Source organism: Erigeron canadensis, chromosome 9 (assembly GCF_010389155.1).
Source record: "Erigeron canadensis isolate Cc75 chromosome 9, C_canadensis_v1, whole genome shotgun sequence".
Classification (NCBI taxonomy): Eukaryota; Viridiplantae; Streptophyta; class Magnoliopsida; order Asterales; family Asteraceae; genus Erigeron; species Erigeron canadensis.
The window spans coordinates 30,779,067-30,851,155 of record NC_057769.1 but is presented as its reverse complement, the minus strand read 5'-3'; the positions used below and the strand labels follow the sequence as shown (position 1 = coordinate 30,851,155).

Genomic DNA, 72,089 nt, shown 5'->3' with positions numbered 1-72,089 from the left:
ATACGTTTTCATTTAATAAAATCTTGTTTGATACGTGTGATCATTATTTATTAAGAAAAACTAGTATTTTTAAATATGAGTATTAGACCTGGTGTAGATAACAAATTCTTTTGAGGGTTCATTTTTTATTTTCAAGCTAGGACTCTTTTTTTGTTTTGTTTTTTTTATTTTATTTTCGGATACGACTGTTTTAAATATGACAAATAACTTTTAATTTTGCCCCCTTGCAAAAAAATTCCTGGCTCCATCCCTGCCGGTGGTACCAAACGAGGGTTATATAGTAATACTCGTGGCAACTGATGGTGATGAAAACGGCGAGTGGTACGTATAGGTTATTAATTTAAATGTAATTGTGTAAAAGGAAATACATACATGAATATAAATTTGGAACGTGACCTATTAAACCCAACAACTTCCTATCTTTAATGTTCTTTTTTATTGTCAAACAAAACAAAGATCTACGTCTTTGTTTTCTAACGGTTCCTAGTTAAGCCAATTTTTTAGTTTAAAATACTCAAATTAAACAATATATTTTTATGCAACTGGTTCAGTGTTTCATAATATAACTTGAAGTTTAAGTCTATTATATTGTTGTTTATTCTAATCAAGTTAATTAATTAAGTTTTAATTTAACAAACTTCCGAAAAACACATTCGTGATACGTGTCATTTTTATTGTTAGAAAAACAACTTTTTTACTCCAAGGGCAAAAATTAGTGCCCAATTATCCAATCACAATTTTGGGCCTAACGACCGGTCCAGTAACCTTTTGGAATGTGGGATCCTTGTTGGTTACAACCACGATGGCAACTCCAGAATTTCTTTGAAGAGTTGTCATTATTTTTAATAGTGTTCGTCAAATTCACATCTCTTTTTGTACGTGTTTCCAAACTTCACCTGCCAAAAGACCCATATCATCTAGAGAATAAAGTTTTTAAAATACTTCGATCATCACTAGAAACAAAGAAATTTTAACTCTTTTTAATGTCACCACATACATATATGGTCTTTTGGTCAATATTAAACACCTATATTTGTTCATTCACACCTTCCTCGTAAATCTTTTCATATATATATCTCCCTCTCCATATATATTATACAATACGTATCATATCAAGTGATATATAAATATACAAATATCAATAGTTGATACGCAAACATTTCAAACAACTACAAAGAAAAATGGATTTCAAAAGCTTATGGTTTTCTTCCATCTTCATTGCTCTTTTCATCATTTATTTGGTACCATTTGCAACATCTCAAGAAGTTGGTGAGTCTTGATTTGATAATATTGCTTTAATTAAGTTCAACATTATTAATCAATGTTTTTGTATATAATGATAGTTTAACATATTGATAATGTAGATGATGAACACGAGTTTACGTACGATGTAAACAGTCCAAATGGACCACTACATTGGGGAGAGATCCATTCTGAATGGAGCATGTGTAATCAAGGAGATTTGCAGTCACCAATTGATCTTTCTCATAAAAGGGTTCAAATAACTTCACAACTTGGAAGGCTTAATCGAGATTACAAATCTGCTAACTCGACTCTTATCAACCGAGGCCACGATATGATGGTACGTAGTGCTTACAATTTTATTTTATTTTTTTTCAACGGCACATCTATTCTACTTCTAAACTACCTATATATATATGGTGCTTACAATTAGTTTTTAGATATTGTATTGTTTCATATAATTAATCCTATTCATGAAATTATAAGGCAAGAAAACTCTTTTGCTTCTACTTGATAATTCTATAAATGTACTAAATTAAATTATTAACCTATATATAGTTGAAATGGATCGGGGGAGCAGGACATATTCGTATAAACGAAACCGAGTATCAGCTAAACCAGCTTCATTGGCACGCTCCTTCTGAGCACACGATCAATGGCCGAAGGTATATATATAAGATAGTAGTACCAAAATATTTCCGATTTCGGTCACAAAAATAATTTCTTGGAAAACCATATATAATTTGTGTTGCATACATTTTCAGGTTCAATCTGGAGTTACACTTGGTTCATCAAAGTACAGATGGGAAAATTGCAGTGATTGGAATCATGTACAAGATTGGTCGTCCTGATTCTCTTTTGTCAATGGTAGGTCATCAAATGCTTATTAGAGTATATAATATAATATTTTATTATATTATATATTTTTCAAAAAGTCATTTAATTATACAAAAATATAAACCACACAATACCTACATTTACAAGTTGTTGAAATCAAGTTGAATCTGCGATCGATGTTAATTGATGAGTAATATTTTGAAAAAAATAACACTCATATCCAATCTTGTCTTTAGATGAAATAATATGAGTTAAAAAATAATAATAATAATAAATAACAAAAAAAACAACAGATATAGTTAGTCTTACCTTTGTCCTCCAATAATAAAAATGTTTCCAAAAATACCTTCGACCATTTTGTAGAAAGTGAATATCAAACTTTGACTTCTCTCTCTAAATTCAAAACCAAGGACCATGGGTGAATATAATATATTAATTAATATTGAAAAGTTTAACCAAACTAGATGTTCTTTTGACCTACGTAATAATCTTAATTGACATTGGAAATTAATTTTTGATGTATGTTATTTAATCAGATGGAACCACATTTTAAAGCATCGGCTTCTACAAAAGGAGTGGAAACAAGCGTGGGAATTCTTGATCCACGACAAATAAAAATCGGGAGCAGAAAATATTATAGATATATGGGCTCACTAACCACTCCTCCGTGCACCCAAAATGTTATTTGGACCATTGTCAAAAAGGTAACAATTTTTTTTTTACTATTTTTCTTTTCTTTTCATGATACCTATATATGTAACAACACGCTAAATAAATCGGTTCACATATGGCTATCATTTTGTCAGGTGAGAACGGCTTCACGAGAACAATTGCATACAATCCGCGAAGCTGTTCATGACGTAAGTATACTTTATTATGCATATATCAAACAAAGTGTATTCGAATATGAAATGTGTATCTTATGGCGTAACGTGTGATATATGTAACAGGATGCGGAAGTTAATGCACGGCCGATTCAACCTCTGAATAATCGTTGGTTGAAGCTTTATAGACCGGACGATCCTCAAAATATATAACCAAGTGTTTTGCTCAAGTTTATCAAATTTTTAGCTCATTTATTTGATTTATTCGGCATGATTATTTGTATAAATATTGATGTATAAATAAGAGATTTGTTTTATTTTGGTTTAGAAGATATCTGAAATATATTTAGTAAAGTTCATTTTTTATTTATTCAATTCTTATAATTATATTACTTTTAACGTCAGATATTAGTTGCTGATATTCAACGCCTCTCCGGACCTTTATAAAGGCAAAAATGCTCATTTCTTTTCGGACCACGCACTAGACCAATGACTCATTGTCATTTACATATATAATTACATGACAAATGAATCTCATTATCCCAATCCCAAATTAATGCTTATAAAAGTTGCACATTTTTTGGTCATATACGTAGGGTCGTTTTTATATAAGCTAGCAAACAAGTTAGACTTCCTATTCGTGGGCTATTCTCAAATATAATATAACTTATAAATACATAGACAGATGCTAACGGACATATGATGTGTTCGCACGTTGTGGGATTGTGGGTGCCCTTGAGGTTTGTTTGATCATAGCTAATTAATCAAAGGGAATCATTTGAAACGACAAAGAAGAAACGACATGAATTTTTTTGGAACGAAAGCCAGTTGTGTGTTTTATTAATTTAACACAAATCTTAATGAAAGCCACTTGTATAACTTACACAAATCTCAATAATTTAGCGTTAATCAAGTCAACTAATGGCCAGTTGAATTTTTTTATTTATAAGTTTTGTTAATTAAAAGTGAGAATCATATATTATCGAGATGATCGATTTTTTTTTCGAACGGCAAAAATTATACTATAACTCCCCTAGTGGACAAGATACAACAGATTACAAAATCTAGAAATACAACAGCGAAAGCATTCTAGACCTACCCAGAACATATTTATGATCGATTTTATACTAACTATGATTTAAATAAGTTTTGAGTCGAAGAATATAATATCATGCGTGCTTAGTGTTGGATTAAATAAATTTTGCCATCAATCAATTCACTGTGATTTAAATAAATTTTGAGTCGTAGAATATAATATCCTGCGTGCTTAGTGTTGGATTAAATTAAGTTATTTAATTTAACTACTAAATAAGGATTGGAAAAAAAAAAAAAGTTTCATATACATGTAAGTATGTAACGGAAATAGATATATTACCGGTCGAGATAAACCAATTAAGTTATTTAATTTAACTACTAAATAAGGATTGGGAAAAAAAAAGGTTCATATACATGTAAGTATGTAACGGAAATAGATATATTACCGGTCGAGATAAACCATCACAAACGAAAAGAAAGAAAAGTTTCTTTATTAATTCTTTGCTTTATTTAGTTTGTCTCAAACATACATGAAACAGAAAAAAACACACTCTTGACTCTCTTGGTCTGTTTATCTGTTGCTATTTTGTCAACGCATTACGCATGTGTTCTGTAAACCTGGTCTTCGACATACGCTACATATATAGAAGGAGAAGGGCGGTTTTGGCTAGTTAAGACCCGTGTTTTCCATTGGCCTTCGTATCTTGTATAAAACCTGGCTAGTTAGGACCCGTGTTTTACTTGGAAAAACTACGAGTACTAGTTTCCATAAAAGCTCCCAAAGAGGAAGAAATCATCATATAATGACATAATTAATGTATATATGCTTTCTACACAAATGGAGTCATACTTCAATAAATATATTTCCTTTTATGTATAATAAAATCTCAAAAATTAATAATGTCGGGACTATGATATTTTATTAATTAAATTAATAATTTATTAACTTAAAGAGGTTTTACGATATAAGTTGTGAAGAATACATTTGTGAGCCTAAAAACTTGTACGGGTATACATTATCAATACAAAATGGTTGTGAATGACTTATTTATTTATCGTGATGTAACTAATGAAGGTTACGAGGTAAAAAGTATCTCCTTCTCTACTAGAGGAGGATTTCGCATGATGTCACAAAATAGGAATTCTCAAATAGATAGATAGGCCACGTCAGTTTTTTAACTTTTTGATGATGAAATTGGTGTGTATTTGAAGGTGTTTATACTATGTGATTTATTGTATACGTATATATGTATGTATAGGAAAGTATGAAAGTGATATGTGGGGTTTCAAAGGTACTTTGACTGCATAGTTATGTCAGGAAATTCAAAAATGAAATGGGCGGGTCTTTGAAATAGATGTGTGGGGATATGTGTTTAACTGAAAATGAAGACAGAGAAGAGAGAGAGGGGGGGGGGGATTTTAAATTTGAAATAATTTCTGTGTGTGTGGGTGAAATATGCTTTCAGTACAATCTTATTTTCATTTTTTTTATCTTTCTTTCTTTGCATCGTCTTTCCTCCTTTCTCTCCTTTTTCTCCCGTATTTACCAAGGTTTGTCTATAAATCACTACACTAGGTTTTGTTTTCCATCATTTGATTAGTTTTTTTTTTATATATTATTAATGTTTTTGTTAGTGGGTTTTATTATATTTTCTTTGATGTGAAGGGTTGTAGATAACGAGATTAAAGATGAAGTTCCAGGAAGAAAAACATCATTCAAAGCGATTAATTCGTCAATGGAGAGCTCGGAATAATTTATGTGACAAGATGTAAAGTCCGATAACATACGATAATGGATTCATATGGAATTTGATGAAGGAAATAACAAGGTGAGTTATTGGTTTTAGTGTTTTAATCTTGTGTGTTTAATTTATATCAGATTTCGTAAAGAGAAAATATGGGGAAAGATTTTAAAATATTGCGTAAATGATAACCAAGTGGGACGGAATATATCTGTATTCTTTATTTTAGGAGATTCTGGTGTCAAAGATTTTGAAGGGATTCATCTGGTTTTTGTAGCTGATGGGTCATGTGAGTCCACCTTCACAAGATGTATAAAGAGAACAAGATATAACAAGATATAAAATAGGTTAGTAATAAAAACAAGTATATCAAGTAACCCGACTGGCAAGTGGTTTGAATCTAGATAATGACTAGTTAAGTACCACGATCTAGATATGGATATGAACAATTAAGAATAAGTGCATGAAACTATATAAATACTAAGTATATTCAAGTATTATGGCAATGAGTCGAGATGTATTTTTCAATGTATTTTATTTATTTTTATAAACAAAATACAAGAGTTGTTGCGGAACAAAGATAATCACACTTGTGAAAATATCTAAGCAACCCCAGAAATACAAATGATCTATGCGACAAGGAATTACTCATAAGAATACTTAGAGTAATATCACACGTTGCAATTGCCAAAGTTCCAAGCAGTTTTGCAAGTGTGAGAAGTCTTATATTTATAGGCAAACATGTCTTGATGACATGGCAATATGCCGTACAAATATGGTTGGATGCATTTATAAATTTGTGGGACAAATCCATAACATGTTTGTTTAAGGTAAAGTATGTAAGTTTCTTTGATGTGACTTGACATACTTTATTCCCAACCTTTTGCTAAAACTTTCCCAATCCCAGGTATAGAGTAATTAACCGGGTAAAGGTAGTTAAAGCTGCAAAAAGACTTTCCTCGTAATCAGTGAAAAAGTGTTGTAAGTACTTTTTCACTGAGCCTCTTCAGATTCAACTTCAGGTAAGATCTTCTCTGAGCTCTGCTTCTGAGATGATCTTCTTCCTCAGTCTTCAGTCTTTGACTTCAGTCTGAACGTCTTTAGTGTAGGTTGATTCTGAATCTGAAGTGAAGCTTTAGTGAGCTTTATTCTGAATGACTTCAGAATCCTGAGCAAGCTTTCTTCACTGAACCTCAATTATTTTGAACAAATCATACTTAGTCGATTTTTGACCTAACAGGTCATTTAGATATGTTTTTCTATGATAAAAAGTGATTCCTTAATTTTATGATTCAGGTGATTATAATATAAAGAAACAAAACTTTTGGTGATGCATATAAAGTGTTCGATGAAATGTGTAAAAGAAATTTGGGGATATTAGTAATATGTGACACAACATTTTTTTAGTCTTTTGTGACATATGTCTTGGTGAACAGGCATGGGTTCAATTGTGACATAACATTTTTGCAAAGACATCATATTTTGTCTTTTGATAATCTTTTGGATTTTAATTGTTTCAGAAGTGGGAGCATATATGGAGGTCTTTGAGGAAAGTTCAGAAAATATGATGTTTCGATGTCATGTCCAATCGGTAACTCTTATAACCATCAAAGGGAAAGGTAAAAGGGTTGTTGCTGCTTGCTGCCATGTTATTGATGATATACGTAACAGGCATATGACTAAAACTTTGCAAAGTTTTCTTTTTTATGTGGTTTAACGTCTTAAGTTTATAGCTGTATTTTTTTTATTGGAAATCGGATATGCTTCTTGGTTTTGATGGTATTAGTTAGAAACTTAGAATGATACATGTTTGACTTTATTTAGTCAATGGAGAAAAACAACTATTTTAATGATAAAATGATCAAGTTATGTAAAACAATACAATAAACTCAACTTTTATTAAATTTGTTTGAAACAAGGTGTAAGCGTCTGAAGGCTATTAGGTCAAACAAATAAACAAATTAGTATTCAAATTTTATGCAGTTTTTGTTTCGCCTATTGCTTATGCTACGGTTTTGCAGTAAATTTGTTGTTTGGGAGCTATAAAATTGTTGTTTTGTTTGGAAAGTTATGTGTTGCTGTTTAGCTGCTTCTTGTACGCTGTTTTGTACAGATTTTTGTGGTCCTTATGAGGCAAATTTGCTGTTGTTTTGAGGTTGTTTTGTGCAGCTTTTCAGGTTGTTTTGAGGCAGATTTTGCTGTTGTGTTGTCTGGTGTTTTGTGCAGTTTTAGAGGCTGATTTTGCTGCTGTTTTGGGCAGATTTGGAGGCCGTTCTCAAGGTATCTTGCTGCCGTTTTGGATGTTTTAGATGCTAATGTAATTGTTGGGTTTAATGATAGTAGAAGTCCTTGAGTGATTTAGAACGTGGTGTATAGTTGTGTAGATTTCTACAGTCCCTTAAGATGCCATACAGAGGAGGAATGAAGTTCTACACAAGCATTATGTTTTTCAAACATGACTTCTACACATTCAATGTGTTCTTATTTCGATTAGTTAATCATTTTGTTGTCATTTTTGCAGATATTTACCTGGAAATAGGACACATTCATCTATCTTGCTCATGATTACAAAGGCTACATGGTTAGTGGATTCTCAACATGAGATAATACAATCTGTAATATTAATAATCTTTTTATAACTTTAGTTCTATTTTAGCTTTCAAGTGCTATGGTGCTACCTTGCTTATATTTTTCGTTATTGACTTGACAGGTTGACGACACCATTGAAACACATAATAAATCTAACCATTCAGAGAACCAAAACAGGTTGAGAGAAACAGATTGCTTATATTTTAGTTACCATTTTCTACCAACTACTATTCTACTTTTAGTATTCACCTTGGATTAATGGCCAAACCATTCTCTTCGAATCTTTTAGATTTCTTATCTCTTGAATGTTATCTTTATTATTGATTTTAAAATGATGTCGATTATATGTTCAATAGGAGTCAAGGAGATGGACTTATAAATTGAATGTGGTAAGCTTGAGAATCAACTGGACAAACTGATATGAGGGATTATGAACGAAGTGGTAATTTATTTTTTCAATACAACTCGCACACTTCATTTTATATTTAATTTGTTGGTTTCATTGTATAGATAGAATGGTTTCATATAAGCAGTATTGTTCTTTAAGTAGGTGTCATTCTTTGCATTTTGTTTTGTTTATCTCATGTATAAACCCTTGTGATGGTGATTTTTCTATAGTATTGATTTACATGTCCATTGTACTGAAAGTTCACGCCGAAATTTCGTCCCTTCATTGGCAATCCTTTGATATGAACCGGGCTGATTATGTTGACAAGACTTTTTTCTTTTTTGTTTCTTATTTGCAGCATGCCAGAGAAATGTATGGACAGTAGGCGCCTTTTGCTAAGGATTTGGAAGACCTTCAAATTCGTGTGTTGAGTTTGCTGATTGAAGGGGTTAAATCTGTTGGAGTTCTTGATCAGGTACCGACTTTGTAAGTTTGTTAAACAACTAATGTTTTAGTACTTGGAGGATAGTTTAGAAAGAGTATTGCAGGCTAGATTTTTTAGGTCTGAGTAGTTATTAAGTTATTTCTACATATGTGTTAAGTAATTAACTGTTCAATGAGTTTGCATTGCCTTATGAGCTGTTTCAGTTTGCCTAATGTATGCATATTTGAGACGATTTACATAAAATGGGTTATGTACAAGAACGTACCCTCTTGGTGCAACCCAACTGTTGAACATTGTGCAAGCCGACTATTGAACATGGTGCAACCCGACTGTTGAACATGGTTGACTTATTATATATTTCACTAAACTATTTTAAGGTCGACTTATTATATATATCATTTTTATATTGTAACGTAGTTATTGATTTTTAACTTGCAGAAGCTATTAGAGAGTACTTTTAAACTTGAACTCGCTTGACATTTTGAACAGGTTTGGGCAACTTCAAGAGGTGAACTTAATGTGAACAAGTTTGAACAGGTTACCGTATTGGAGTTAATGTGAACAGACAAACTCATCTGGTTGGGGTCGTTGGCAACATTTGGTAAGGTAATCATTTAGCTACTCTAATATAATACTGAAATGTTCCGTCAAGTGAAGGATTAAACGATTATGCAGAGTAATGATATACTTAAACTTTTTAAGCAAAAGCCTTTGCAAATACAAGGGTAGGGTCAAACTTCTAAGACATGATTTAATATACTAACAATTTTTATTCCCATATACATTTTGAGCCTTAGCCATTTAAGTTCACTTTACTTTGTTACAACATCTTTAACACAATATTAAACCGAGCTAAATGACAAGTTACTGAAGTTTAATATTTAAGAGTAAAATGGTCAATTGCTATTTAGTTGATCAGTTAAATATTTGAAATGGAAGTTAAAAGTTAATGTATTGTTGTTATCAGTTGCGGATGGAAGTTAATGTATTGTTATCATTTTTTCTTGCAGAAAACTTCATTAGCATTGTATAAATATTAACACTACAGTTTTAGAACTGAGTTTCGAATAAGTGAAGGAAGGGAATGGTTTTTTAGGTGCTTTCTATATATGGGCAAAGAAGATAAGAACAGAAAATTATTTAGTGTTTGTGAGAGTGGTTTTTTTAATTGAGTTAAAGGGTTTATTTTGGGCAGTGCGTTTGAAATGGTGAAAATGAAGTCACCCTCATGTTTCATTACATTGGGTTAAGTTTTATATATCATGTCTTTTTGTGTTCAAAAGGCCCATTTTTTTAGATGGCGTATGGTAATTTGAAAGTGTGTGGATATATTGCAACATGTTTGATTTTGACGAAAGCAACTACCCACTCATTGCGGCGGTGAGATGGTGGGGTGATAGGTCATAGAGAGTCATAGCCAAATGTCTTAGCCGTACGGGCTTCGCCCTCAAATTTAAGAATTCGTCGAAAGTATATCGAATGACATCTCTTATGTTTTTTTTAAATCAAACCAAATCTAAACCGTCAAGTTATGCCTACCGATCTTGCTCAGTTATGCCTAAGTCTATCTCAGGTCCTGAACACAATTTTCTTAGCATGATGATGATAGTATAGGTGGAAAACTTCACTTATAGGGTGGTGTGTATTGAGAAATATGCCAAGCTACATTAATAACTTTTAGGTTGTGTGTTCAGATAATAGATGAATTGATTTGAGATGTTTGAGTCATTAATCTAATTTAAACATATGTTAGAGTGATGACTTTGTTTGAGATGTTGCTGACTTTACTTGTGACATTGCAGTTTGATCTATGTATGCTAATATGCTTCATATTATTCAAATGTGTATCCTTTTTGTCATTACTATATTCTTTATCAATTTATCATGTGCATTTTGATGATATTAGGATGTTCTTGATGTTATTAAATTTCAAAAGGAGTTATAGTCAACTATTTAACTTCATAGGGTCGAATAAGAAATATTTATTTCGGTTTGGACAGCTTGTCTCTTTAGTTTTGTTATCCCGAATGTACATCCTTATGCCATTTATTTTTGTTCAAATAATGTTTTCATGGTTTGTGTTTGTCATGTGTAGGATACTTAGCAAACTTCAAAATTAAGACAATTTTTTTAAGATATATTTTAAGTTATTTAATAACACAGGTCTATATCATCTTCTTTTAAAGAGGAGACTTAACGTTTAGGTCTATATCCTCTTCTCTTAAAAAGGAGATTTAACGCTTAGGTCTATGTCATCTTCTCTTAAAGAGGAGACTTAACGCTATGGTCTATATCCTCTTCTCTTAAAGAGGAGACTTAACGCTTAGGTGTATATCCTCTTCTCTTAAAGAGAAGACTTAACGCTTCGGTCTATATCATCTTCTCTTAAAGAGGAGACTTGACGTTTAGGTCTATATCATCTTCTCTTAAAGAGGAGACTTAATGCTTAGGTCGCATCCTAAGTGTTTATATGTAATATTTTTTTTAGTTTGGTGAGTAAAAACGAAATTTTGATAATATACACGGAATGAGTCAGATATGGCCTATGTTTTTTGGAAAAATCTAAAACATTGTTTGTTTACAAATATTTAAAAGTAAATCCATAAATCAAATCTGGGCTAAACCAATTCTAATTATTGGGCTACATTAAAATTTAGATTTCTATTTGTGGCCCAATATAATTCCTATAATTGGGCTAAAGCAATTATCATAATGGGCCACATAATAAATATGTATATTTTTCAATAATAAAAAAAACCTTTACAATCTTAAATTTTTATATAGTTTGATGATCAAATTTCAACTATTATTTCAATTTCAAAGACGAATTATCACCTATATCTTTAATCCACCCGTGTTTTACACGGGATTAAATCTAGTTACAAAATATATGACGAAATTATTCAAAATCTGGTTGATGACAAAGTTGAGAATGTCTATAGCTTTAAAAAGAAGCATTGTAAAGAACAAAAAGTCTTCTCAACTTTTTGTTGCAATACGAAAAAAACAATGTCGTAACTCTTGAGTAAAATGAGAAGATTTAAAGATAAACTCAATATAGATTTGAAGTTCAAACAAAAAAACAAGCGATTTTTTACTAAGCAATCTTAAAATTTGGAAGCTCTTAATAGTTATTAATACACTGGAATTTCAAAAAAATTATTATCTTATTATGTAATTGATTGAGATCCAATTTTGTACTGGTCCCAAGTTGGGACCGGACAAATTATAAATTTTAATATTTTATCGAAGTTATTAATTTATCGAATATCAATTTATAGAGGTTCGACTGTATATAGCTTCTAATATTTTGTTTTCCCAATTACAAAGTGGGAAAGTGTTCAATTACATTTATGTAGTATCTTAGATTACAGAGAGTAAATTAACAAGCCCCAATTAGTGTCGGTAATACGTTAAATTAACTCTAAATGATAGATACAGTATATAATAATCCGTATAAGATACAAAGTGATAATAAAAACGACGTTCAAGTTAATATATCATCAAACATTTGGCAGGAAACAGAAAAAAAATTACATTATTACGTTACAAATTATTACAAATAATATTATAAAAGTAGTTCCATTTACAAAGGAGGGCAAATTAATTACATGATGAAATTGAAGGAAAATTAACATACATACATCATCATAAAATGTGATCCATATATATATATATATATATATATATGGCAATTTAACCTGCCGAGTCCTAATTTATAAAAATAGAAATAGATTCCTGTCTAATGAGCACTAGCCGACCGAAATTGAAATACAAATCAAAGATATAACAACAAAAACTCTACGTCCGGCAGATTTTTACTATTTATTTGAATACAAGGTAAAGATGTATGTTTGGATGTGACATGCATTTCCCCTTTTGCTGTTATGGGGGAGACACCCGTCGCATCCGGGATGGCTTTGGACAACGTCGTAGATAAGAAGAAAAGGAAGTATGTATCAAAATGTGAAGACAGCAGATACAAGTTTAGACTATTCGCTTTCTCTGCTTTTGGGAAATTCGATAAAGAGGCCTTAGACACACTTTTACGTATTAAGTCTATTTTTAGTATTCACTCAAATAATGCTAGGAATGGTATTTATATCTTTCATAGGTTATGTTATTGTATTTAAAAAGGAGTGGGAGCACAACTTGTATTAGGCTCCCATCCAACTTCATATAAAAAGTTTTCTTTATATCAAATGAAATAATTATTAAAAATATAATAATAATAAAAATAATAGTAACAATAATAATAGTAATAATAAAAAAAAACCAAAAAGATATATTTATTGTGATTTAGCTTGGATGTAGTTTCTGCATCATTTTTGGATAAAGTTACCTTAAAAATCAAGTGAACAATTTTGTAGTATATCAATAATCTTTATGATATGTGTGTGACTGAATCTATTAACCTTGTAGTCAATTGCATATTCGATTTTCTCATTTATTATAACTACAAATCATTTTAACAAAATCAAAATAATGAAAACATATTACTGTAACAGTTATTTTCTAAATTATTGCATTTTAACCGAAAATCCCATAAGAAGCCCAAAAAACAAGTTCGGCCCAAAAGGCCAAAATAACAAACCCAACAGCTAACATTAAAAACCAAAGTTAAAAGAAAAGGAGCAACACTTTAATCGTTAACCACTCAATTTAACTCTTTATATGTTTCATATCTGCTGTCCTGCTGATGTTAATATACATCCAGCGGCCCGATTCAAAATAAAACAAAAATTCTTCGGTCAGGTAAAATCTTGCTCATACTTATTTAGACTTTTAGTAAATATGATACTTAAAAAACAATAACAAAATTCAGGATCTTATCATATCAAAACAATAAGATCTTCTACATTTTTTCTGATAATAGCAATACATACATACATATACTTAGCGTACCCCTAAATTGTGTGTTTCATTATTTGATCAGAGTCATACCATTCTAGCAAGAACTTTAAGAATATCCTCCATAGATGGTCTATGCAATGGATCACTTTCCACACAAGCTTTAGCCAATACTCCTAAACACAATGCCTCTGCCAAAGAGTAACCCTCTTTCAAACAAGGATCCATAAAGGTCCTCAAATTTTCAAAACAACCCCCTTCTCCCCCCTCTCCTCCTAAAAAACCGATAGATTCGCGCAACAATTTACCATCCGTCTTTACTTTACCTGATAAAATCTCGAGCAAAACCATCCCGAATTCAAAAATATCCTCTTTTTCTAACATCTTTAGTGCATCAAAGTTCTCATACTCAAAAGTGGATGATCCAATGGTGCCATTATTTGGATTTCGCGACAAAACTACCAATTTTGCCTTCCATTTTGATGTCACAAATATATTTGCACTATCTAGTCCTGTTTGCATATAGGGAGGGACAATGCAATAGTGTAGGTAGTGCAACCCTGTCGCGACATCAAACGCGATTTGAGTTCTTCGATGCCATGTCAAACTTAAAGAATTAGCTAAACAATCCCTTAAACTCCCATTTGATGGGCATTGTAACACAATATATGACCACGACGACTCGTTATAACATACCCCAACTAATTTCACAATGTTGACATGATTAATTTTCGAATGGAGATCAATTACATGTCGAATCTCAGAGAATTTAATCTCTTTGATTAGTACTTGGACATCATCAAGCAACCCTTTATAAGTATTTTCACTCACTTTACAATCTTTGCTAAAATCTTTCGTGATGCTTTTAATTTCCTCAATTGTGAAATTATACAAAGAATATTTTATGCTAGCAAGAAGGTCGGGTGACAAACACGAGTTTGGTGAGCTTCTAGTGGCCGGGCTTGGCCTTGATCTAGGGGAGCTAAGTGGAGGTGTTGAAAATGATGTAAAAGAGCTTCTAAGCGTCGAAGGTATGACAAAAAGGTCGCGTCTGCATCTATTTAACGCTTTTAAATACAAACCAGTCACAACTAATATAGCTAGTACTAAACCAAACCCAATGACCGCGACAACAATGTATACTTTCCTGAGCTTCTCAGGTTTCACATTTCTTTCGACAGGGCTTGTTGAAAGAAATCCTGGGGTTGGTGGTTGAAGATTCGGGATATTGAAATCAATTACGGGTTTGGATTGTAACGGTACCAAAATAGTTGTTTCAGGGTAGATAGTTGTATCAAGGCTTATATTGTTGATAGCCAAGATATTATCTCTAGAAATACCAAATTTTGTACTTACTTTTCTAATAGAATCTCCTGAAACCAAAGGATATGTGACCAAATACTTATAATCATTATTATTTGGACAATCACATTTTAAGGGGATGTTAAGAACATTACCAACCTTAATAACTTCTTGATTCAGATTTTCTTCAACAAGTGTGATCTTTTTCACCAATCCTTCAAAAAACCCACAACCTATGTCAGTGTATGTTGCGTTTCCATTGACCGTGTAGTTTAATCTGCTTTGGAAAAAGCCATCTGAGCAAGAACAACTAACGGGAATGATAACTTCTCTATCTACGAAGAGAGTTTCTAAAGGTGAATCAATATGGTTTATTTCAAGCAACGTGTCGGGTGTCAATCCAAACAAGGTGGAGATGGCGGAGATGGTTGCAAACTGATTATTTGCTCGATAAATCAAGAAAGTTTCACACGAATTTTTGGTTAACGTTGTGTTGATGCAAGTGTACCTTGTTCCGGGAGCGTTACCATCTTGTCGACAAGATGTAGCATCATAGAATGCTTGCCCGTGGCTCGACTTGATCATTTTCACGAAAAATAGTACTAACACGATATAAATATATCTTGTGCAACATTTCATTTTACTTAAAATGGAGAATAAGTGATTAAGCACATAGCTAGAATAGAATGTGTAGATTAGGTGATCATGATATGTTTAAAAAAAGGTTAAATGACAATGAAAAAACAAATTAAAACAATTATTTTAGATTGAAGGTTGCATCAAGAGCCGGCTGATGAACTAGCTAATGTCCAATTTCTTTTAGCAAGTATTCTTTTAACATCATCTGTTTGTATTTTACTTAAGTAGCATTTTTTTCTATTGATACTGGTTTTGTTCTCTAGTAACCCATTTTCAAGTGGTAGACTGGTAGGTCATTCTAAAAATCTAGGAAAAAATTTAACCTTTTTAGATGAAATTGTCTAAAAGAAATCTAAGAAATAGACATATAGATACCGGTTAAACAACTCAACTTTCTTCAAGTCACCTGATCAGAGGTATCTCCCCATTTACTTGTTTTGTTATATAGATAATAGAGGTCGTATATAACTATATATGGCAGACACTTAACATTACTTTATTAAACTTATACTATCATCGTACTCGCACAATGTGGCGACGGTGTGGTTGATGATGCAATATAAGAGTAGCATTTGATGCAATTCTTTTCTCGTAGATGACAGGTTCGTGACCAGTTGTAATCTTCAACTTTTGGATGTCAGCTTTCAACGAACCACCTTGACTGACGCGAAAAAAAATGAAAGCAAAAAGATGGTTGTTCATTTGAAGCAGCCCGACAGATTATACGGTCCCGTGGAGCTCCGACTCGTTATCCTTCCACTGTCATGAGCGAGGGGTATTCGCAGCTCTGTGAAACCAGCCTAACGCAGTTCCCCCTACTTTAGTAATCATGTAACCCGAGCCTTCGCTCAAGCCACATGGTTCAACTCATGACTTGGAATGGGCAAGCCAGTTTATGCTCCAGCAGAACCAATCTGAGCCGGGCTAGATCAATGTTCAAACCAACTTAATACCCTCACTTGAGTTACAGGCAAGCGCTACCAAGCCCGGTGACAAATGTTCTCCATATTGGGTTTATAAAGTACCTCAAAGATTGTTCACTGGCCGATGTGGGATATAGTTCAAATAATAAAACTGTTGTATTTCAAAATGTGATCACAGAATCTTGTGGTTTGATGTCATTTTAAAGTAATAGTATATATTATTGATAGGTTTAATTTATTAGCACACAATTGCATATTACAAACAACTATGAACTCTTAAGGAAAAACTAGATATAGTCATAGATATCGATATTGCATATATGTAATAAAGTAATAAACCAAGATGTATTTGATTTGTTAATAGATAATCAGAAAAATTTGTTATGAAGTTGTAAATGATTTCTTTCCATCCTTTAAATTGTTAATACTCTGAATTAATCATTTCGCACCATTCTATATAAGAGTCAATAGATATCGATATTGCATATGTAACAAACCAATATGTATTGGATATAGATAATTAGAAAAGCCATAGTCTAATATGAAGTGGTAAATGATTTTTTTTTTCCATCCTTTAAATTGGTAATACTCTGAGTTAATCATTTTGCACCGTTGTCTAGGTTAGGACATAATTATCTGATATATTGGTTGCTTCAAGAGATCAAATAGGAATAATGGTACGTTTGCCTAATATTTTCGAGTCATCAATACGTAGGAGAACAAAACTAAACATGCTAAAACAAGGAACCTTAAGAGCCATTTGTGGGTAACAATCAATTACTCGTAACTCTTATCATTACCAATGACTATTTTCCTGTGGGTGACAAACTACAAATGAGATTTAAATTAATATACTCGAAACCGTCAAACATACAACTATCAAGAAAGGTGGATAATAAAGTTCATATATAACGTGCATTCAATAAGAGATGAACATGGTTGATAGTTCGATCGAGATGCCAAGGATCATGAATGAACATCTTAATGCGAGGAATATAAGTCGCAATTGGTTGGATCTTACATTTGAAGTATCACTCTTTGATGACAACTAAGGCATTAAGTTGTGGGAAGTATCACATTTGTAAGTATTTTTTTTTATTTAATCTAACACGTTACTTACACAATGCGACGGTGGTCATGACAATAACAGTGTGATGATAGGAGCGGTTGTTGGTGATAAAAACAACGTCGAGTGGTGTAGATAATATATGTAAAAGTAATTGATGTAAAGAGTTAATGAGGATATTTTAAAAGTAAATTCAATCTTTAAGAACATTTTAGATAATTCTCCATGGAACTTTCAATAAGGGATGTTTTTTTAATAATATAATATAGATATATAGATATAGAAGGACATGTGAAGAACCGAAGATGACTCCAAATGTACATTTTACAAAATATGCAACTTGTTATACCACAATCCACTTAATCATAAGTTTGTTTGTCGATACTGGGTGGTGATGTATTTATATACAAGACTAATTACAAACATTGCTTAAATATATAGCAGTCTCTAATATTCGAATAATAAATTGTCTTAGATATATATTTTTTTCTTATTCTGAATCCAAACCAATGATCATATCATATGTCAGCACTAAATTTATATATATATATATATATATATATATATATATATATATATATATATATTTTGTAGGTTTATCATATAGTCATATGTACTAATCATTTTTGATTAGGTAATTAACTGTAATCATATTTTACAAGTAGTATTTAACCAAAAAATAATTTTAAATAATTGAGATTGTATGATTTTGATCATTTAGCTATATGAAGGCTAAACAAATTTTTTTTTCTTGTTCGGGTTATTTAAAGAAGATAAATACTTAACTCAAATGTACATGGTTTAATTTGGGTATTCTTGTGTCTAATTCCGGACTCTTTTATTAATTACCCCACGATGTTTAGAAAGTTTGAACTTAAGTAAGTTAAGAATTATATAGGAATGAGACCATTCTAGTAAGTTCAGAATGATAAGGAATGAGATAGGTGTAGCATTTTCAAGTTCTGTGACATTTGAAGCAAAATAATATTTAGGAAAAAGCCCACATTAATTTTGGGAGTTCCAAAAGAAATTGCATTTTAGTCTTTCCTCAAAACATCTAGAAGAGGCCTCTGCCAAACTTCTAGATGGGCCTGGCACAACCAGCGGACTTGGAAAAGATGATTTAGAACTTAGAAGGTTAGAAATGCCAAGGGATAAAAAAAATGTTTAAAAGTAAATGGGCTTTTCATTTAACAAACTTGTTCTTTTGAAATAAAAATAATAATAAACTTCACGAATTAAACTTTCATATGAAAGGCTAAAGAAATGAAATCGAAAAGAATACAATGTTAAGAACATGATTTTGGCTTCTGTAAATATACTTATTATTGCATTTCTCAACGCTATTTTTTTTTTTTTGTCAATTTTTTCTAAAAAACTAATGACATGAAATACTAAGGTTTTTTTTCAAAAAAGAGGTTATTATTTTTTCACATAGAAAACTAAAGGAGTGTGAAAAAAAGGCTGGCATCCTTTCTTTCATGTTTTTTCTTAAGTCAGAAAAAATATAGTTAGTTACTAATATTTTCTAAAAAATGATGTGAGTAAGATGTGTTTTAGTACAATAATTTACTTTGTATTAACTATGATTTAACTAACTAATCAAAATTGATAATAGTGAACTTTTATAACCTATGAAAAACCTCTTTTGAGATCATTTGGATCACACCAAAATTTGAATCTAAAATATCAAAATCTTAAGTTTTTCAAATACCAATCCACATAGACATATATTTTAAGTTGCAATCACAATGAAATAAAAATATATAATGCTACTGTTATTCCTACTTTTACATTACACAAATATCTAGAATAAAATACAAGACTTTTGAAAAACCCAACGTAATTGACCAAACAAATATACAATATATATTTAATAAACTAGTGTTATATCCAGCCGTTGGCCGATGATAACGACTAGACTTTAATTTGAATGCGGGTCACAAATGTTAACATGTCATCGATTACCATCAGATTAAGAAAAAACACATGGTTAAAATCGTAAACCTTAAATACAATTTTTGGTGGAGAAAAAAAAATAAGAACCTAACAAATTTGATGGTGGAAAAAAAAATATTGTAATATTATGAGTTCTAAAAATAATAATTAATTTATCATACATAAAAGTTTAATGATAAAACAAAAAATTAAAACTGAATAGCTAAATTGTTAAGTACTAAAATGTTGGAAAAAAAAAAGGATGACAGCTTAATAACATGTTAATAAAATAAAAAAATAATTCCAAACAAGCAGACAAGCTACTAAGCCAGCTACAAGACAAATAACTTTACTATTCACACGAAATGTTTTAAAAGGTGTGGATCATTTGCATGCAACAGATGATCTAATTTACGTTGTCTTAACCGGGTCCGCACTAAAGAGTCCCTCACCCTCAATACTTAGTAGGAGGAGAAACCCCCAATTAAACCGCCCAAAGACATGACATTTAATTGGGATAAAATATTGTCCCCTCTGCAGGACTCAAACTTGTTTAATTGAATACTTTATTTGTGAAATTCCTTTTAAATGTTTTTCCCATGTCTCGAACTCGAGACCTACAACATGTAAAACTAGTGATTAACTATTAAGCTACAACGAGAAGTACAAAATATTATAGTTTTAACATGACATTGATTATATATCTATATTACTATACAACCTTCATGTTTAAATTTTTTAAATATTGAGACATGTGTGTTGACCAAATTACCCTTAATAAGTTAAATCACCATTATTAAATTATACCATTAATCTTTATATTATAAAATATCTCTACTATTTTCTTTAAATCAAACACATTTATATCAGTTACCTACACCATTTGACGTCGTCACAACCATCACCATCCGTTGTCATCGCCACACTGCCGTTATCGTCACCGTGTTATGCGTGTACCAAGCTAGTGTTTATACATAGATAATAATAATTTAGTTAGCCAATAGGTTGGTGGTACATTGGTAAGGTCTTTGATCTTGAGGAAAAATCCATCAGGGTTCGAATATCACTTCTTACATTTGTAGGAGTGAATTATTCGGAGGTTTTTGAGAGTCTTGAATTTCATCCCAGATATACGTAGTTCAAACTCTCCAAACTACCTAGTTGGATGCCACTTTAGTGTCTCGAATGCTAACTGCTAAAACTACCTAGTTGGATGTCACCGTGGTGTCCTCAAATTATATATATATACTAAAAACTAAAGTTGGAATGTGAGGGGGAGTTACTGTAGCTAAAAGTACTCCCCCTTTAGCATAAGGTACAAGCCTTTAAAGCATCCAATATAATTAACGGACTTAACGACGGTTAGGTAACAGACTTAACGACTGTTAGGTGACGGACTTAACGACCTTTATTTTCTTTTTTTTTACTACATAACTTTTACTTTTTAAACTTTCCACCATTTTTTTTTTTTTTACATTTCCCCTTTTACCTTTCGTTACATAGCTCTTGCTTTTTAAACTTTCAACATACAAACTTTGTTTTTAGGTATAAAGTTTATTAACTTTTGTACTTTTTTTCATATAAATTTGTTTTTAAACTTTGCTCTGAAAGTTTTCTTTTATTTTCTTTTACGATATAACTTTTGATTTTTAAATTTTTTATTACCAAAGTTTCATTTTCTTTACTTTAAACCACAACTTTTATTTTCTTAACTTTTGTCACGCAAATTTTGTTTTTCGGCTTAATATTTTTGTAACTTTTATCACCAGAGTTATGTTTTTCTCCCGGGACAACGCCCGGGTAGAAATACTAGTTATAACTAAAAACTACTATTTTTTTTTATATAAAAAAATCTAGTTAAAACATTTTCCTAAAATGTAAAAAGAAAACATTTTCTTAAAATATAAATCGATTAAATTAAATTAAATCGTATATACCGGAATGATCTACTGCCCAAATATATAGGTTTGTCTTCACTCTTTCACACAAACCAAAAAGGAAAAAAGAAAAAAAAAAAAAAAAAACCTCTCTGTTGGTTAGCAGAATATAATATAAATATAAAATATATATTTGTTGCTTCGTTTGAATAGTTTTGTAAGTATATTTCTTCACAATCAAATGCATGTTTCACAATTTAAAACCCTAACCACTTCAGCTTTTGTATTATCCCTCAATATATCACATACATATATCTATATCTATCTCTTTTAAGTTTTTTTTGCTATATATTTGTTAGTCATCTTTTATTTTTTATTATTTTTCTTTTTGAGGCCGGGGGTTAAAGGTGTAGCTAAGTTGAATGTATATATATATGTATATATATTGTTTTTCTATATATATATATATATGCAATATACATTGTTTAAGTTAGTTTTGTTTGGGGGTACTGTTTGTGATTGCGTTTGGAAAAGAAAGTTTTGTGCTTGGAAAATGGGGGTTTCCGAAAGGGTTTAAGTCACCAGAATATAACGACGGTTATTTCTTCTTTTTTTTTTTATTATTTATTTTTTTTGGGTGTTTGTGGATTTAAAATGGAAAATCTATTTTTTGGTTGTTGTACTCTTTATGGAATTTAAGATGGGTAATTAAATGGTGCTAAAAACCACATAAGTTTATACACAAATATTGCAGATTTTTGACCATGCAAGAGTATAGTGACCCAAATTAACACAATTGGTACACGGCAACGAATGATTTTTTTAGTTAACAAAAAAATACTATACTTTGATGACTTAGCCCAAGTTGCTTCTTCATAATCGTGCGGTTTTTTGTTTGTGAAGAAAATGTGGATAATCTATGTGAAACACTTATGAATATAGCAATTTCTGTTATCTTTTACCTCATAAAATGATCAAAATTAATTATTTACAACTGGTATCAATAATTATTTATATGTTTATCTAGGCTTTTTGTTATCGAGAATCAAAGCAGAACAATGTGATATTAATTCATGACAAGCCCACATATTGTATGCAGAGTTAGAGCCATAGCATAACCCAAACTTTAGTAAACGCTTTCAAAATTAAGTCGCACACTTTGTCTCGTTTCAAAAGTATGCCTGTTTTGTTCTTTTCATTTTTTGATTTGCAAATGTTGTATGGTAGGTGATGTTTAACGTAATTGTTACTATTGCTGTAAATACCACTTTGTTTGTGTAATATGTCTGCTGTACTTTGTCTATATTTGTTTATTTCAGCCAATTATGTTCCATCGACCCTTGCATTTTCAGTTTCTACATATGGTGAAGGATGATGTACTTACTGTTTAACAAGTCAAAGAAGAAAGAAACGCTTTCGAGTATAGGTGATGGAGAAACATCATCAAAGAATGAAGAAACTGCATGTCTCTCAAATACCCAAAAGTCTAAACACGTTGAGAAACAAACATCGCCAAACCCATCTCCAGCTGAGAAGAGAGAGATAGCTGAAAAAACAATGGGGTCATCTCCTTCGAGGAGATCTGATAGAGGCAAAAAGTCAGATGAGGTTCCTGCTTCTCCGGACATTAGTTCAAAGGAGGAGAAACCTACAGTTATAGATATGAGTGGAGATGATGTTCATGAAGGTAACATGAAGGAAAGGAAGGATGCCGAGAAAGGTGATAGGAAAAGGAAAAGAAGTACGGCTCGTGATTACAAGGACTTATTTAAACCTCAAAAAATGAGGATTCCTCTAGGTGCATATGTGAATATCGTATTGCTATGTTCTTTCCGTTATTCTCTTCATTAATAAATAATATCTAACAGTAATATTTCTTACAATAAATAGTAGCTAAACCAGAGTATTTTCTATTTTAAGTAATGTACATCAATGCATCCTTAGCTTGAAAACTTATATTAGTCTTTTTATAGGTTATCTCGGTTTTGTACTAAATTTTTTTGAAAGAAGTTGTTGACACCTTTTTATTATGTTGGCACACAGATAATGACAAGGATCTCAGAGCACAAGATAAGTCGGTTCAAGCAAATATTAGCGGAAATGGAGGTGTTGTTTCTAATACTTTATGTCCCTATTATCATTATAATGCTGAAGCTTTACTGTTTATTTTTTTGGCATGTAAGGTGAGGATAAGGAGCTGAAAGAGTCTCCCAATGAAGCTCAAGCGGAATTGTTGGGCGAAACGCTGATGGGTTCAGACCAAGGTGAACATGTCCCTCATCCTTGTCGAACAAAACTGCTAGATGGTAAGTCTGCAGAAAGTGGTTATTTGGAAAAACAAATTGGTGGGGATTGCTCTCCATCTAAGCGGAATATCGATCATTATGCCTGCAGTCCCTGCACAGATAATGGTAACAACATTTCCCACACATCATTCTCAAGGTGAGTATGGTATTCTTGTCAAACCTCACTACTTATGGTACCAATTGGTTCAAGTGAACTTGGGGATAGAGAGTCAACTTTTGACCTTGCATGAAAGTAGCGTTTTATACTGGGCAATCCTTTTTTAGAGTTGTTTTATACAAGGTTGAGGTGAGGGTGATATTTCCATGGTCAAATTAGGCATCAAATGTTATAATTAGATAATGTAATAATGTAATTTCCGTGAATAAGCAAATAGGGGATGAGAGAAGTCGAGTTTCATGATTTATTTGTTTATTGATCAAGGGTTAAGCTAAGCATATCGTTGGAGAGAATCTACCTCTTAAAAGTTACTGATTTTTAGTTTCCTTTGTATTTTTATCATTTCCATTATAATATCGTTTCGTTCCTACGAATCACTAGTCTTATGGATGCTATCATCTTTATTATTGTGTCAAGTTGGAGTCATGTTTTGGTATATGATTTTAGCAATATCAATGGAAGCTGTTAGATAGAAGATGCGGTCATGATTTAAGCCTCCGATTAGCCACTAGCCATTGTCTTGTGGTGTTTGTTTTTTTTGCATCTCTTTTAGTTCTTCTACAGTGAATCCTTACTCTTATTCTGCAGGATTAACCATGATTTGGAGAATCAGCAGGAACCCGACCTTTCTGAGAAGGTTGGCCAATCCTTTGATGTTCTTTTCATGTATCGGCTGTTAATGTTTATTGTCTGTATAAAAATATACGTTCCCTTTCATTCTATTACCTACTACCCTGGATCATATTAATAAAGTCTTCAATGGTTAGAAGCAGTTAAAACATTGCTAAATCTATCAAGTTTTTATGTTTTGATCTTGCCTTAGGTTATAGGAACATGCAAAGCAGCAGGTGTCACGGTGAATGCAGGGAACAATGATGCTGCTGCCAACCTGCAGAGTTCTGGAAATATATTGAACTCTTCCAAGTTTCTTGAATTCTGGGTTCCTGTCCCGATGTCCAATGTGCAGGTTGAGCAGTATTGTGCTACCCTACTTTCTAATGCAATGCACCTTTGTTCATCCTCAAGAAATTATACTGTTGAGGGGGCTCTCCATGTCATTCTTATGTCCAACCGCAAAGTAATTCTCTGCTCTATTATTTCATTTGTAATTTTTATGTATATAAATCATAGTTGTCAAAAGCGAAGGCGATGTCAAAGCGCAAAGACCTCAAATAGGGCGAAGGCGAGGGGCGCAAAAAAAGCGCACGCCCGGGAAAAAAAAAACGCACTAAGTAAATAATTATAAAATATTTATATATAGTGAAAACTAATAGTAAAAGAAAAATCAAATGTCATTTATAAAACCAAATATCATTCAAAAAATACAAACTTTTCAACCAAAAACTTCAAATTATTATACTATGGTCACTACTCTGTGTCTTCTTCCCCCATTTTATATTCTATCTCTTCTTTTATCTTCTTTAACAACTATGGTCACTCATTTTGGCCGGAAAACATTAGATCTAGCCACGATTTGGCCGGATATTGAATGATTTAGTCGAATGTTGACCCATTTAACCAATTTGATCGCCGTTGACTACCAGAGTTGCCCGTTGTTGATCGCCTTTTTCATGGTTGACTTGGGCCTAGGGTTTCAGGCGCTGGAGGTGCGCCTCGCCCGCCTTTTGCGCCTAGGCGCAAGAGGCGCTCGCCTTTGACAACACTGATATAAATGCCTAGAATCACATTAATAAACTGGTTTTCATCTCACAATCAATGCTGTCATCTGCCTATTGCGTACGACTTTGTACTTACTTTAAAGAAAATGATTCACATACATAAAAGATGAACTTAAAAGGCTATATATGCCTAATAATGAGATTGAGACACGTTATATCCAAGTGTCAGTGTGTTACAGTTAGTTGAAAAGGACAGGAGGTTGATCTATGAACCATCATAATTGGTCCATTTTAGCAAATCTTCCGTCCAAATATCATATTTACATTATCTTTTTCATTAGTTTATCATGGTAGCTAAATATGATATAACAGAATTAAAACCATATTTGATACTGGTTTTAACAGGAGATTTGAAGTGACACTATATACATTGAGTAGAGAAATTAATTATTACTACTAATATTTATAACCATATTTGACACTGGTTTTACTGAAGATTGAGAGTTTGAAGTAATACATATAAATTGAGTAGAGAAATAAATTATTACTACTGTGGGCTTTAAGCTGAGTGTTGATTTGTTTGGAAAATATTTGTTAGGTTGTTTTAGTGATTCATAGAAGCACTATTTTCTGCATCCTGTACTTGGTTTTGTGATTCAAGTCCTTTCTTTTACTAAATATTCAAAAACATATTATGGGTTTGTGTTCATTATTATGCTTATGTTTTTAGCATGTATTTTCAGTTTCTTTTATAGTTAGGTGTAGCCACAAATTCTACATGTTTCCATGCAAAAGCATATTTGTTTTTTTTTTGTATAAAAAAGCTTGTTAATAAGAGAGAACAACAGAGATGATCCGTAGGAATTTGTTTTTACTTTTTCATTTGTTACCCACCAAACAAAGAAATTTAATGGGAATCAGTGTCTTCTTTATCCATAAACCCACAAACCAAATGCTACTTGAATCTTGACTATCTGTTATTTATTTATATCAAATCAGATCATCGATAATTGAAAATGTAATAAGTCAAGATAGTTGACATGGAAGGAATTTTACATAAAGTTATCTAGAAAGTAACACTCCTAGTAACCGTCAGTCGTTTATGGTTAAACACATCCATGTTTCCGATAAAAGGTAACCACTTCTGCGTACGAGGAGCCGTTTTCTTAATCGAATTCTAGTTAGTGTTGTAATTTGAGGAAAGAAGTTAAGGTATTCTGATTATTGTATTTTTACATTGTTTAAGATGTAACTAATCAATCATATCCCACTCTTTTATACTTCCTTGAAGTGCTGTAATCATCCCTATCTCGTGGATCTTAATCTTCAAAGTAAATTAATGGAGGGTCGTGAAAATAATATGTTACTGGATGTTGGCATTAAAGCAAGTGGCAAGTTACATTTTCTTGACCTCATACTGGCAGAGGTTAAACAACGCAAACTAAGAGTGCTTATTCTTTTTCAGGTATATATAATGACATTTAAACTTCAAGGTTCAATGAAGTTAATCCAACTCATTTCATGAACCCTTATTGATTTCTTGTTTTTATATGTATAATATAGCCTACCGTTGTTACCGCAAAAGAGTCTCCTACATCTGGAGTGATATTGACCGATTACACTCATCAACGGTTTGGTCAAGACTCATATGAGTGCGTGGTGTCTGGCATTACCCCATCAAAAAGGCAAACTGCTGTGAACAGTTTCAACAATGATATGAGTAGATTTATTTTCTTTCTAGAGCATCGTTCATGTCATTCAAGCATCAAATTGGAATCAGTAGACATTATCATCATGCTTGACAGCGACTTGAATCCGGCAAATGATCTAAGAGCCTTGCAGAAGTTATCAATTGATTCTCAGTCGGAGCAGATCATGATTTTCCGTTTATATTCCTTATCTACATTGGAAGAGAAAATTCTAAAACTTGCTGAGAGTAACGTGCCTTTTGATAGTAGGTCGCAGAATATAAGGAATAGATATGATGCCTTGCTCATGTGGGGAGCCTCTAACTTATTTGATAAACTGGCCAAGTTTCATAATCAATCTGTTCTTAGCATCTCATCTGAAGAAAATTTTATGAAGGATGTGGTGGAGGAGTTTTTGTACGTGGTTTCTCACAAATATGAAAACAAGGATACATCCAAATCGATCATTACGAGAGTTCAGAACTGTGGAATTTATGGTAAAAATATCCCTTTGCATGGTGAGATTAGTACTCATTTGCCTGATGGAAACCAACCACATGTATTTTGGAAGAAGTTGTTGGAAGGTCGGTCTCCGATTTGGAAGTTTGTATCTATCTTGACCCCCCGGCAAAGGAAACGACGCCGCTACTTTGAGGGTTCGTCCAAGAGAACACGTACTGTAGATGGTGGTGGTATAAAGACACGTAAGAAGACTGTCAATAGTACTGCTGAACCGTCTCAATCAAAATGTGTAATTGAAGGGGAAACCGGAAGTGTAAATGAAGGTGAATAGGAAATCTTTTAACAATAATATTATGTTCTTTATTTTGTGTCGCATTGACTTGTAGCTTAAGTTATTGATATGTTGTTTCAGGGGGTTCCAGGGTTCCTGCACATAACAAGCCTCGGTCATTATCCCGTGATCCATCTCAGTCCGCTGGTTTCAGTAATGAGAAAAGTCTTCATGACTTCTTAAAACCTACTGTTTCTGAGCTCTGCAACGTCCTCAAGTTTTCTGTATGTTTGTTAATATGATTTGTTTATATCCTGTAGATGGGTGGTTCGGGTAAAGGGCTAAATCAGGTTTGGTTGGATGGGGGAAATTTTTGTAAGCGTCGGGATGGGTTGACCGACAAACTCTTTTTAGTCAATAATTTTGTCTGTAAATAGCTAATGCTTTGATTGAGATTACAAAAACACTATTCTTACAGTTAAGTCGAAATCTTTACATAGAACGATTTAGGGTGTTTGCATTAGAAACTATACTTCGGCTGACTTTTAACTCCCATCATCCATTTGATTTTGACCCATCTAAGATATTTGAAATTAAATACAACCCAAGTCAACCCATTTATGAGTGAAGGCCTCAATGGGTTGAAATTGCCACCTCTACAAGTGGCTATAGGTCTTGAGAAAGTCATCAACGTATCTATCTTTTACCGTTTACTTTATTGCTCATAGAAATGACAGAGACTTCTATTTACTTGATATATAGGGTTTGGATGTTTACAGCAATTTAGGAAACCAGACATAGCATATCTAGTTAGATCAATGCTATCCTTGTTATGCTGCTATAATATATAAGTAGATTGACTGATCTGTAAATGCAGGAGGATGTGGAGATCATAGTGAGAAATTTTCTGGAATTTGTCCTTGAAAATTATATTATGAGCAGTGAAGCCCAAAGTACATTACAAGCTTTCATGATATCAGTGGTATGAACTTTTGACATAAATTTTGTTTACTTTGACATTTTTGATATGTTTACTGATAAACTCCATCACGTTTTAGTGTTGGATCGGTTCTTCAATTTTGAAAAACAAAATTGATAGGAGCGAATCCTTTAATATCGCAAAAAAACACTTGAATGCCAGCTGCATGCTAGATGAAGCAAACATGGTGTATGAGAAGCTGAAGTCAGCAGAGAAGACATTCTTAGAACACACGGACATAGATGATCTCATAAGAGCAGTTGTTCCTGCAACTCAAGGGGTGAATTTAAACGCTGAAAAATATCAACGTATCCAAACAAATAAAGAAGAGCCAAACAAATGTAAAGAGCAAACCAAAGATTTTTTTGGGAAGGAGCAAGATGAGATTGGCAACTTTAATAGAGAGTGGGACGAGAAGAGGGTAAAGTTAGAAAACGATTACAATATGGATAGAAATCATATCCGTACTCTGTATAGTGATCTCCGTCTAAGATCAGAAAAACTGACTATATTAAAAAGGGAATTTGCTGATATGATGGAAGAACATGAAAGATTGAGGGAGATTCACCTGAAAGATCTAGAGGCAAAATTACTGGCAGCCAAAGCACATGTGGCAGTTAACACTGAAGTTCCTTTGCGTGGGTCCGGACATGATAGCCCTGAGGCGAGCCCTGCCCCTATTGAAGCACTAAGTCTCGATGAACCCATGTCTGACTTTGACGCGAGTGCTCCAAATGTGCTGGTTGCAAACAACATTGAGCTGTCAATCTCTCATATCTCTGCAGAACAGACAAATGATACACTGGTATCGAATGAGCCAATTGGAGAAGTTTCGACACAAGGTCATGGTCTCAGGGTGAATGAAGTAGCAGAGGCCGGGGCTGATGCAACTGTATTGAGTGAATCAGATGGAGAGATACTGGCACAATTGCATGATGACATACAGAGTGATGTAGCAGGGACAGTTGAATGTGTTGAAATGGAAGTGCTGAAAGATGATTCCAAGCAAGAGAATGCTAACGATGCCACTGACTGTCCTGAGGGGTCACATGCTGTTAAAGATGGTAATGAGACTGTTCCAAATGATGTGGTGCCGCATACTGGAAATTGCAATAAAGAGAATGACAAAGATGCTTCACATGTTATTGAAAGCGTTATTGAGCTTGGTCCAAATGATGTGGCGGCATATAGCAACCCTATTGAAATGGGAAATACAATTGGCATTTGCAACGAAGAGAATGCAGACTATGGTACCATTAGCGCTGATAAATCACATGCTGGTGGAGACCACCGTGGTTCATGTGGCCCTAATAGTAGTAATCCACTACCTGCAGATGTATCACAGGAAAAAGTACTTTTGGTTCAGCCAATTGCTTCTCCTGCTCCCCATCATTTAGTGTCAACAATTCCGGTAGGTTATTTGCATTGTCAGATATCTTGATTTGTGCATCTTTCATTAATTCTTGCAAAGTAAACTTGGAATTTAAACTCCTTTTGGTCTTCTCAGGAAATTGAAAACGAGTCTTTTGATCTTTTACAGCTTCCACCCAGTGAAGTTGCTGATAATGAAGGTCAAGCCAATCCTAGTTCATTGGCTGTAATCAATAATGAATCATCTGTGATCGCTGAGAACCAATCGGACATGCCTTCATCATTTTGGGATCCTGAGGCACTTGCACCACCCGGTTCTTTAGGAATCCAGAATCAAAATGCTTCAGGGCCCGAACTGAATATGCTCGATAACCTTAACCATGTGGGCCCACGAATGTTAAGTGTTAATAACCCTCTTCAAGCCGAAGCAGAGCAACTGAATGCAATGAAGGATAATGTTATCAGATCCCTTGAAGAAACTGTGAGTCTTTAGTTTGATATATATATAACTTATAGCGAACCTTTAATATTTGTTTCTCGTCATCTTATTGGGTTTGTTACTCTGCAGCAACAAAATCTAAAATCTGATTGTGAGAAGGAGATAGCAGAAACTATTGCTAATATAAAACAAAAGTATGAGGTTAAGAGTCAAGATGCAGTGTCTGCTTCGGTTTTAAAGAAGAACGAAATTGATTCACATCTCAACCGAGTTCTCATGAATAAAGTATTAGCAGATGCTTTCAGATCTAAGTGTCAAGATCATACTGCTTTTGGTCATTCAGGAACACAACAGGGTATGGTTACTTGACATAGTTATTGGTGCTATATCTGTTTTTGATTGAAATAGCTATGCAAAATTTGATAGAATTATTGAATATGGTTTTTTATTCCTGTATAGTTTTTGCTATTTATTTTGAACAAGAAACATAATCATGAAGACTATTTTCTTGTCTCAAGGAAGACATCCTTAGAAATCAGTATATGCACCTAATACTTTTCATAGTATGGATCAACATATGGTCTACATTTCTAGAAAATAAATAAATTTAATGTCAACTCATATACTGATTATGAAGTTATCAGTTTTATTACCTAAACAAAGAAAATAATTGTTCCAATTAAGTTAAAAACAATGTGGAACTCTGATTCTCTGATGGCTAATGTTAACTCCTTTATGAGACAAAGATGGTCTTTCAGAGGACTGACAAGCAAGCACCTAATAGTATGCGCGAAAGTCAATATGGGCACTTCGTCACGGATAGAGGAGTGTCTGTTCTTGTTTGATCTTTAATGGATAAATAGTTGCTCACATTATATGATCAAATTATATGATCAAAACGATTACCATGAAAATCGTTATAAAAGTGGGCCCTTTTGGGTTGTCTGTGTTAATAATATTCTTCGTAAATTTTTAGAAAGGGGGCCGACTGGCCTAGCCAATTTGACCTAAACCATTTCTACATGCTAGTAAAACTTCCTTGTTTTGACTGATTACCCAGCCAACCTACCAGCCCATTTACCCACCTTTATCCAGCAGATATTAAAAAAATGTTGCCTTCGAAATTTGATGCTACACATTCTCCGAATTAGTTCTTATCCTTTTTCCAGGAGTAACCTATAGGTTGTCCCTTTGAATCATTCTGTTATGCGATTAACCTGTTTTACATGTCATATAATTACAGTTCTCTAGATGTTCTCTCTTTTGACTAAGTTTTGCATATCCATGGTCTTTAATTCAACCTCCACTGAACATGTGCTATCTATTTGCTAAAGTGATAATGTAGTATGGACATTATTTAATTTAACATACAATTGAAATTGATTTTGATGTACGCATACATGCCTTTAACCTTCGACCTTTAGCACCACCGCAACTCTTTGGCTGTTCTTGTACCTGGCTTAACTTTACATGATGAAACACCTGAGTTTTTCCGTATGAAATTTATTTTAAAATTCTTAGTGTTCCATTATCCTTTGTTAATTTGAAAAGAATAGTAGAAAAGAATATCCATCTTTGACAGACTTTAACATTTCTTCTCTACAGTCTCTCCAGATGCATTTATGGAGCAACTGCATAGGCTTTCTGGTTCATCTATTATGAGGCATCCTCTTGGCACAGCTTCAACTTCACCTGGCCAATTTTTCAGAAGCCAACAGACACCACAACCATCATCACTGCAACCGCCGCCTCCATCTTCACCCCCTCCATTACCGCCACCTCCACCTTTGCATCCACCAACACCAACGCCGCCGCCGCCATCACCACCACCGCTACCACCACCAACCTTAAGGATGCCACAGCCACCTCTTCAAATAGTTGACCAGCCGTCAGCTCTTTTCTCAACCCCACCAAGCAGACCATCACCACCTCCTACCGCCAACCTCCAAACCGCCTCCACTACACCAATCAGACCACCACCTAATACCAATCCTATAATCCTTGACAGCGTGTCAACTATACTCTTCCCCTCTATCGCACCTACCCAACGACCCATCATCGCCAGGGTTAATTCCTCGACCACACCTGTCACTAGCAGACCACCACCTGACATCAGCCAAATTACCCCCAGAAACAATCTTCGACCAACGTCTGGCCACAGTCCAGTTACCCCTTCAAGCATCGCAAACAGATCACCCACTATAAACCCTTCCGTATCTACTTCAAATCTAAGATTAAACACCGAAATCCGGGTTCAAGCCCCACTTATGCGTCCTGTAACTAACGGAATAGTTCGTTCTCCAGCCCCACATCTGCGACCTATGGCAAGAAATGAATTCCGTTTTCCGGCCCCACATCTGCGACCCCTATCCAGCAATGAAATCCGAGCCCCACCCACACATATTAGACCATTTAGAGATACATCATCTCTACTTCCTGATCTAGCAAGTAATCCGAGGATGGTGCCAGGTCATGTAACAAGTAGCCACCTACCAACCTCAAACCCTGTATCCCCAGTGTTACCTCCACTTCCAACATTCTCGCCAGAACTGCTGCCACCACTACCTTCTGAACCTTACTTTATACCAGCTCCGCCGCCGCCTCCCAGCAGCTTGCCTACCATCTTGTCACCGCTTCCATCTCTACCCACAAGTGGAGAACCTGCATTGACAACTAATGTGCATATGGACGATGCTGCTCGTCCGGTTAACATACGAGCAGGTAGTACACAATTTTCTGGCTATGATCTTGTTTGTTTGTCAGATGATGACTAACTAATCAAGATTAGTTTTTGTTAATATGTTAGCTATATATATTGTAAAGAATGTGAATGCAATCTTACATAGGCTGTGGCCAATTCTAGAAGGGCAAAATGTTGTATTTAAGGAGCTGGACTCTTGCCATCTCCTTTTTTTTGTAGAAATGCAAACATGTAGCCATCTTTATATCTTTTTAGTTGTTGCAGTAATTACCATCCTGTTCAGTCTTATTCTCTTGGTTGCTGCAACTCATGCTTCCACCATCTATGGGGGACTATCTCATTCTAACTACAACTGACATTTTTGTTCACCAGGTTTTGTGGTTTGAATACGACATTTACTTTTCTTCATTTTCTCCTTTTGTGGGTTTTATTCTTGCTCTCTTTTATCCTTGATATGTTGTGGCTCAAGTTTTCATTGTATTGCGTGGTGCCAATGTGCCATCAATAATGTGTGTTTCATCAAATACCTAATTGTTTGTTGGCACTATACTAAAGTTCCAGACTTTTGTATACATGACTTCTTGCTATCTTTAATCTAGATCCTCTCAATTTTAGTTTTCAAACGTGCTTTGTTATTTGTTGTGATGCTATATATTTAGTTACTAAGATGTGTTCTCATAAGTACATGTAAATTATAATATATCATCTATAATCTTTTTGTATGTCATGATTTATATCCTTCCGCCTTGACTGTTAGATGCGGTACTGGATTAATAGTATGTAACTATGTATGCTAGACCGTTGAAACCCAATTATCATTTCATTAGAGTCGTTTTGGTGGATGTTCAAGTATAGCGGACACCGTTCGTGAGAGGTATTGTGGTTTTGATTTTGTGAACATAACTTGCGCTTGGTTCTGTGCTTTGTTGAAGTACACATTTGTGTTTTATAGATTTGCCTTATTAACTTCAACGTGTGTTTCCTAATAATACATCGAGGCAAATGGTATTTAGAGACATCGTTCGTGGTAGTGTATCGGTTTTGGCATTAGGTCAAGTTTTTAGAAACCGTCTTAAGAGATTGAGAATGACGGTGTTCGTGTGTTATTTATTGATGACGTTACGAATGGGTTTTTCTTTTTTTTTTTTTGGTGTAAGTGAGAACAAAAATTGTTAAGGATGCATGGTTTATTTTCATAATTATTGGCACGATACAGTCAGTTTACAAACGTATGCTTTGTCCACAACAAACACCATTTACACCACCAATAAGGTTGACATTGATCATGCAAGTGAACAAATGGATCGCCGGTAGGTTCAATCTCATACAAGAATATTGTTGTATAAACATAAACCCGAACCAACTCTAAATTAGATAATAACAAAATTTTGGGTTTTTTAGACATGTTTGGTGTGATCTAAAAGTCCCTTTAGCACCGGATCTACGAGATTAGATAATTAGTGTTTGAGCGTGGAAAATCTCGAACACTAGCAATAAACAATATTCGGTAAACCGAATACACAAACGATGAACAATATACGAATGATAATAATGAAGCTTTGTATTAATTTGGTAATAACGATTACAATTAACACACGAGATCCCAAATACCGAAAAAACAAACTAGAGAGATTAACCTTAAGCATAAGGTTTAATCTTCTATTTATACTAAACTACTATGGACCGAAACCTATTACTCAAGACATGAATCCATAACATTTCGGCTCATTGAGGTCTAGCTAGACCTCCCAAGGCCGGTCGACCTAGACCAACCTAGACTATCCTAGACCGGTCTAGTTACCGTTTCAATTAACTTGGTCGTTTTTGACCTTATTACATACAAAACAAATCGTTTAACTAATTACATATACAAATGACTTAAGACTAACTTCTATAATGGTGTTGTCACCCGAAAATGCACCAACATGATCATCTATATTTAATTTTCACTTATAATGAACTTATCCCCTAAAGGGTGATAGAGTTTCTCAACGAAGGTTTAAGTTGGAGATCTAGTTTATAAGGGAGCTTTATAGCATGGACTCGGTGAAAATGACGTATGCTAGATCCCCGTCATTCACGAGTAATACACCTTTGGAAAGAAATTAAGGCCGATGCTTATACACCGTCCCCGGCTGCGTCCCAAGACCTATGGACGCTCGATCGCTATTGACACCCGGTGTTCTCGTCCCTGCGTCCTCTCCTTTGTTCTCCCCCAAGAAGTTCGAAAACGCTCGGGTGTGGGTCCTTTCTTCTATTTTTTATTTTTTTTGCTTTATACACACACACACATATATATATATGTGTGTGTGTGTGTGTATGTGTGGTATAGATATAGTTTTGTGTATGTATATGTCTCACAGTGTGTGTATATCTTAATTAGCAGGTGAATCGAAGAAGACAACAAAAACATATATAATATTTTATATAATAGTTAAACAATTTTCAATTCTATCCCTATAATATAATAAATGTATGAAATATTTCTTTTTGGTAGTGAAAAAGCTTCAAGAAAATGCTCCCTATAAGCACATGCCTAATAACCATATAAAGTTAATAAACTTTTCTTTTTAACTGGTGAGTTCAAATAGATATATACCCTCCAATGTCAAATGGTGGGGTCCCATCCCAACAACGGATAGTCGTTTGACTAAACTGGATCCGGTTACCTCGTACCGAACAACAGTGCGAAAGAAAAACCCCACATAGCTCCCCAACCCTAAATAGCTTGAGTATTAATACACATAGGAATAAGACTTGCACTTGACAAGACTCGAAGTCCTACTGCATGAGAAAAACCGATGCCTAGGTCACGGGAATAAACTTGATACATGCAAACTCCTACTTCAAACTAATTAATAACCACTCATTAGTTGTAATGACATATTTCTTTTTTATACGGAATTGTAATGACATATCCAAAAAAAAAAAGGAAAGATTTTATGTAACGCATTCGAACTAATTTCATGTTTTCCACCATAATAATATAATTCAGATCATGAATGCTCGTTTCTCTTGCAAATTTGCAATCATAACCGTACGTTTTGATAATTACGACTAGTAACTCAAACCCCACATGTTTAGCAATTAAACGTATCCACAGTGGATAAATTATTATAATATATATAGATCAGTCAAAGTATACACACACACTATATTATACACACCAAACTGAGCCATAGCAAGAAAATTAACCTACAAACAAACCATCGTACGTAATAACTTCATTGTATATTATCCCATAGGAATTAAACGGGATGCACGTACAAGGTCTGACGAGCTAGAGGAAGCTTGGGAGTCCATAGATCGAGTACTCGTAAAGCATTACGTGTCACGATATTGATAAAGGTAATTATATTAACTACATATGTTTTTTTTGGGTAAGAGGTAATTATACGTACTATACCCCGCCCGTGTGAATTGCATTCAACAAGTAAAAGGTTTGGGCAATACGACCGACTACGTACATATGTCATATTGTCATATTCAACAACTATAATAGGACGTGACATGCCACACCCAATCTGCCTAGCATACAAAATTGCAATTTGCAAAGGCTAAATAGAACAAAATACTCTACCTTTCCATAACAAGTGAGTAAGGGAGATTCCACATTTCAAAAGCCACCTCAACTTGACTCGATCTCTTGAACCTGAAAGTGAGTAACTTGAGTCGAACCGTGTTGAGCACAACGTCAATCACCTGAGCAGTGGACTTTTTTAACTTGCAGAAAATTATAGCGTTTCGTTCTTGCCAAAGATAATAAACAGCTGAAGCGAGTACCAATTTGAATATAATAACTCTAACTGAACTCTTCCTTGGTAAATTGATAGCTTCAGCAATCATAGTATCCCAATCTTGAGAGAGAGCTTGCAATCCCGCTTTTCGTGTAACTCCTGTCGAGACCTCAGAAGAGAAATTACAATCAAAGAATAAGTGTGTATGGGAGTCGGGCTGCTTCTCACAAAACGGGCATAGCAATGGCTCATTTTGTGAGAGATGTTGTAAATCCCATTGGCATAGGAGATCTTGCGTCTAAGCTTCCTTTTCATAACAAGCCAAAGCATAAATTAAAAGCATGTTTGGGAATACATGGAGTGAACCAACCCAAGTCATGCCAAGGCACATGAGGTTGACGTGGTCTAAAGCTATCCGGAGTGGTATTGTCAGAGGTTGGGTTACTTTCACCACAACGTGCCATGTGCCATCCTGGGTTGCTGGGGTTGCCTGGGAAAAAAAGAGGGAATGGTATTGCCTGAAAGGTGGGGTAGGTTAATGATTGATTTATATTTTGTTTTTCCTTTTTTGCCAATAAAAATTAATTAAAAATACATAAAGTATAGCAAAAAAACAAAAGAAAAGGAAAGATGCACGTGGGTTACCTCGAATCCTCCCCTCTCCCTTGCAACCTCTGTGGGTTGCTACCGCGGGGTGGTGTAGCCGGCAACTCGGGGGCGAAATCTAGTGGATTGCTACCGGGTTTGCTACCACTCCGGTTAGCCTAAGGTCTTCCCATGCGCGCATTCCCAACGGAAAATATATGTTTCACCCCGAATCTGTCTTTCCATAGAATATGGTATTCTTTTTATTGTCATCAATTCGTGGAACAGCAGTAAGAGGACATCTAGATTAATTAACTACGTATAGTATGTTATTAACTCTTTAATTATATATATCTTACTAGTCTTCAGACCCGTCTATTGGACTGCTAGTCTCAAAATATATAAATCAAAGTTTTTAAAGAAATTTAAAGTACTTTAAATAAAACTAAATAAGATTCAAATAGATAAAGTACAAATTAAAAAATGAAACATATGAATATTAACTCCATAGCAATATCGATTTCAGTTACCCCTTTTTTTTCAACTTTTTTTTTTTGTTGAGAATTGGTGAGATAGTTGAACCCTTTTTTTGATAATTCGTAAGGATTTAATCCTAGAACTAAATTAAAAGAAATGAATAATAATAATAATAATAATAATAATAATAATAATAATAATAATAATAATAACATAATTAAGAATTCAATATCAAATAATAATGATTAAACATGAATAAAATATATAAAGAAAACTCTTTATGTTGAGTAAGTCGAACTTTTTTTTTTTATTGAAAATTCGTGAGGTAGTCGAACCTTTTTTTTGTTAAGAATTCATGAGGGTTTATTTTTAAGTTTTATATATATAATAATCTTTTAAAGAATTTTAAACATAAAAAAATTTGTTTTTTTTAAAAAGAATATAGGTTGGCCTAGCAGATTTTAGAAAAATATAGAAAAATAGATGATTAGTTAAGATGGAGAATTAGGCTAAAAGAGGACGATTAGGGGTGCCAATTAGTGTACCCTCAACCTGCTCTTTTAGTTATAGTTATGTTATAAAGATAGATAGATGGGATTAGTGTCTCTGAGTGTAATGAACTATGATCGATTGTTTATATTATGTAATGATCTATTTGGGTGTCTATAGAATGTAATGAACTCGTTATTCCGTCTATTTGATGTAATGGATGACTGTTTAAGTTGGTAGTCAGTTACCTTTTTATTTTTGTTGTCGATGTGGTTGTGACTCATTTATTTATAACTACATGGCAAATGACTAGGCAAAATAAGAAGAATTTGATAATGCATACATGTATAAATAGCCGCCCTCTTCTTCTTCGTCAGCCACCCTCTCATTTTCCTTCAAATCTGACCACGGGGAGCCACCATCAACTCTCTGAAAACACGAGAGATATATCAAAAATCCACTAAATCAGCAATATACATATACAAACCCTCACCAATCGATTGGAGGTTGAGTTTTTCTTTGGTCAAAAGGCTCACCGGAAAAAATGGTTGTGTCAGATGATTAATTGCACCGACATCGGAATTGTAACGGACCATCAAACTTCGATTTCATCGTCAATGGAACCGTCGTACCGGAATCCTTCATCGCCGCCGCAACTTTTACCACTGAAAACCGTTATTCATCTCGATCCCACCCCACCCATTTAACTCTTTGACAATTCTTATTATATAAGGGTTTGGGGAATTTTGTGAATGTAACTCTTAGTTTAACAGCTTGATAATGTTGTTTAAAATAAAGAAAAAGGAGTTTATTAGCTAATTAAATATAATGAATCTTTATATTTATTTTCAGATTCAAAGGATGAATTTTCTTCAAAGAATAGTGATAGGTAACAATGGGCATGGTAGTTAATATTTACAGCTTATAAAAAGATGGTTTTTGCATAAACAAATATGATTGTATTATTAAACGACTTAGAAAAGTTAGCGATAGGTAGATTGACCGTTGGATTTTGGTCAGTTACATGTAGCCGATCTTTTTGTATGTGGATTTTGCCTGTTTTGGAGGTACAAATGGACAAATGGTGATTATATTACAAGGATGATATGGTTGTATCTTTCTGAAAGTATATGAAGTTAATTTCAGTGAAATGGTTTCCTTAAAGTGTATTTGATGTGGAAGAACTATGAACAGATGCAGGTTAATATATTGTCTATAACCATTTTCGACAGAATAAAATGGCTTGCGTGACTATATAATTGATGATGGTGTATTGATTATTTACTTTTAATGTGTTTCTTTGCCGGAAAACTTGGTTGATGGAAAAAATGGAGTTGCCGGAAGTTCAAAGAAATGCGTCTAAAAAGATGACCAGGGATAGAATTCCACTAGAAGTCTGCAAAATGTAATGAACTATGGCTTAATGTCTATTGTGTACGTGTATCCAACTTGGCGTATGACGTCGCATCTGACTCCAACTTGGCATCTGACGTGGCATTGACGTGTTACACGTAAGAGGTTACCCAGTAGATTACATTAAATAGACAGAATATCGAGTTCATTACATAATATAGACATCTGAATTAATCATTACATTACATAAACATTCGGTTATAGTTCATTACACTTAGGGACACTAAACCCTAAATAGATAGATTGCGGAAGTAAAATACATACATTGAGTTGGTATGAGTAATTATGAAGATATACAAACGTTCTCTAAGCGAAGAAATTAATAGTTGTTTGATGACGAGCTCGATCATCGAAAATAGAATGAATCGAAAACGTGCTTTTGGGGTCCGTTAACTTCAAATCTTAGTTACTCGTTTAATGTTGTGGAAATACCTATTTTAAATTAGTTACTCAAATATTTAAGTCAATGTATCCAATTAATCAACATAATAAATAGACATATATATTTAGAAAATATTTAACTCAATGTATGAGTATTTTACAGTTTGAACCAGTTTATGTAGTTTAAAATAAATATCAACTACCACAATGAATATATATTCAATGTAGCTAATGTGTGATGATTGTAAAATGAGAAATTAAAAAGATATGATATAAACAATCATATGGAAGATCATTTAGGAAAATATGTTGGTTCCAAATGATTACCATTCCTTACATTTAAATAATAATTCAAGGCATATTCTTTACAAAAGCCTTAGCCACATGATCTCAAACGTAAAAAATTGTTTTACAAAACTATTTTTAGAAAACAACATTATGTGGCATGTTTATATATTTTTCAAAAAAATTTATTTTATTTATGATGTCATATTTAATATTGAATATTTTTAAAGATAAATTGTTCATTAAATACTTATTTTAAATTTTTATTTTTATTTAAAAATATTTTTATGTTTTGTTAATGCAATAGGTACCCATATATCTATAATCCCTTATAAAATATATTGGACTCCCTATTTTAAAAATTTAACAATCTATTCAATATCCTCATATTCCCCCTAATTCACACGTTACCTCTAATTCTATATCTATAAACACAATCAGACAAACATCTTACCAAGATCTAACACACAGTCACTTCTTTCTCTCATTCCTTTTTACACACACGCATATCGATTCCCCTATTATTTTGTATTATTATCACCGTTTAACCGTCACAATGCGCAGACACCAACCTCGTATATATAAATTATGTTAGTCAATTTAATATCTCCAAACCAAGTTATAATATGTCAATAACAAAAATTACATATTTTTTTTAAAAATAATTTTTCTGCTTTTTTAAGTTTTAGTTAAAATACCCGGGTTAAACCCGAGTTTATTAGCTAATTTACTATTTAAATAAAAAAATTTTGATTTATTTATGATTCCAAATCTTAGAGTCAACCTAATCCACTATTTTCATTTTCAATTATCCTACAGACGAGTATAATTATAGTACATTTGTACTTAAACAATCACAACTCTCTAATCCTAAAAACTAAATATTAATGATTTCATCATTAATAAAAATAAATTAAAAACCTAATAATCATTATCATTATCTAAGTATATTAGTATTTGTAAAAGAAGTTTCCATAATATACAATATTTTTTCATCAATAATTTATATTTTTAACCTCACTAAATACTTACTTTATAATTATTACAAATTGTAGCCACCAACTTATCAAAATGAATGCATAAAAAACGTGATTTTTTCGATTTTAACAGATTAATATGTTATTAAACATTTAAATAATGATAATTAGTTATACTCATTTTAAGGTTGGATGTATTGGATTGACAATCTCCCTCTCTCTCTCTATATATATATATATTAAATATTAAATATAAATATAAATGTAATTCGTAATTCCTAAAAAAACTACATAATATAAATGTGGTCAATGGTGTACATAAATTAATATTATATTCTTATCATTTATTTATTGTAAGTTTTCATATATAAGTACAGGATATCTAAATATAAATATAATCCCTAATTTCTAAATCGTTATTTAAAAAAAACTGAATGGTATAAATATCGTCAATGGTATACATAAACTAATATTATATAATTATCATTTATTTGTGGTATATGATTCATATGGTGAGTTTTAGGCGTACATATCTATTTTAATAATAATTATTTATGTTTGTAATTTAAAGGGGTTTTTTGTCTAATCATTAAAAGTATAAGTATTAAGACTATCATTACTAAAGATGAAATAATTGAATTTGATCTAATGGTTCTAAATCAAAAATGTAATCTATCCAAGGGTTCTCATTTGTTTAAAAATGAATTTATCACCTTGTTATTATTATATACTCCATCCGTCCCATTAGAAGTGTCCTACTTTGAGTATTCAAAGTCTTTATTTATAAACTTTGACCTTAAATATATTTTGTTGTGCTATATAAAACTTGATAAAAGTTATACCATTAGAAAACACGTCTAAAACACAATCAATTCATATAACTTTCATCAAATATTATCTAACACAAATAAAATTATTTAAGGTCAAAGTTACAAATGTTAGACTTTGAAAAATCAAAACATGACACTTCTAGTGGGACGGAGGGAGTATATACTAGATTATATTCCCGCGTAATAAGCGAGATAAATGTGATAAATATTTTATAATATCATAATTAGTAGTTATAAATTAGACATGTTAAAATATAATATGGTATGTTGTTATATAATTTGAAATCGTAAGTCATGTGTTTGAGGTCGACATATTTATAAATTTTAAAGTTGTTATAGACATATATGGTATGTTGAAATATAATAGCAAAATTAACTTATTATTAAAAAAATATTTTACATTAAAGATGGTTAGTAAGATATGTATGTTATATGTTTGTATAATGACGATGTCTGCTGAAAAAAAGATAATATTGTTATTAAAAATATTTTTTATCGTAAATGGTTCGGAAGATATATTTGTTATATTTTTCTATAATGGCGATGCAAAATTAGATATCGATAAAACATTTTTATTTAGTGTAACAATAAAATTCTAAAAAAAAACATATATATAATTTTTTTTTACACAAAATCAACTATTTAAGGTATAATGCAGAAAATAGAAAGTACCTTTCAACCATTTCATAAAAATAGCAGTGACCTTTAAAGGTTTTACTTTTTAGAAATAAACTTTCGTTTATTGCTAAAAATAGTAATATTTGACACGCGTACCTCGTGACATTAGGGATGGCAACGGGTTGGGTATGGTCCGGGTTTAAGTAATCCCGGACTCGGACCCGATTAAAAATCCTCGTCCCAAACCCGGACCCAACGGATCCCCGTTTACTTACTAACCGTCGGGTAACGTATTTCCCCACGAGTAATCGGGGATCCGTTAATTTATTTATCTATATATATATGATATATCTATACGTGTAACCAATACGTTAACTTTCGTAATAATGGTTACAATATTTGATTAATTAGAATTAATGTTACAAGAATTATTTGTGTTTGCGAAAATGTTAGTGACATTGCTGACGAGGCAGTAGCCATATGCTGGCACCATCATTAAATCTAGTTAATACTTTCCAAAAGTATAGATATTTGTTATTAACTCTTCAATGATCAATTAGGGGGAGAGGAGTCATGTGGTTGAAATTCTCATTCCTCCCAAATTCCAACAATCAAATACGTCCAACTCAATTTTCCTTTTCAACCCTCTCAATCATTTTTAATTGCATTCATGACTTTCCCATCCCTCCCAAATTTTTTTTTTCTTTTTCATTTAATTTAATCAAACACTTTCTTTTATAATAATAACTTAACATATTTCATTAAAATTAACTAAACATTACATAAACATGAATTAAAAAGTACATAACAACATAAACCGAAACTAAAGTTCTACATGATAATGAAGACAACTAAATCAAACTCGCAACTGATGGTGGTTGCATCGTTGGATCGTCAAGGAATGATAAGTCTAAAGCCGATACATGCGCCGTGAGATCATATCGGAGCCAATGATGCACGTTCTCGTCCATTATCTCCCGGTTTGCTTCCGAGTTATAAACTCTTGGCACCGGTGGATCCATAATATGAACCGGTGATATTGCCCGCCCGTTGTCTTTGATGATCATGTTGTGTAGTATAGTATACGCAGCGACGACTTCTTCTCCTTTGTCCATAGCCGGAGGGGACGGTCCAAGATCTTCCATTTTCCCTTGAGAACACCAAACGCTCGCTCAACATCCTTTCTTGCAGTCTCTTGTAGTTTTTTATATTTCTTTTCATCTTGTTCCACTGGATGAGGATAAGCTTTAACAAACGCTGCCCACCTAGGATAGATTCCATCGGTAAGGTAGTAACCGCGCTTATAATCATGTCCATTTACGCTAAATGAACTGTCTGACGCGGATCCATTACGCTCGTTTTGAAACAACGGCGACTGGTGCAAAACATTGACATCGTTGTTCGATCCAGCAGGACCGAAAAACGAATGCCAAATCCACAAGTCATAAGAAGCAACACATTCAATCATAATAGTAGGTACCTTGTGATCACCCTTCGTGTATTGCCCTTATAAGTGTCTAGGGCACATCCTCCATTCGATGTGTGTACAATCAGGACTACCAAGCATTCCTGGAATGTGGTGTCTTTCTTCATGGGCTTGTGTGATGAGAGCAACGTCATGAGATGTCGACCTACGTAAGAACTCCTTTTGATATAAATTGACGACCGCATCACAAAAGTACTCCATGGTATCGCGTCCTGTTCTAGCAGCCATACATAAATACTCGTCATACGCGTCTGAAGGTTCACTCGTAGACAGTTGCTTGATCGCCGATGTGCACTTTTGAAGAGCGCTGCAACTTTTTTTACCCCGTGCGTCGTACCCCTCTTGAAAGTAACTAAAATTAGCTTCAATATCACCAACAATCTTCAAAAATAACCTCTTGCTCATGCGAAAACGATGACGAAAAAATGGTTCGTCAAACTTTGAGTCTTCAACAAAGTAGTCACGCATTAGTATCGCGTGAGCTTCTTCCCGGTGTCGATCAACAAAGAGTCTTCAAGCTCGGCATGCACTTGATTAAAAAACTGAAAAGTACTCCTCGTAGACGAATCGTCTAACTCCGGTGGAACACAAAATGAAGAAGATGAGTAAGAGGAATCTATTTTTTAGTAGTGTGGTGTTTTTTTTTGGTGGAAGTGTGAAGATATGGTTTTGTTTGGTGATGTTTTTGGTTAAAAAAGAGGTGTATTTATAGATAAATAGGTAGGAGAAATTTTTTTTTTTTTTAATTGAGTTTAAACGGTCAAAAGAGGCTGGACCCCACCTCCCACGCTCCCCTCCAACGGTCGAAAGTTGCCATGCCTCGCAGGGCTTTTAACCCGCCAGCCCCCATGCCGCTACCATGCCATCTTGATGGCGGCGGTGTTGCTTCGGCGACATGGCCATGCCAGGTGCATGTCGTCCACCACTCATCCCCCCCTTAGCAATTCATATATTTATATACCTATTGAAAATAAAAATATGAATATTATTATTATGATGTAATATATTTGGATCAGGTATACGGGTTCGGGCCAGGTTTCGGGTATACGGGTCGGGTATGCGGGTATCGATCTAAAACTGTCCCCGGACCCGCGAAAAATATTAAAATCATCCCCATACCCGGCCTAAGACCCGCATAACCGGACCCAGACCGACCCAAAAATGTCGGGTTTCGGATTTTCTCATTGGGTACGGTTTTTTTTGCCATCCCTACGTGACGTGGATATTTTTTTGATTACGTGACATTGTTTATTTATTTATCATGTAATTTTTATCTTCCATGTCATCCCCCCTCCCCCCCAAAAAAATGACATGGCTCCGTTTCAGTTTTGGTTCCAGCAATGTATTTCTTCACGTTGTCTTCTTCTGAAGTTAATTTTAGTATGATTTCAGTTGAGTCTCTTCCATTTTCAAGCATTGAAAAGTTGTGTTTGAAGATCTAGCTCTTCTTTGTCTATCTCAAGATTTAAAATCTCAAAATTTAGATGGCAAAACGTCATCGTTTTCTCTCTGGGAGGGAGATCCCGAGGATGTTCAAGGTGAAACGACAGTTTCATAGGCCAGATTTGGCCGTTTAAGAAGAGTTTATCAGCAGGGCACATAGATCTATGTGGTGGCGGTCTAGAGATTAGCTCAAACTCGAACAAACCGTCGTCGGTTTCTAAATTAGTTAAAGAATTCGAAGAAGAAAGCACCTCTTACTCCAACACCGCCGTCGTCGGTGTTAGCGTAATCCGAGAATAGATGAAAGTTCATTGTTAAAAAGTTAGATTTTTAAAGGTCACTGCTATTTTCGTGAATTGGGTGAAAGGTGCTTTCTTTTTTCTGCAGTTATAAAGAATGTCACGTCATTAAAAAATTAAAAAATGTCCATGTCACCATGTATGCGTGTCAAATGTTACTATTTTCGGTGATAAATGAAAGGTCATTTGCTAATAAAATAAAATTTTTAAAAGTCACAGAAGTGTCAAATGTTACTTTTCCACACTGATCATACCCAAAGTTCCACTTTCACTCGGACCATACCTATCACTAACGGCCGTCTATTTGGCTATTAAGTCAAGCCACGTGTCATGCACATGAGGTATCAAACACGTAATTTCATGTATACTTCAGGTATTAACCATGTAATTTACCGTAAAAATAATTATTAAGAATTTTAGAGTTTTCTTTATTTTATTTTTTTTTATTTTCCAAAGAAATATTTTTTTTACGTTTTTCATTGAATTTTTTTTTGTCTTTTTAAAAACGACATTCTAACATATGTGTACTTCTAAATTACACATATTTGAGATAAAACTTAATATTTTCGAAAAAAACCTCTACAGTTTTCATTATTATTATTATTATTATTATTATTATTATTATTATTATTATTATTATTATTATTATTACAACTATGCATCTAAAGTTTTTTTATTATTAATTTCTTCTTCTTCTTATTATTATTTATTATATTGATGAAACAAGGACGAGAATAATGCGGATGCTATCATTTTTTATTTTTATTTTTCCATTTTTAAAACTTATTTGTATCATTTTTTGTTTTTGATTTTCTTATTTTTACAACTTATTTGTATGTTTTTTTTAATGAAAATTATTTAAAAAAATAATATAAAAATTTATATATATATATAATGAAATATCATATATATCTAACTTAATAAATGAATATAAATAAAACTTAAAAAAAATAATAACTAGTTTTAGAGTAATTTACACGGATGATACCTGAAATATACATAAAATTACGTATTTGATACCTCAAATGCATGACATGTGGTTTGACTTAACGACCAAATAGACGGGCGTTAGTGATAGGTATGGTGCGAGTGAAGGTGGAACTTTGGGTATGATCAATGTGGAAAAGTACAAGTTTAAGTATGGTCTGAATGGAAATTCAAAAGTTTGTATCAAAAGAGTAATTTGGGGCAGCTCCGTAAAATTTACTCTAAAATTAAAGATATTTCTCTTCTGTCATACGTCTCGTTATAATCACCAGATCTATCATCATTGAAAAAAAATAATCCCAAGTATCACTAAAATCATCATATTTATTCATACAACATTTTTTCCCCGACTCTTTCTCATAAAAAAAAAGTAACGTAAATCAAATTTACAACATCTCAAACACTAATCATTATTATTGATAGATTTACCACCATTATTATAAAAACTAAACATAATTATCAATTGCCAACCACTGGGTTAAGCCTTAGTGGTCAGGGGTGTTTCACTAAAACTGCTACGCGGGCCCTGGAAAGTTTACTCCAAGGTCTTGAGTTCGAGTCTTGGTAGGTTATCCTCGACGGTATTTTTTAATTAAGGAGGTGATATGGTGGGAAAGATTATTTAAGATCCGCTTAGTGCGAGACCTTTTCGTTGTGCAATTAGCGTTACCACTATGTCTAATTTCTAAAATAAAATCACCCTCTCATCTATATTCACTAGTTAAGTACTCGTATCAATATAAATATACAAATTACAATTAACTAATATTTTGAAAAATATATATTAGTGAAATAGTTTATTAGTTTTAGACAATAACCAACTACACTTAGGTGAGTTGACCAGGGGTATCTTCTAAATCCACTATGTGGGCCCCGGAGGTGAGTTTTCCCCAAGATCTCGGGTTCGAATAATGAGTTTCTCATCTCAAGGTATTTTCCATGAGGAGGGGATTGGAGGTTTAGCGATTTATTAGTTAAAATTATCTTTAACACGTCTGAATGGAGACTAACTTTAAAAAAAAATTAGTTTTAGACAATCAAGAAGATACTCATAATTTCTTTTCTCGATTTTCTGAACACCCCTTCGAATACTTCTCGAATACTTTCTCATTTTATAGAATAAAAAAAGGGTGCTAGTACTTTTTCTTATTATCACCTTTTTTGTGTTCTGCCTGTTTATATTAAAAAAGAAACTGATCCTCGAAAGCCATTTTGTTTTTGTTTTTGTTTGTGTGGCACTCCATTTCATTCCGTTCCAACATGTCAATTTCTCGAAATATTTCTCCGATTTAAGCCCTAATTTTATTTAGCAAAACGGATACAAAAGGAGGGTGTTTTTGTTGTGGAAACAAAGAACACCCACCAAGTGTTCGACGAATTTCCTCACACAAGTTTAGGTATGATCCTTTATGAGTTCATCCTTTTTGTTTTTCCCTAGTTTTTGTAAATGTTATTATTATTATTATCATACATGTATTAATGGGTCACGGGTAATGATTTTTTTTGGAAGTTTTTTTCTTTTCTTTACATTTCCATTTAGGTAATGTGTTAATGGAAGTTCAATTTATTTATTTATTTATTATTATTTTTTTTGAGAATGGGGTAATGAATAGGTGTGTTGAAATGGAGATAGTTTTATCAGTTTAGGTTATCCGGGGAGGGCGAGTCGATAATTGCGGCCTAACAACTGTTTCTGAATCTTTCCCTGGACACTTTGAGAAGGGTCGAACTTGAGACCTCTAGTAAAGACGTTAGGTTGCCTGACCACTAGGCCACATTGGTGGTGGTTTGTTTGACTTAACTTATATCGAGGCGTATTGGCATATTTGGGTTCCATTTATATTCGACAAACTCAATATTTGTGGTTTATTTTCTAGCTTATTATCATTTAGAGTTTGAAATTAAGCACGTAAGCCAAAAGTACGTCGCAAATAATGGGTTTATACACGATAAGCCAAACTCTAATAAGCCATTTAGTTTCAAAAAATAGTTAGGCCAAATACCTCCAAAAAATGTAAGCTTGCAAATGTAAAGCTTTGCCAAAATTTGGGTTTAGTGGGTGTTTGGCTTAGATAAATTGAGAAGCTTATGGTGTTATTAGAACACAATAAGCTATATTTTTTTCCAAACAACTTAAGAGTTTATTGAGGTGGCACTTATTGGACTTGGTAAGCTATTTTTAAAAGGACTGACGGGAAGCTATTAAACATGTACGTATTGAGCTACCAGGCTTTTTCCTTTTATTTCAAATAGGCTAACCGAAAATTGTATGGGTAGGCTACACGAGAACGGGATGAATATCTCTTGGAATGTTTTAAGAACATGGCATTTAAGAAATTAGTACATAGACATTTGTGTTTGAACCCTAACCTGGGATTAAGTTACATCTTAACATAGTTATAAACCAATATATTGTATTTACTATCTGATTGTTAAAGAGTATTAGTTTTCTTTTTTCTTTTTTACTTTGCTGTATTATTTTGCATATATACGTTGATTCTAATTTTGTTGCATGGACCTCTACATCTGCAGTTTCCACGTATGGCAAAGAAGAGAAATGCATCCAATGCTTTAGTGTCAGGATCAGCTGAAGCTTCGGGTTTAAGAAGGTCAGGTAGAGAAACTCTATCCAAGAAACAAGCCACTGCTGGTCCTTCAAATACTCGAAATCTAGAAGAGAGTGAACAGCCATCACCAAATCCATCTCCAGCTAAGAAAAAACCAGAGAATATTGAAAATCCGACGCGACCAAGTCCTTTGAGGAGGTCTGATAGAGGCAAAAAGATGGCTGAGGTTTCTGGTTTACCGGACATTAAGTCAAAGAAAAAGAAAAGCGCAAACAGTGCAACGCATTGTGCAGGGGATGTTAACGAAGTTAAGGAAAATGGAAGGCAGGATTCAAATGTGAGTGATAGGAAAAGGAAGAGATTCACCATTCATCATTATAAAGCCTCATTCCGACCTCAACGAAAACGATTTGATATAGGTGACCAAGTATATTTGTCTTCCTATTTTTTAGAATTCCTTTCATAGTTTGAAAATATAACACTTCTCTTTACAAAGGCTTAAAGCTTGCTATTTAACAAAAAAAATAATCTTACAAGAAGTAAAATTTTTTGTTGAACAAAATGTTTTCTGTTTTGATAAAAATCGATTTTCAAAATTTCCGATAAATCTGATGCCTAATGGACACACCTTTAATCTAAAAAGTTGATATGATTTCAGCAAGTTCCTTTATATCAGTCTCTTTTATGGTTGACACCCTTTTCTTTATTGGCACACAGTTGAACACAAGGATACAGAAGAAGGGAAAGACAAGTCACCTCAGGCAAATATTAGCAATAACGAAGGTACTGCTTTTTTTTATAATCACTAGAAGTCTTTAGATTGTTATATTCTTCTTTCTTTTCTTTGTAAAAGCATTTAAATTGTTATCTTTGTTTCACGTTTCCTGCTTTCCTGTACTTCTTGCTTTGTGCGAAGAGAGGTGTGTGTTGTCTTTATCAGTGTTTTATTAAATTTGTTCAATATATTTCTGCGTGTTTAGACATGGACAAGGACCTGAAAAGCCTAAAAGTAGCTGATCAAACTGTAGCTGCAGATTCTGAATGTCAGCAGATGAACAGTTTTACAGAAGGTCCTAAAGTGTCACTAAGTAGCAGAAGAGTTCAAGGGATTCCTGATAAAGATCAAAAAATGTTTTTGGCAGGAAGTTCGATGGTTTTGCAACAAGTAGATCATATAGGCTGTCCCTCACGAACAAAATCAAATGATGGCAAGTTCAGTGAAATTGGTAATGCGGAAATGGATACAAAATCAAACGATGCGAAGTTTACTGAAAGTGGTAATGTGGAGAAAGAGATTGGGGACAATTTATCACTATCTAATAAGAAATTAGCTGATGGTGATAACCACATCTCTAACACATCATCATTTATGTAAGTCTGGTGTTTCTTTAAAACCACATGTTTTTTGGTTACAAATTTGTGAAATTCATGGTTGTTGATACTTCTGTGAAGTTATTTTATATGTTGGTTATTATTATCGCATGTTTTGTCTTTTTTGGTGAGAATTAGAGAATGCAAGAGTTGATATTTGATCTTGAGCATGAAAAGTGAGTTTTCTGATTAGGCTATATATGGACGGAGTCATTTCTTTTTTTCGTGGTGTTTTTTTGGTTTATCTAATCAAACTCTCTTATGATATATAGTTTTAGAACATCAGTGAGCGCCATTTAAAGATGCATTTATGATTTAAACTTTTAATTTAGTCATGATCCTATCTTGCCTGTTTCGTTTGTATTATATTTCTATTCACCCTCTGCCTATGTATATAATCCTTGTTTCTTCTCATTGAATAGACAAGATTAAAACAATAATTATTTATTGGTGTACTTTAGTCCTGCCTACAGTGATTAGTTACTCTTCTGCTGCAGGGTCAACCATGATTTAGAGAATCACCAGGAATGTGACTCCTGTGACAAGGTTGGTTAATTATTTGATGTGTTTTTCATCTACTACCTGTAAATCGTTGAATGTATCACATTTTTTATTTGTTATTATATTTAAAGCTATTAAAAGAAGAGATCAATTTAAAATGTCTACAATCATTAGAAAGCGAGAACATGTTTCTATATATTTAGATTAGTAGGCTCATTAGAAGTTTCTTGTTTTAATTTTTGAAATAGGTAACAAGCACATGCAAAGCAGATGCTGTTATGGTGAATGCAGAAAATGATTATGCTGCTACCAGTTTGCAGAATTCTGGAAGTACGTACATCTCTTCAAAGTTTGTAGAATTTTGGGTTCCTGTTCAGATATCAAATGTTCAGCTTGAGCAGTATTGTGCTACCCTGCTTTCTAAAGCTATGAATCTTCAATCGTGCTCAAAAGATACTCTTGGGGCCCTTAGTGATGTATTTGTCTCCAACCAGAAGGTTTTTTCTTGCACAATTGTTTCCAAATCAATCTATAGTTTATATCTAAAGCTTTAATGCAAGGGTTTTTACCTTCACTATATTAATGCTCCAGTTTGCATTATTTAACTAGCTACATTGTTGCAAGTTGTGGAAGGAGGTTTGTTTTGATTGGAACATTCAGTGTGATATGTGAGTTTTCGTCTGTAACGTGTTCAGAATCACTTGGTTCTAGTAAAATACCATTTCATACTACATGTTCATAAATAGTGTTTTTGGCTTGAACAATGTCACGGTACAGTAGTTCCCGATATTGAGCACTTCAAGAGTTGAATTATGTAGACCTTGGATTTATGTTTGTTACCTTGCATTTTCACAAGTTCAGATGGTTGGAAATGTTGATTGTTTCATTTTTATACGTCTAGTCTGTTGCCAGTTTGACGCAGTTCGCATTGAGTCAATGCAAATGCTTTTTCCTGGTTAACAAGGGGTTTAAACACCCCTAATAACTGTTTAGGCATTATTTTATGTTTGTTAAGACAGATCCATCTTTCTAGATATATAGTAAGATTAGAATGATAATTGATAATCACCTGTCTGCTTATGCATATGAGATCGCATTTTTTTCTCAAACAAATTCTAGCTAACACCGTTAACTGAAATAAAGAACATATTTTAGTGACAATGACTCATTTTTGTACCTTCGTATTTTATTTGACCGTTTTTTGTCCAAGTCCCACCACACTGCAACTCTTTTGCAAACTTCTATTAAAGTTTGTCACTTAACACGCCTCCTTGAAAACATGCCCTGAACAATGAAAAGTTTTTTAAATGTTGCAACTGTCATTTAAATAGTAAACGCTGCTTGTTATCAGATGTATATTATTGATCTGTTTTTTTGCCCATTGTAGTGCTGTAATCACCCCTTCCTCGTGGATCCAGATATTGAAAACCTGATTACGAAGGATCTTGAACCTAGTATGATGTTTGATGCTAGCATAAAAGCAAGCGGCAAACTATGTTTTCTTGACCACATACTGCCAGAGGTTAGAAAACGTCAACAAAGAGTGCTAGTTCTTTTCCAGGTATAAATTTATGATTTTGTAATAATCTTTTTTTTTTTTTTGCTTAAGGCGTTAAGCCTACCGTAACCAAGTCCCTTATTGGTCCATAACATGGGAATTGAATTTAGAAATCATAGCATTTCAATAAAGAAGGGTTTTTTGTAATTCTAAGCTGTAATATGTATCTAACTCAATTATGAAACTGTTTTTTTGAATATAGCCTACACGTGGCCCCTTAAATAAGAAAGTTTCCATTGGAAGCATACTAGAAGATTATGTCGTTCGGCGATTTGGTCAAGAATCTTATGAAATTGTGGATGGGTCTACCTCGTCGAAAAAGCAAGCTGCTTCAAACAAATTCAATAGAGAAATGAGTAGATTTATCTTCTTACTAGAGTCTCGTGCGTGTAGTCAGAGCATCAAATTATCGTCCGTAGATATTATAATTATATTTGACAGCGATTTGATTCCCGCAACTGATCTAAGGGCATTGCAAAAAGTAAATATTGATTCTCAGTCAGAACCTATAATGATTTTCCGCTTATATTCTTCATCCACGCTGGAAGAGAAAATACTTAAACTTGCTGAGCAAAATGTGGCTATTGATATCCGATCGCAGACTTTAAGGAGTAATTATGATGCCTTACTCACTTGGGGGGCGCCAGAGTTGTTCAACAAACTCACTGAGTTTCATACTGCATCTCTCTGGAACATCTCCTCTGATGGTTCCTTAACTAATGATGCGGTGGAGGAGTTTTTAAACATAGTGTCTCACAAATCCAAAAGCAGGGATTCAGTTAAATCACTGATCACAGGAGTTCAAAATTTTGGAATCTATGGTAAAAATATCCCTTTGCATAGTGCGATAAAAACCCACTTATCACATGGGGAGCATCCTCATGTATTTTGGAGAAATTTGTTGGAAGGACGGAATCCACTTTGGAAATTTATACCTGAGTCGACCCCACGGCAAAGAAAACGGCCCATTTACTCTTCGGACTCAGACAAAGAAAGTGGTATGGATGGTGGTGGAGTTAAGACACGTCGGAGGACGGTGATTAGTACCATTGAGCAAGGTCAGTGGAAGCCTACAATTGAAGGGGGGTCTAGTGGGATATATGAAGGTAAGTGGACAATATGTCTCTGTAAATATATTTATTATTTTATTTAATGTAATGACTTCTAGATTAAAAAATTGATATATTATTATTTCAGGGGGTTCTGTGCCTCCAGTCCATAACGAGTCTCAATCATCCTCTGGTGTTCCTACAGCAGTCATTAATGATACGAGTCTTCATGATCTCTTAAAGCCTACTGTGTCTGAGCTCTGTAGTGTTCTTAAATTCTCGGTATGTTTCTGATATTGATTTTTGAAATTTTGGATACAGGCTGGTTGGGTAATGGTCACAACAGGTTTAGGTTGATATGTGCCACTTTTAGTTTTGTTGAAACGTGCCGGAGTCCATTTATCTGTATCTAATATTAAGGCATGGTGAATAGTTATTTAGGGTGTCATATGCATTAAGAATAGACTTTGCATGTCTTTCGACCCACTCCGCTCTGTTAGCCAAGTGTTTCCGTTATATACATTTGGGATTCCATTAATTGGATTGAAATCGCCACCTCTAAGTTGGGATTACTCATAGCTCTTAGGAAAGTCATGTACATAAATCTGACATTACTGTTTACGAATTTGTTAGTTTGATTACTTGCTATCTTATGGGTGTGAATGTTTGTTAGTTGAGATAAATGAGCTTGTTATCATTGTTAATTTGTTATCCTGTTGTAATGCTTATGTCAATAAAAATTTTAGTTCATTTCTTCGACTGTAAATGCAGGAGGATGTCACAGTCATAGTTGAAAGATTTCTTAAATTTGTGCTTGAGAAATTTCGTGTTAGCAAGGAACACACAAGTGCATTACACGCTTTTATGATATCACTGGTATGAGAATTTGGCTAGGATATACTTTTTTCCCGTTTACAATGTATATACTGACATGATTTCTTCATGTTTTAGTGTTGGGTCGGTGCTTCATTGGCGCAATACAATATTGATAGGAGAGAGTCCTTTGCTCTTGCAGCGAAGTTCTTGAATTTCAGCTGCTCATATGAAGAAGCAGACAAGGTACACAAAAAGTTGGAACAAGGAGCAAAAGATTTATTCTTACAGCACACAGAAATACTTGATGCCTTAGAAGAGTGTATTCGCAAACCTCAAGAGAATGTTGAAGGTAGGACTATAAGCACTGATACGTTACATGCCGCCGAAGGCAACAATGAAGTCAGTCATAATGATGTGGGGTCATATGTGGACTCAGCTGAGGCGTCAACACCAGCTGACAAGTACAATGAAAAGAATATTGAGAATAACAATACTAGGCCTTATACATCATCACATGCATTTGAAGACCATGATGACCTTTGTGGTTCTAAGAATAATAATCGTAATAATTCACTATCTGCAGATGTATCACTGCACAAAACTGCTTCCGTTCAGCCATCTGGTATGCCGCCTTCAGATAATACAATGGAAAGAGTTCTGGTAGGTTTTTTTTGCATTTTCAAATTTTATAATTTGTGCTTTGTACATATAATAACTATATTCTAAACTTATTTTGGTCTTTTTCAGGAAGTTGAAAACATGTTTCATCAATTTCAACAACCTCTAGACACCGGAGTTCAAGATAAAAACGGGCAAACTGATCTTATCTCATTATCTGAAACTACTACAGCTCATCATGAATCATCTAATGAAGATCTTTCTAGAAAGGTCCAAAACGAGATCGATGAGTTTAACAAAGACTGGGATGAGAAAAGGGCAATTATAGAGAATGAGTACAATGTGGATGGAGCAATTACTCGCATTCTGTATAAAAATAATCCCTCTGTAAGATCAGAAAAGCTAAATATGTCAAAAAAGAAATATATTGACAAATTGAATGAACACGAAAGATTGAAGGAGATTCACCTCAAAGATCTAAAAGCAAAACTACTGCCAGTTAATGAGGAACTTCCTTTACATGTGTCCCAACATGAGGTGGCCCCTAGTTTATGTGAAAACCCGATCGAAGCACAAAGTCATGATGAACCTGATCATGATGCTAATGTTAGTATCCCAAATGTGACGGAAGGTGATGATGCTGATAAAGTTGAGTCTACACGCTCTCATACCCCTGATAAACAGATGGCTGATGCGTCTGTATCAAAGGAACCAGTTGGAGAAATACCAGCACAACAAAATGATGACATGGCTGTAGCTGATTTAACAGTATTAAGTGAACCTGTTACAGAAATTCCAGCTCAACGGCATGATGACATGACACATGATGTGGCTGTCGAAACTTTCTTGACTGAGATGGAAGTTCCGCTAGTTGATTCCAACAAAGAACATGCTCATTTAGGCGGTAACTGTCCTGACAGGTCACATGCCAGCGGAGATTGCGACGAGACTACTCCCAATGATGTGGTGCCAGATGTCGACTTGCAGGAGATGAGAATGCCAGGTGGAAGCTGTGACAAGGAGAATGCTGAAGACAGGATTATAAGCCCAGATACATTACATGCCGCTGAAGGCAACAATGAAGTCAGTCATAATGATGTGGGGTCACATGTGCACTCAGCTGAGGCGTCAACCCCAGCTGATAAAATTGAGTCTGCAAGTTCTCATACCCCTGATAAACAGACAGCTGATGCGACTGTCCCAAGTGAACCAGTTGCAGAAATACTAGCACAACAAAATGATGACATGGAGATTGACATGGCAGTAGATGATGCAACAGTATTATGTAAGCTTGTGTCAGAGGTTCCTGCTCGACAGCTTGATGACATGATGGGTGATATGGCGGTAAATACTGACTTGAGTGAGATGGAAATGTTGCTAGTTGATTCCAACAAAGAGCATGCTAGTTTAGGCGGTAACTGTCTTGACAGGTCACATGCCAGAGAAGATGGGGACAAGACTGCTCCCAATGATGTGGTGCCAGATGTCAACTCTGAGGAGATGGGAATGCCAGATGGAAACTGTGAACAAGAGAGTGCTGAAGATAGGACTATTAGCGCTGATACATTACATGCTGCTGAGGGCAACAATGAAGTCAGTCATACTGATGTGGGGTCACATGTGGACTCAGCTCAGGCGTTAAAGCCAGCCGACAACTACAATGAAGAGAATATTGGAGATAACGATGCCAGGCCTGATACATCATCACATGCATTTGAAGACAATGATGATCTGTGTGGTTCTAATAATAATAATTCACTATCTGCAGATGTATTATCGGACAAAACTCTTTTGGTTCGTGCATCTCCTACGCCGCCTTCAGATCATACAATGCAAACAATTCTGGTAGTTACATTTTCAAATTTCATCATCTGTGCCACGTAAATATGGTAGCTATGATCTAAGCTTATTTTGGACTTCTTTAGGAAATTGAAAACGTGTCTCAGCAAGTTCAACAACCTCCAGACACTGGAGTTCAAGATAAAGACGGGCAAGTTGATCTTAGCTCGTTAGCTGAAACTACTACTGGTCAACCTGGTGAAATCACTCTAGAAGACTCGCCACTTGATTCTCATAATGAAATGATGTTGCCGTCATCCACATATCCACTGGTTCTTCAGAATCACTCTAATATTCTTCCACCGAGTGGGCTTTTTGTTGAACATTCAACCGAGCCGACCGTTATTGTGTCACAATCTGGAGAAAGTTTGGAAGAGCATCCTATTGCTGCTGAGACACTTCTTGGGGAACATGAGTCTAATTTGCCTTCATCTGATGCACCGCCACTGCCATCACCCATTAATCCCATAGATAGGTCCAATTTCCTCAACCAAGTGGGGGCACGAACGCCAAATTATGGCGATCCACTTCAAGTCGAAGAGGAGCAGTTACGTATAGAAAATCATAATGTCACCCAGTCCTATGAGGTCAATGTAAGTCTTGAGCTTGATTCATATCCAACTCATAGTGAGATTTTTTTTTTTTTTTTGGTCTTCATAATGCTGTTGGGTTTTTATTTGTGCAGAGACAAAGACTAAACTCTGATTGTGAAAAGGAAATTAAAGAAGCGATTGCTCAAATATGTCTCAAATATGAAGCTATGCAAAAAGAAGCAGATGCAGCTTTCCACGCAAAAAGGAAGGAACTTGATACCTATCTTAAGAGAGTGCTCATGAATAAGATATTAGCCTCGGCTTTCCGGGCTAAGTGCCAAGATCTTACTCCTCCCGTACGTTTCGGAATGCAGCAAGGTATGCATATACTCGTATTTGTTTTTCCTATGTATGCTTTTGTTTGAGATACAACTGCAGAAAAGCCCAGTGACGAAATAATTGATTATTTCGTATGTTTATTATATTGTCACTACATGTATTTTGTTGCAACTACTTTTCATGTTTGTATTATTTGGACAAAAACACAAGTATGAGCTTGAATCAATTTCTGGAAAATGAACACTTTTCCCTTGTCCCAAACAAAGAACTGGCCTTTCAAATTAGATTAAAACCTAGCACTCTAAAATCTTGATATTTATGTGTCCTTCTAATTTTCATTTGTTTCTATTTTCAAAATGTTCTTATTTGTGCTGGTATAAATATCAATTTTTTTCCTGAACACTAAAAGAAGTTCAATTTGAGTATGTGGAACTCAAACCTCAGATGTTCATTCCTTTTATTGTGAGGGTGGTTTATTATCACTGCACTCGTTTTTAATGTTAAACCATGGTATTTAGTTTTTGTTCTTTTTAAAGCTGAGTTGAATACCTCATTTTGTATTGTATATTGATTAAATCCACAAAATAGAAGAAATACAGGAGATTATTGGAGTTGTCCATCATTAACAGATCTTAATCATCCTTCTTTGCAGTGTCTCAACCTGGATTAATGCAGCAACTGCATAGGGTCTCTGGACCGTCTTCTGTGAGGCTTTCCCCTGTCATTGCTTCAACATCGTCTGGCCAAGCTTCTGGAAGCCAGCAGACCACACCACCACCTTCACTGCCGAGGTCACTGCCACCGCAACCGCCCCTTCAGATTGTTCACCATCCAGAAGCTCTCTTCTCGAGCACACCAAGCCGATCACAACATTGCACCAACCTCCGAGCTCCTTCCACTTCATCCATCAGGCCATCACCTAATACTAACCCTCCCATCAACAGCATTTCGACTAGACCTTTGGCTAACATAGATCCCACTAGCCCTTCTACTGCGCCTACAAGACCACCGCCTATTGCTAACACAATTCCCCCAACCACACCTACCACTAATAGACCGCCACCTGTCATTAACACAATTACCCCCTCAACCACACCTACCACTGGCAGACTGGCACCTGGCATCAACTCAATTTCCCCTTCAAGCACACCTACTAATAGCCGACCACAACCTTTCAGCAGACCAAATATCCCTTCAAGTACGTCAAACCGTCCATCCCCTGGCGTCAACCCGGTTAATTCCTCTAGCACTCAAAACAGATCACCATACATTATCAACACTGCCGACATGTCTGCTGCGAATCTACGAATAAATGCCGAAACCCGTGGTCAAAACTCACTTGTTAGGCCTGTAGCAAATGATGAAGCAACTCCGCGTACGCAATCCATGCCTGGCAGTGAAATCCGTTCTGGGGCCCCACCTATGCGATCTGCAGTCAGTAGTGAATTCCGTGCTCCGGCCCCACATATGCGATCTATGGCCAGCAGCGGAATTCGTGCCCCAGCCCCCCATATGCGATCATTTAGATCTACATCTGAATTTGCAACTCAGCAAGGGACGCCTCAAGGTCCGCATAATCGACCACTCAGATCCCAATCGCTGGTCCCATCATCCTCGCAACAATTGCTGCCAAGCACCTCATCTATGCATCCCCATCCTTCGAACTACATACCATTACAACGAATTCCATCGAGTGGAGGACCATCATTGACGTCTACTGGTAATTCGAATGTCGTTATGGATAATGATGCTCGTTTTCCAACGCCACCTGACTTATCACAGTCTAACTTTATGGACCTAACCAATGTCTACCAAGAGGGCGCTACACGCTCTTCTGGCCATGATCTTGTTTGTTTGTCCGATGATGAGTAACTAGTATATTACTATTATCTAGTATTATATATATATATTATATCTATAGGTTGTAAAAAATTTGCATGAAGGGTTTCACTTGTAGTGGCCAAAACAATTAATTTCTCAAAGAATAGGAGGAAGCACTTGTTCTTTGTAGAAAAGGAATGCTGGAGAATTATCTCTCTTTTTGTCAACGCAGTTCTTTTCAAGAAGCTATAGTTCGGTCAGTGTCGGTGCATTGTTTATAATGGCAATCTTTTCTTTTTTTTCTTTTTTTTTAAGACTTAGGAGGTGCCTTATGCCTCGGAGGACCAGTCTTAATCAGCGCCACATCAGCAAAAAACCATCTAAGGACTAATCCCTTTAAAACCAACCTTATACCCAAAACTAGTCTTGGACCAATCAAAAATCCATAAAAAGGTAAATTTTTTACTCAAACTTCCTGATAAGGGGAACTTATTTATGTTTCGTTTATTAAAAGGATTTCATTTCTAAAAAGTTCTTAATAAAGGCAATATCGTTAGTTTTTATTGTTAATTACCCGTTAAGTGTAACATTATCATGCCATGTCATTAAAAAGTCCACATAGACTTGAGGATGATGTTATCTACAAAATTCTTTTTATCTTTTCTTAGTTATGTTATCCGTGATTAAATCAATATCAATATATACTACATACAAGGTTTTTTAACCACGCGATGCGTAACTGTTGAATTGATTTTTTAAAATTTTTAATATATAGTTTGAACGTGGTGTTTATTTTTGTAGCTACGTGAATAGAAATAAAAAAATAATAAAAAAAATTGAGCCTTACTTTTACAATTTACAATGTAAAGGAATAAAACAATCAACTAAATAAAAAAATTATAAAGAAAAAATTTCACATCAATTACTCGCAAAAATGAGTGTATCTATTTTTTTTAAAGTGATGCTTCAAAAAAAATATATATTCATCAAGTATCTCCATCTTTTATGTCTATTTATTGTTAATATCCATTATTTATGTTAAAATTGGCATCTTCATCCCTTAAAAAAGAATTGTGTATAAGGAGAAAAAAAAAGGAGAGGATATAAATAAACTCACCAATTTCAAGAACACAACTTTATATAAACACATTAAAGCTCCAACTACAAGTCAATGCTCCGAAAAACATCCAAGAAGCATTGTTTGTGATGTCTATATTTTATATATATACAACCAATTCATACCAATATAGTAAACTATTTTGCATGAAAAATATATAAAGTATAAAAACCTGATTACATACAATTTGAATAATTAAGAAAGCAATATAAAAACTTATATATTTGTGTAAATATAGATATGTGAACAAAAATATAAAATATTTAATCTTAATATCATAGATGCATCTTCCGTGTTCATCTAAAAATTTTTCAATGTTTATATATCTTAGTTATTATTAAAAGGCCATTTACCATGATTTACTTTACTAAAGTTCACGAAATATAAACTCAAGATATGCCAATATAATTATTAATTATAGTGAATAGATTTGAATATCTTACCAACATTTAAAATTTGTTAAATATATTAAGATTTATATAGATATATATATACATATACATGTCAAAAATATGTACGGAGATGACACATAGGATAAAATCCTATGTGGCAATGTGTGAATAATTCTTTTAGTTGAAGAGGCTCTAAAATCGCTCGGTTAACTACTGTTTTAATATTTATATAGATATTGAAAATAGTAATGGTTTAATTAAATTGATATATATGTACAAATATAAACATTCTTTACAAATCCATTAACAAAGTGAATCCAAAAAGGCAGATTGAAATTAGTTGTTCAACGCATATGATGACGAAGTGAATCCAAAAGGCTACATATCCGATGACGAAGTGAATCGAAAAGGGAAATCTTTTCTTCAATCGATGTCTAAATTTGATCCTCTGTTCATCCTATAGAAATTCATGTCTTTCAATTCATCTTAATGGTTTAGAGAGAGAGAAGATCTGAATCCCGGCAATCATCCGGGCAAGATTCCGGACGATCCTTTTTCTAATGCCATCATCACCCGGTGGAATCTGCCCTTCGATGTTGTTGTCCAACGGGATATGAAGTAAAAAGATTTTTTTATTTTTTTTATGAAGAGTCCATCCGCGGTGGTGGTGGGTAACATTGGTAGACCCGACCCAATGGCAAGTTGATGAAAATGCGGAACAGATGATGATGATGATGATGAAGACATAATATTATCTGTAAACTTATATTGATTTTTATTTGGTATATACTGAACAAAACGAATGGAAGTAATAATAAAGGTGAAGCCGCCATTGCTGTTTGTGATGAAAAAGGGCTGATCAATACGAGATTTTTTTTTATCTATTATTTGGATATGTGTATATATGTGTGTAGATCTGACTCATCTGAGCAAAAAATCAATAAATGGATGAATGAATTGTAAGCTTTAGGGTTCATATGTTTTGGAGATAATGATGGTGATGATGATGACAAAAAAATTCCTCCTCAGCAGGTCTATGTGGACTTTTTAATAACATGGCATGTTAATGTTAACGGGTGACTAACGACGAAAACTAACGATATTACCTTTATTGAGAACTTTTTAGAAATGAAATCCTTTAAATAAACGGAAACGAAATAGGTTCCCCTTATTAGGAATTTTGAGTAAAAAGGTTACCGTTTTATAGATTTTTCCCTTTATTTTAATATACACTCACAAACCAAAAAAAAAAAAGCTTTAAAAGACTCGTCCATGGGGGGACGAGTGACGAAGGACAAGTCCAAGGATGAGTCTAGCGTTATGGTGTTTCACGAAGGACGAGTCGAGGACTAGTCGAGGATGAGTGTATAAGGCAGCTCCTTAGAGGACTCTCATTAAGTAACACATCCAAAAAATCTACCATTTTTTTGTGTCGTAAATTGTGTTCTCGAATGAGCCAAGTTGTATTGAACTAATTTCGGGGGAAAAAAGGAATACACTTGAATTATCTTAGTATAGTCTATAAATGTGTTGCAAGTTGAGATATTCATGAAATGGATTTTATAAGAGGATCTACAAGAATCTATTATGATTTTATACGAGGTGTAATAACGTTTTGTTTGGATTTGTTGTAGCATTTTCTGATATAAAAGAAATTAATTATTTATTATTTTTACATACAACAAAAACGGATTACATTTTTTTTATGAAAGGTGTGAATCATTTGCTCGTAACAGAGGATCTAACTTACGTTTTTTTAACTGGGTCCGCGTTAGAGGGTCTTCTCACTCTTAATACCTTGTAGGAGGAGAAACCGCCAACTAAACTGCCTAAAAGCACGGCATTTAATTGGGACAAATCTTTGCCCCTCTAAATGACTCAAACCTGCTTCTGGATGACGTATTTGTAAAATTTCTTTAAATGTTCTTATCATGTATCGAACTCGAGACCTTCAGCATGTAAACTTGTGCTCAACCACTGAGTAATAATGAGAAGTAAAAAAAGCGGATTACATAAACGAGACATTAAGACTACGCAGATATTTGGTAGGGTGAAAAGGAAAGGTGAGAAATGAAAAGGGAAACACTTCCCTTGTTTGAGTGATACCGAGAATGGAAACAACTGACTAAATATCCATTCTTATTCTCTAACTTCAATTCCTATTTAAAAGCTAAGGAATGGCAGAGAATGCATTTTGTCTTTCCATGTTTGAGTTAAACACTTCCCTTTACATTTTGTATTTCCATGTGAATGAGAGACCGGCTTAAATCAATTGGGTACAAAACTTGCCTATCACGTGAGTTGCACATTTTGTCCAAATCCAAAAGGAAATTCAGATATACTTTTTTTTTAGAACAACATTCTAATCTACTCCTACTCCTAAATTACAAGCATGCCTGAGATGAAACCCAACACTCTAAAAAAATCTCTATTAATCCACCCCACAAATATAGGAAGTGGGACTCGAACCCAGGTGAATCCTCCCAAGGTCAAAGACCTTACAAATGGGCCACCAACCCCATTTAGATAAACTCCAGTTTTATTTTCAGATCTACTTTATTAAACTTGATGTTCAAAGAAATTGTTGTTCATCATTCATAGTTAGTTTTCTCTCCTTATCTTTTTCTTCTTACTCACAAATCAAAAGAGATTTCAAACTTTCAATACATGGTCATCCTCTTAAACGCAAACAATGTATAGATCTTTTGTTTTTTTATTATATTTTTTTTCTCAATTGATGTTGGGTGATAGAGATACAACTGTAAAAGATTTTATATTTGATTATTGTTATAAAGTAGGTATGTTTTATTTCACATTATCATTGTTTTGCTTTATTTTAATTTGTATTTACTACCATTGTTTTATAATAATTTTCAGGTTAAATGAATTCAGTAATTCGATCCATTCCTTTGCACATTCAAACTAGATAATCATTCTTTCTCATATTCCTCAAGTTTAATTCTCTAGTCATATCAAACAAGAGAATGTTTACCATTCTTTCAATGTAATTCTCTTTACTCACATCTCTATTCCCTATCTCAATTTCATTTTTTTTTATTCACTCCATCAAACACCCCTAAAGTTTACGGATGCCTGAGTATATAAGCAATGAAGCAAATATGACAATATTACCTACCTAGGTGATAATAAATCAGACCTGAATAAAATTCTTTCGTTTACAACTATTTTTATAGTTATTACACATCCATTGAAATTAATTTGTCATCATTATTTATATTTATATATTTTCTATAAAAAGTAGTTATCTCCATAATCAAAATCATACCGTGATATCAAATACTCACAACAAACAATTTACAAAAACAACAATGTTTTCATCGGTTTATTTCTTATATTAATAAAACAAAATTGTTTTCAAAACTTATTTTTAGTAAAAGAATGAAATGGCAAACACTCATCCTTTGCTAGCACAATTTTTAGAAAGATATGACATCATATTTTTTGTATTTTTATTTTCTTATAATTCTATCCTCATATAAATAATTTTTAAAATATATATACAATGATAAATGAATAGCCATCGACATTAATTATTATTTTTTTGTTAAAATTTTAAAATTTTCAAGTTTTTTTTTTCTGATATTGATCCGATTTTTTTCCAATAAATTAACGGAAAATGTCCGGGTTAGAACTGATTTTACTTCAAAAATCCGGGTTGAACCCGGGTTTGATTAGCTAGTTTAAACATAAAATAAAATGGGTACATACTTGATTAGTAAATTTTTAAAGGGGATGTATGTAAGTAAGTAACTCCCAATGCCGTATTTCATGGGTTTTGGGTCCCAATACCGTCTTCGACGGTGTATGGGGGGGGTTATATGTAGACAGCCTTACCTCTACCAAAGGTAGAGAGGCTGCTTCCAGGTTCTACCATAGGTAGAAAAAGACCTCCAGCCTTGCTGGCCATGAGGATTGAACTCATGACCTCTGTTTCCAGATGCATGAGCTCCAACCACTGATCCAACCCAGTTGGTTTTTAAAGGGGATGTATGTCCCTTAAAAATAAAAATAAATATTCTTTTTAAATTATTTTTTTTATCTATTTTAAAAGGTCGCGAAACAACAAATAAATAGCTAAGCCGTTATTATTGTTATCGGATTAAAAATAAAGAATTAAATTAATTAGAATAAGAAATCGATATGTATATGTAAACTTAAGAAAGAAGCAAAACAAAAATAAGAAGGGAATGAAGAATCATCAAAGTAAAATCCAAAACTCTTAAAAACAAGAAAAAGTCTCTCCTGAGTGAGGTGTGATTGATCTCCCCCTTCCTTTCCTTTCACATATAAATAACACAAAAAATTCCAGGTAAACCCTAATAAATTGAAAACGATTACTTCAAGTCATCATTAATATAAAAAAACTTTCTTACAATATATATATATATATAATAATTCCTCATTATTATATAAAACTCTCTTTTTTTTTACATTCAAAGCCGATCAGAAAACCGCTGGAATCTGATAAACATGTTTAGGTTCTGGTAAGTATTTTTTTAATTACTTATTATTTTGTGATTTAATTTTGTGTTATTTTAGTATTTCTATATTGATTATATATGTATTTACATTTACTCTTCTAGGTTGTGATTGTGAAATTCAATATTATATTAAAAACTAAACTGTATATTTTTATTTTAGGGAAAAAATACATTAGCTGTGCATTTCTTAAACTGTGTATTTTTGTACACTATATATATATAAATATATAGAGTTATATGATTAATGCTGCAAATATATATTGATTTAGGATTATCTAATCGTGTGTTTTGTGTAGTTTCGGTATGTGAAAAGTGAAATGATTAATGATTGCGAAACTGTTTAAACTTGTTCGTGATTTCGTGTTTGTAAAGATTAAAGAAATTAACTGTTGTTAACTTTCAGGGGTTCACAAGAACAACCAGTTGATCAAAGGCCACAAGAAAGTACGGCGAATTCATGGCATCCTCCTCCGGTTGGTAGCTCACCCAGTTCGTCTCGCCCTGGGACTCCTGGTAGAACCAATTCAAATGCGTATTCACCGCGGGTTGGGGACCGGCCTCAAGTTTCTCCCTCGGAGGCTGCTGGTATTATTGGTTATTTGAAGGACAAAAGGTAGCTTTTCTTTCGATTTCGTTCCTTCAGTATTTTATATTACGTAGTTTTAAAGATCATTATGATAGTCGTTGGGAACAACAGCGTTGATGTCTTGGTTGGAGATTATAAGCGTTTTAGAACTGATGTTCATCTTTATAGGCTATAGCATTATATATTTTATTTCTAGTTTTCTGTTTTATAAAAGAGAAGCATGGTCGATATTCACATGTATGTGGAAAAATTGGCCTGGATGAAGCTTTGGATGTTGAAATTTTGTGTTACATGCTCAAAAGTTCAATCATTATGCTTTTGGTTCCACCTTTTTCAGGATTATGCTTTGGATATTGAAATATTGTTTTGCTAATTTTATTATCTTTGTTATTTCTGCCAATGGTTTCATTGTATTTTGTATTTGATGATTGATGTAGTGTTGACGAGTTACGGAAGCTTTCTGATCCAGTGGCTTATCAACAATTTCTACATTCAATTGACCCTGTGAGAACTCAGAACAATGTAAGCATCAAACTTCATTTTAATTTGATACTTGAATTGCTTTTAACTTTATATTTAATTATTATTATCTTTTTCAGGTAAGAGATGAGCTCCGAAATGAAACCGTGCAGCTTGCTAGTAAGTTTGTTACTCATTGTTTAGACTTTTATCAAAATTTTACATGTACCATTGCTTTGTCTTACCAGTGAAATGTCAATACGGTCGATTTTAAAATAATAGTCGAAGTTAGTTGTAATACCTGTGAGAGGTGGCAATGCCAACCATTTACTTATGAGTGAGCTGGTTCTTTCGTTGCTTTGTCTTACCTGTGAAATGTAAGAATATTGGATTTAAGAAAAATACTGCCAAGTTAGTTTTGTTTACAAGAGGTGGCAATTTCGACCATTGACTTATGAATGAGCTGGTTCTTTTGCTTTATCTCAATAGGGCTGAAAGTCGCCCAAAGCTTGATTTCGGTGCACACAACATTGCAATCTTCTAACTATATGTATTCAATATTTTAGTCACTGTGGTTATAATTATAATGTTACAATAAGGATTTTGCCTTAGGTTTAAAAATTCAGAAGTGGACTTATGAGTTGTAGCCCAGTCCGGCTTCTTTCAGTTGTACTAAAAACAACATGGTTTTAACCCGAAGGCGTATCAATCCGTTAAGCGATCCACCATTTTTCCAGATATAGTATAATATAGTATAATCTTCTACTTCTCTGTACGAACATTTGATTAGACAGCAGTTTTTTATATATTTTTGGCCGAATGCCTTAAATAACATTCGATACTTGGCAAAATAGGGAAATATTGTCAACCCAATTAATTACTGATCTTTATGACAATGGTGGTCAAATAAGCATTCTTACTTTTACTATAAAAGAAACTGTGATTTTAAATGAGACTATGACTTAAAACATAAAACTCGTTAGTAACAAATGGTTACAAATGCCTATTATTTCCTGTCAAGAACAAAAATTGTCCATTTTTCCTACTATACTTCTTTGTTTGAACATCTTTTGCTTATTAATGGTGTCGGCTTTTTGTGTACCCTCATATGTAGTACCTAGTTCATCGAGGATATTGCCAAATCCATGCTATGCAGACCGAATACTTTTCATATGGATCAATTATGTTTTTAGTGTATCGTTCATTTTTTGGTTATCTGGAATTTGATATTTAATAATACTTTGTAAATAGTTCCAAACTAAGCCTACATGGTTAGAAAAGGATTGTTAAATGCTTTATAAGGGAGGAAAGATGACAAGGATCTGCACAACTGTGGATATAGAATATATATGCTGAGCTGTAGTAATTTTTTGGTTTCTTAATCTGGTTCTTTGTTTATATGTATGATTTATCCATCCAATTGAGAAAAATAAAAAAACTGTTTGAGGGGACAGAGAAAGTAAAGTTTACGAGTTTCTATGATGTGTTTGTCATGCAGGACAAAACCTGGAAAAGGAACCCCAGATAACAGAGTTGAGGAACCAGGTGAGGTTTTCAGGTAGCATAAACCTGTAGCAACCACTACCATCAAACTGATCAAAATAATTTTTATAGAATAGCATGTTTTAACTTAAAGTTTTATAGAAAGAGATTGATGGTAACATTGGTGAGCGCTATAATATTAGTATACAAGTGTCATCTTAGTATTAAAAGGCTCAATCTTTTTGCTATTTTCTTATGGTACAGTGCATGATAATTAGAACGAGTGAGCTAGCATCTGCTCAGGAAAAGCTAAATGATCTTACCAAGAGAAAAGCTGAACTCCTTAAATGTTACTCCCCTGGTTCCTTGCTACACAAGTTACAAGGTAATGCTTTGCTCATTCTTGAAGACACAGGATTTTGGAGGAATGAAGTTTTTGTTATCTGTCTATTAGCGGTAACAAGTGGGCGGGTTGGGCAGACTGTAGCTGGTGAAAATAGGCTCAGGTTAAAGCCGGTAATATTTTTGTTATATTTTAAAACATTAAATAGGTTCAAAGGGTTTGCATAGAATCTAGTTTTATTGTCCTTTTTCAATAAATATGAATTTCCTTTTTAGCAAATTTTATTACCCGGCTGACACATTACAGATCATGCATAACCCAGATGGACCTTTTAGTAAGTAAATGGGTTGAAAGTATCATTTAAGATGTCGGTCAACATTGGCGATTCACAAACTTCATATATAAATTTGGAACCTCTATTTCAAGTTATACTGTACAAATCTATATGATCTCTTAGGCCTTCTTCAAGGACTTCAGTCTACATAAAGAATTTCTTACTGTTTTTTAAGCCGAGATTGCAAAAATGCAGCTTGGGTTTAACAAGTTTTGGATACTTGGTAAAATCATCTGAAGATAATTGAATTTCAATCTCAGTCTGGCTTAGCTCATGGACGCAGACTCAACACGAAATTGTTGTTTAAACTATATATAAAAAAACATGTCAAATTGATTTAGTACCGTTCCTTCTGATCAAATTAGGGTTTTGTAGGATAGTACGCTTGCGTTCATGTAAAATTGATGTTGCAAGATAGGAGTGTCAGTTGTGGGTCATAATAGATAACATCTTGGTACGAGTCTAAACTGGCAAATCCCGGCTGGATTGACCTGAATTTTTGTCCAAGATTAGAAAATCAAACAATGGGGTGTCAAGTATGATCTACAAAGTTATGTTATCTAAGTAATTAAATATATGATTAGTTTTCTAAAATGGTTAAAATTCATGTTTTGTAAAAATTAACCCAAATTGAACTATATATAAGTTAATTGGGGATGTAATCACCCCCTTCTAATTTTTATTTTCTTCATATGTTTCAGAGGCTATGAGTAAAACCGATGAGGAATCTGAGAAGCTCCATGAGCAGCTTCTTGAAAAAGAAATTGATCTTACGACGTTCGTTCAGAAGTATAAAAAGCTACGTGTTGTTTACCATAAACGGGCTCTCACACACCTCGCAGCGAAGACTTCTTTGGGCAGTTGACCATTTTATGCAGAACATTTTTCTAGTTTGTGAATGGCTTTGCATTGCAAAATTGAACATGAAAAGTTACTAAATTTTGGATGGCTTTGTATTACATCCTTGTGCTGATGTCGATTTTTTTTTTTATTTATTTTTGTAGTGGTTATTAATGGATATGATAGATTTGTTATGATTCAGATACTCTTAATAAAACTGATATATTTTGTTTTGTGGAATATAGAAATAGTAATATGATACGAGTGATTCGAAATAATTGTGTGAGCATTCAACAAAGCTTTGTTTCTGTAACATGCTCGCACTCATTCTTATTTTTGCGAGTTGTGTTTTTGTTAACCTGTACTACCATCATCACCTCGTGTATGTTTCAGATTCAAACTTTTCTGCAGGTATTTTTGAGAATGACATGCCCAGTTGAATTGCATACATTCGACTTGGAAATTCGCCTACTTTGGGCAACTATGTTTGTCATGTGGATAGCCAATCCAATGTAAACCAGCACCGCACAACCTTGCATTTTTTGAAAACCTTCGACAGACTTGTACAACACATGAAACTCATGCGGTGCATAAACTTGATTTTTAAAACTCCTGTTTTCTTTGTGCGGTAATACGGTGTATAAATCATTTTTGTGAAAGTTCGGTCTTCGATTTGACATCAATGTGCGGTGCATACTATGCATGCGTTACAGAAACACCAAATACAACTACTTGTTTTTTCATTTTCCTTTGCCAAATCATCTCGCTACTCGACCTTAATCTCTAACGAATCATTCTTCAAACATATTTAACAATATTCATCCATTATACATGCTATATCCCCGAAAAATTCATACATAACATAAAGACATCGAATATACATAAAAACGACTATATCGAATATATATATGGTGGCCATCCAATGAGAACACTATAAAAATAAGAACAAGTAAGAGTGTTCTCACCGGAGTGTTACCCTATATATATAAGATAAAATGAGCCCACCTAAAAAAAGTCTATTGATTTTTGTAACTTATACACCACCATCATCATCTACTACGATATACAAGACTTTTTTGTAAAAACACTAAAACTTTCCGGCGACGGGCCCACCGGAAAATCATGTGTAAGTTACACATGTGTAAGTTAACTTACACATGATTTTCCAGCGACGCGGTGGCCGGAAAATCATGGTGGTGGTCGGAGATGATCATGGTGGTGGTCGGAGTTAACTTACATGTAATCATAGCAATATTCGTGCACATGTGATCAAAAAATTAAATCTCCACATAATTGTATAACGGATGATAATCCATGCCCCACA

General features: G+C 33.8%; 7 protein-coding genes across 11 annotated transcripts; 4 read left to right on the top strand and 3 right to left on the bottom strand.

Annotated features, from left to right (window-relative positions):
* The first annotated feature begins 1,091 nt into the window (after positions 1-1,091).
* On the top strand, positions 1,092-3,230 carry LOC122582224 (alpha carbonic anhydrase 7-like). Its single transcript, XM_043754585.1, has 7 exons — positions 1,092-1,269; positions 1,365-1,582; positions 1,801-1,907; positions 2,007-2,109; positions 2,616-2,783; positions 2,886-2,939; positions 3,030-3,230. Exons 1-7 carry the CDS (start codon positions 1,182-1,184, stop codon positions 3,114-3,116), a joined length of 825 nt encoding a protein of 274 aa, XP_043610520.1. The 5' UTR covers positions 1,092-1,181; the 3' UTR covers positions 3,117-3,230.
* A 10,623-nt stretch (positions 3,231-13,853) lies between these two features.
* Positions 13,854-15,903, bottom strand: LOC122583002 (lysM domain receptor-like kinase 4). Its single transcript, XM_043755436.1, has one exon. The coding sequence runs from the start codon at positions 15,892-15,894 to the stop codon at positions 14,041-14,043; it is 1,854 nt and encodes a 617-aa protein (XP_043611371.1). The 5' UTR covers positions 15,895-15,903; the 3' UTR covers positions 13,854-14,040.
* A 5,978-nt stretch (positions 15,904-21,881) lies between these two features.
* LOC122581373 (helicase protein MOM1-like) lies at positions 21,882-34,099 on the top strand. Of its 3 annotated transcripts, XM_043753596.1 has the most exons (14): positions 21,882-21,915; positions 23,051-23,496; positions 23,742-23,804; positions 23,882-24,140; positions 24,750-24,798; positions 24,985-25,239; positions 27,072-27,245; positions 27,344-28,253; positions 28,343-28,485; positions 29,079-29,183; positions 29,260-30,591; positions 30,688-31,032; positions 31,120-31,345; positions 32,596-34,099. In XM_043753596.1, the coding sequence occupies exons 2-14, from the start codon at positions 23,070-23,072 to the stop codon at positions 33,762-33,764; spliced, it is 5,457 nt and encodes a 1,818-aa protein (XP_043609531.1). In that variant the 5' UTR covers positions 21,882-21,915; positions 23,051-23,069; the 3' UTR covers positions 33,765-34,099. The 3 variants fall into 3 exon arrangements, with proteins under 3 accessions (XP_043609531.1, XP_043609532.1, XP_043609530.1); XM_043753597.1 differs by lacking the exon at positions 21,882-21,915 and having other exon boundaries at positions 22,595-23,496; positions 30,721-31,032; XM_043753595.1 differs by lacking the exon at positions 21,882-21,915 and having other exon boundaries at positions 22,595-23,496.
* Positions 34,100-44,546: 10,447 nt separating this feature from the next.
* LOC122583559 lies at positions 44,547-44,951 on the bottom strand. The gene has a single exon (XM_043755951.1). The coding sequence runs from the start codon at positions 44,949-44,951 to the stop codon at positions 44,547-44,549; it is 405 nt and encodes a 134-aa protein (XP_043611886.1).
* Positions 44,952-44,990: 39 nt separating this feature from the next.
* On the bottom strand, positions 44,991-45,437 carry LOC122583558. The gene has a single exon (XM_043755950.1). The coding sequence runs from the start codon at positions 45,435-45,437 to the stop codon at positions 44,991-44,993; it is 447 nt and encodes a 148-aa protein (XP_043611885.1).
* A 3,432-nt stretch (positions 45,438-48,869) lies between these two features.
* On the top strand, positions 48,870-60,955 carry LOC122581331 (helicase protein MOM1-like). Of its 2 annotated transcripts, XM_043753544.1 has the most exons (15): positions 48,870-49,095; positions 50,231-50,684; positions 50,983-51,048; positions 51,246-51,636; positions 52,134-52,182; positions 52,386-52,634; positions 53,525-53,698; positions 53,898-54,801; positions 54,893-55,026; positions 55,516-55,620; positions 55,696-56,220; positions 56,308-58,023; positions 58,104-58,610; positions 58,703-58,928; positions 59,542-60,955. In XM_043753544.1, exons 2-15 carry the CDS (start codon positions 50,240-50,242, stop codon positions 60,759-60,761), a joined length of 6,711 nt encoding a protein of 2,236 aa, XP_043609479.1. In that variant the 5' UTR covers positions 48,870-49,095; positions 50,231-50,239; the 3' UTR covers positions 60,762-60,955. The 2 variants fall into 2 exon arrangements, with proteins under 2 accessions (XP_043609479.1, XP_043609480.1); XM_043753545.1 differs by lacking the exon at positions 48,870-49,095 and having other exon boundaries at positions 50,535-50,602.
* A 5,474-nt stretch (positions 60,956-66,429) lies between these two features.
* LOC122581936 (vacuolar protein-sorting-associated protein 37 homolog 1-like) lies at positions 66,430-71,005 on the top strand. Of its 2 annotated transcripts, XM_043754264.1 has the most exons (8): positions 66,430-66,549; positions 66,680-66,724; positions 67,125-67,334; positions 67,745-67,829; positions 67,907-67,946; positions 69,265-69,311; positions 69,513-69,633; positions 70,627-71,005. In XM_043754264.1, exons 2-8 carry the CDS (start codon positions 66,711-66,713, stop codon positions 70,788-70,790), a joined length of 681 nt encoding a protein of 226 aa, XP_043610199.1. In that variant the 5' UTR covers positions 66,430-66,549; positions 66,680-66,710; the 3' UTR covers positions 70,791-71,005. The 2 variants fall into 2 exon arrangements, with proteins under 2 accessions (XP_043610199.1, XP_043610198.1); XM_043754263.1 differs by having other exon boundaries at positions 66,430-66,724.
* The last annotated feature ends 1,084 nt before the right edge of the window (positions 71,006-72,089 follow it).

Coding starts and splice junctions, on each gene's coding strand:
- LOC122583559 (XM_043755951.1), bottom strand. CDS start 44,951: ATGATTGAATGTGTTGCTTCTTATGACTTGTGGATTTGGCATTCGTTT.
- LOC122581331 (XM_043753544.1), top strand. CDS start 50,240: ATGGCAAAGAAGAGAAATGCATCCAATGCTTTAGTGTCAGGATCAGCT. Junction 53,699..53,897: donor GAGTGCTAGTTCTTTTCCAG/GTATAAATTTAT, acceptor TTTTGAATATAG/CCTACACGTGGCCCCTTAAA. Junction 56,221..56,307: donor ATACAATGGAAAGAGTTCTG/GTAGGTTTTTTT, acceptor GGTCTTTTTCAG/GAAGTTGAAAACATGTTTCA.
- LOC122583558 (XM_043755950.1), bottom strand. CDS start 45,437: ATGCGTGACTACTTTGTTGAAGACTCAAAGTTTGACGAACCATTTTTT.
- LOC122581936 (XM_043754264.1), top strand. Junction 67,830..67,906: donor CTGTGAGAACTCAGAACAAT/GTAAGCATCAAA, acceptor TATCTTTTTCAG/GTAAGAGATGAGCTCCGAAA. Junction 69,634..70,626: donor CTTGCTACACAAGTTACAAG/GTAATGCTTTGC, acceptor CATATGTTTCAG/AGGCTATGAGTAAAACCGAT.
- LOC122582224 (XM_043754585.1), top strand. CDS start 1,182: ATGGATTTCAAAAGCTTATGGTTTTCTTCCATCTTCATTGCTCTTTTC. Junction 1,270..1,364: donor TGCAACATCTCAAGAAGTTG/GTGAGTCTTGAT, acceptor TTGATAATGTAG/ATGATGAACACGAGTTTACG. Junction 2,940..3,029: donor TCCGCGAAGCTGTTCATGAC/GTAAGTATACTT, acceptor TATATGTAACAG/GATGCGGAAGTTAATGCACG.
- LOC122583002 (XM_043755436.1), bottom strand. CDS start 15,894: ATGAAATGTTGCACAAGATATATTTATATCGTGTTAGTACTATTTTTC.
- LOC122581373 (XM_043753596.1), top strand. CDS start 23,070: ATGATGTACTTACTGTTTAACAAGTCAAAGAAGAAAGAAACGCTTTCG. Junction 24,799..24,984: donor AACCCGACCTTTCTGAGAAG/GTTGGCCAATCC, acceptor ATCTTGCCTTAG/GTTATAGGAACATGCAAAGC. Junction 25,240..27,071: donor TTCTTATGTCCAACCGCAAA/GTAATTCTCTGC, acceptor ACTTCCTTGAAG/TGCTGTAATCATCCCTATCT.